Genomic DNA, 72089 nt, shown 5'->3' with positions numbered 1-72089 from the left:
TATTTTGCACATCTAATAATGTGTGGATGAGCATACTGTCTAAAAGTCAAGGAAAATGGCTTGTGGGAAGTTTGGCCCTGTAGAACCAGCTGCTCATGTCCTAAGGAAATGTGTTTTCTGTTTGTGTGTTTAGTTTTCTTGCTGTAGATTATTAGTTTTATTTTATTATGATCTGATAAGATACAAGAAATTATTTCATTTTATTGTTTTGATAAAACTTACATTAAGATCTAAAATGTGATCTATTGTCAAGAATGTTTCTGAGCTGCTGAGAATGTATTGACTATAGTGAAATATTTTTCTAATATTTGTTAAGTTCATTAGATTTATCATATACTTTATCATTGATGTTTCTTTGTTGATTTGGGGGGGGGTAAAAATACCCACAAATATCTGCCCTCTCATGCTATATGTCCAGTAATGCTATTTCATATTGGGTATATCAATATTCAATGCTTATATCTTTACAATCAGGTATCTTCTTGATGGATTTGTCCCTTAATATGTACTGCTCTGCTTTATACCTTTTGGCTAATTTTGGCTTCAATCGAATTTATTAGATGTGAGTATGGTTATTTTTGCTGACGTTTGGATTCCATTTGCTTAGGGTGTCTTTTACCATCCTTTAACTTTCAGTCTTTGTAGGCCTTGACAGTGAGGTCAGTTTCTTTTTGTTTGTCTGTTTTTTGGTTTACGTTTTTTTTTTTTGTTGTTGCTTTTTTTTTGGTCTTTTTGTGATAGGGTCTCCCTGTAGCCCCAGCTGGCATGTAACTCACTATGTGAAGCATGCTGGTTTTGATCTCACAGAGATCTGATTGCTTCTGCTTCCCGAGTGCTAGGACTAAAGGTGTATGCCATCATACCAGGCTATTTGTCATTTCCTCTTTATTATTATTTTATTTTTAATATTTTGTTGTTTTTATTTTATGTGTATGAGTGTTTTGCCTGCATGTACGCACCTGTGTCAGACAAAGGAGGTCAGAAGAGGGTGTCAGATCTCCAGAACTGGAGTTACAGATGGCTGTTAGTTGCCATGTGGGTGCTGGGTACTGAACCTGGGTCCTCTGCCAAAAGAGCCAATGCTCTTAACTGTTGAACCATCTCTCCAACCCCTGTTTATCTGTTTTCAAATAAACTAAGCTTATTAATATTTATGAAAACTGTAGTGCCCAGAAATAGTAAAACAATGATAAACATAATTTAAAATTCTGATTTCCCTGTAAAGTAACAGCCCTTATGGAATCACATGTGGATACTGCCCATTCAGAGTAACAGCCCTTATGGAATCACATGTGGATACTGCCCATTCAGGAACTTATTATGCATTGAAAATTGTCTTATATCTTGAGAAAGCATTCAAAGAACTCACATGAAGTATACTATATATATGAACTCATTTTTTAAAAATTACCCTTTCTCATTCTTTCTGAAGTTTACAGTATACCCACATATGTGTGTGTGTGTGTGTGTGTGTGTGTGTGTGTGTGTGTGTGTGTGTAATTTTTAAGCTAGGATCTGCATATGATGCAGAATATGCAGGAGTTGTTTTCTTTCTGAGGTTGGCTTATCTCAATATTAAACATTCTAAATAGCAAGGAGATAAAACTACCCATCAACAAATGGGCTAAGGAATTTAATAGACAGATTTCAAAAACAGAAGCACAATGGTAAATAACTATTTTAAAAACTGTTCAACATCCCCAGTCATAAGGAAATGCAAATTAAAACTACTTTGAGATACCATCTCACCCCAGTCAAACTATTATTATGAAATCTGACAACAGAGATTAAAGAGGATGTGGAGAAAGAGGAGCCCTTATTCACAGCTGATGGGAGGTCAGTTTCTTGCAGGCTGCAAAGAGTTGAGTTTTGTTTTTACTTCAGGTAGTCTGAATCTTCTCTTTTGAGGAGTTAAGTTATTTTTGAAAAATGTAAACTAAGTCCTGCTGGTTTGATTCCCCCCATCCCCGGTTGTTTTGAATGCTTATGTTCTCTTCTTTCTCCCTTATTCACTTTAGGAATTTGCTGTTTTGCTGAAATAATATTATTTGATTGTTTTCTGTAATTCTCATTTCTCTATTTTTGTCTTTGACTTTTGTTACTATATATTTATATATAATAATGGTTTCATTGTAACACCTTCATACATGTGTGTATATAATGTATTTTGATAGTACTCACCCACCCCCCATTACCCTCTCTTGTCCCCTTCTCACTCCTGCTGATTCTCCTTCCTCTTTCCAATAGGGAAGCTAATGCTTTCATGTTGTTTAATTGTCTCAGTGAGTTACATTAAGAGTTCCCGCTGCTTACCTGTGATTGCACCACTGAAGGAAATGAATCTCACTCCTCCAGCAACCACTGAAGGTATAGAAACCTTCAAGAAGGGATGGGACCTGGTGAATTCCTCCCTTTTCTATTACAAAGTGTTGAGGGGCCCAATCTTGTGCAAATCTTGTGCAAGATAACCTCAGTTGCCATGAGTTCAAGGGTGCAATGGCCAAGTTGTGCTGTATGACATTCCATACCACTCCCCACTTTTCTTCATCTCTTTTTCTTGTTTTTACACTGTTTCTCTCAATGTTTCAGTGTTCCCTGATCCTTGGGGGCAGGGAGGGATGCTGATACAGATTGCTCATTTATCGCCAAAAATTTGACTAATACTTATTCTTATCACTTTAACCACTTCTGAGCCTCTGCAGTTATTACTGAGATTTAGTTTTTCCTGAACTCTTGATTTTCTACGACTATCTTTTTTCATCTTCTCTGTGTAGAATTCCTTTAAGTATATTCTGAAATGCTGACTTTGTGGTCACTAATTGTTTTGGTTGATGCTTATCTGGGAATGCATTTCTTTTTTTAATATTTTATTTATTATTTTTATTTTATGTGTATGAGTGTATTGCCTGCATGTAGGTAAGTGCTCCCCTGTCCTGAAATGCCTGCGGAGGACAAAAGAGGACATTGGATCCCCTAAAACTGGAGTTATGGACAGTTGTTAGCTGCCATGTGGGTGCTGGGATTCGAACTGGGGTCTTCTGCAAGAAAAGTCAGTGTTCTTAACTGCTGAGCCCTCTCTCCAGCCCTTGCATTTTTTTTTAATTCTGAAAAGCAACTGTGTCATATGTAATGATCTTGGTTGACAGCTATTTCCTTCCATGTTCCCCTGTATTTAGCATTTATGCCAAGAGTTCTAGTGTAAAACTGATGAGTTTTCCTTTATAAGTGTCTTGTAACTGGTGATGGTTGATTTCATTTTTCAGTTGATCGGATTAAGAAACACCTAGGGCATTAATGAGACACATCTTTGAGTATGTCAGTCAGGGATCTTCCAGAGATGGTTAACTGAGGTATGAGAACCCACCCTGAATGTGGGCATCATCATATCACATGGGTTGTGGTCCTAGACCAACTGAGAAAAAGAAACAAGCACTCTACCATGAAGCCACTCCTCCACCACAAAACTGTAGCTCAGATTGGCCTTGAACTCATAATCTTCTTGCCCCACAAGTTTTAGCTCATTGATTAGTGGTGTGTGCCACAACAGCTGGTTGTCTAGCTGATTTAAAGATTTTTTTGGGGGTGGTCTTTTTGAGACAGGTTCTCCACGTAGTCCCAGCTGTCCTGGAACTTGCTATGTAGACCAGGATGGCCTTGAACTCACAGAGATCTGCCTGCCTCTACCTCCCAAGTGCTGGGATTAAAGGCATGTGCCACCACGCCCCGCCTAGATTTTGTCTTTTTTTGTAGCTGGAAATTTGACTGTTTTGCATCTTGGCATAGATCTAGTTTTATCCCATTTGATATTGCTCAGCTTCTTAAATGTTCAAGTTTCTTTTTAACCAAATATAGTCAGTTTGAAGTCATTATTTCCGAATGCTTTTCCAGTCTTAATCTATCTTTCCTTCAGTGTCTCACATGGTTTGCATGTTAGCCCCTTTAAGATCTTGAGTCTCTGTTCATTTTTTTTAAATCCTATTTCCTTGTGTTGTTCCTGGTGAGTGAGATCTGTTGATATGTTCTTAAGTTTACTGACTTTTTTGTCGTCCCCTTTCTACTCCTGAATCTACCCAGTAGGGTTATTTTTTATTTCCATTACCTTCTATTTCTGTCTTATATATTTTATTTTTAGTAATTTATCTATCTTTGCTGAGTTTTTATTTTTGTTTGTTTCAGGATAATTTGTAAATGATTCTGATTCTTCTTTCATTGTCTTTTATTTTAGATAGCCTTGATATGGAGCACTGGCTGGCCCAGAACTCCCTATGTAAACCAGCCTAGGAATCATTCTGCTTCTGTCTTCCACTTCCAGGGACTGCAGGTATGTGCCACCATTCCTTACCCAGGATCCGGATCACTGTCACTCTTTTTTTTTGTACATAGCTCCCTTCTTTAGATGTGTAATGTGTGTGTTTACCTGTTCTTTAGGTGTCACAGATTCCACCATAGCAAATGTGAGGAGAAAGTGGAGTGCTACCTTCTGCCACCAATTTTATGAAGTTTTCACCCTTTAGATTCCAAGTATAAGTAGTGTCTTAGCTTCTAACATAGTTTTGTGACACCCAAGTAAGGAAGAAATGAAGTATTTTCTTTTTTTCTTTCAATGAAACCTATATGTGATAGTTAATTTTTAAATTTTATTTATTATTTTTATTTTTTTATGTATATGTGTGTATTGCCTGCATGTAGGTAAATGCATCATGTCGTGCAATGCCCGAGGAGGTCAGAAGAGGCTGTCGGATCCCCTGGGACTGGAGTTACAGACAGTTGTCAGTTGCCATGTGGGTGCTGGAATTTGAACCCAGGTCTTTTGCAAGAACAGCTAGTGTTCTTAACTGCTGAGCCATCTCTCCAGCCCAGAAGTGAAGTATTTTCTAATCTCATATCACATCCCCTCCATTGATGCCACATGGGAGTGAAACCTGAGCTTTCTATCCAATTTCTCTAAGTAGTGTAAAAAATTTGTCAGGCCAAATGATGATTAGCCCCTAAACCACCTACTTCAGTTTTGTTCTGCTGATCTTTTTTTTTCTTTTTGAGTTGGGGTATCCCTGTATCCCTGTATCCCTAGCTGGCCTGGAATTTGCTATGTAGAGCAGGCTGGCCTTGAACTAACAGAGATCCGTCTGCCTCTGCCTCCCAAGTGCCGGGATTAAACATGTGCGACACCATGCCCAGCTTTGTTGGTCTTTTTGAGATGGGGACTCCCTACATGGAGCCTCAGCTGGCGTGGAATTTGCTATGTAGACCAGGCTGGCCTTGATCTCACAGAGATCTATCTCTGCCTCTGCCTCCTGAGTGCTGGGATTAAAGGTGTGTGCCCCCTGACTCTACTTCAGTTTTGTAGCTGCTGGTTGTCTATGGATGTTCCCTCCTCATTGGAATCCCCTACACAAGGGGTAGGGAGAAGTTGAACAGAAAGCACGCTAGGATAGAGAGGTTTGTTTTTGTTTCTGTTTTTTAGCCTTCTGGTTATACTTTAATGAACCTTAAATGGAAGCAAGATGAAAATGCCATTTTAGCAAAAATCCAGCGTCTTTAGTTGAAGAAACCACTACAGATACAGTGTCATTAGGATGTTTAGCAAATTCAACACCACCTACATAGTAGGCCAGAGAGGTTTAACTGAGAAAAGAAGACCCACCCAGAATGTGAGTGACACCATTCCATAGGTTGGTGTCCTGGCCTGAACAAAGGGGGAAAAGAGCAAGAGAGCTGCCTACTAGCATTCATCTTGTTCTGCTTTTTGACTACAGGCATAATGTAACCAGGAGCCTCATACTCTCACTGTCATGCCTTCTGTCATGATGGACTACTTTCTCAAGCTGTGAACCAAAATAAACCTTTTCATTCTTAAGTTGCTTTTGCCAGGTATTTTGTCATAGCAATGAGAAAAGGTATCTAATACAATCCTTTTTTTTAAACTACCCTACTCTGATAACTACACTGCTCTGTCCTGACTAGGGAATTTGTACCACTTGCTTTTACAGGCAAAGGATCCTTGTTCATATCCACTAACCCTGCTCTTAATTCTACCACCCTCTGCTTTTTCTAGACTAGTGGGATAGAGATAAACTTCATTCTTAGTCCCAAGATGGCCCCTGGAGAGGGAATCAGGATCATGACACCTCTTTCTTTGGTGAAAAGAAGGGAATCAAGCTCCCTTCTGTTAGGAAGCTTCCCCATTGGAAAGAGATGATCCACTGGTGTTTGTGTGGAGAAGAGTGTGTGTTGTCAAAAAGGATTTTCTCTTCTGTCAGATGACCCTTTTCTCAGAACTTTGCCTAAGGGGGAAACAGGATATTCTTGGAATTGTTTATCTGTTGTGTGTGTGTGTGTGTGTGTGTGTGTGTGTGTGTGTGTCTGTGTCTGTGTCTGTGTCTGTGTACGTATCTGTATTATTGGAGACTTCAGAATCTTGTCTGGAAAGAAACTTACCTTAATGATATTGACTACAAGCCCTTAGACAGTATAAATTTTTCTTTCCTCTTTTCAGAGAATTTTAATTTCTGTTAGTTGTGCTATTTCTGTTTTTTTCTCTTTCAAACCATGAGATACAAATTATAAAAGGGAGGCCATGTGAGAGATATGGTTAGAATGAAGATAGATATAGAAGAGTGCAAATCTGTTCAGTAAACAGGAAATTCTGAAGCATAATAAAGTTTGAAAAGCACTTGAATCACTAGAAAATGGTGTTTCTAGAGAAAGGAAACATCTGAGCAGTGGTTACAGCCTAATCTATATTTCATATACCAAGGGGAACCAATTCAACCATAGTGAAGGATTCAGAGTGGAGTATAAAAGAAAATATCTCTTACTTAGAAAGATTTTGAAAACAGAATGTAAGAGTAGATTTTATGACAAAGACAAGGCTCATGTGAAGCATTTTGTGCAGAGCCTGGCAAATTAACTGAGAATTGTTGGAATTAAGCTTGGACTCTAGTACAAAAGTTATGTTCAAATTCCAACTTCCCCAAATTCTAGCTTTTAACCAAGATTTCAGCCTTTGTTTCTCTAACTGTTAAATGGGAACAATGAAAGGTACCTATTTCAAAGGGTTGTTAATGTTACATGTCAGTACATATAAAATATTTAGTCAATGGTTTTTCACATATCATGTACTCAATATGTGGTTGAATGCATATTCTTTTAAGAATTATTTCTGTGCCTATTCCAGAGGCTGTAAAAGTTGTGAAAGAGCGATGATATTTGTTAAGATGACCTTTGTATGTTTACCCAGCAAGCAGTGCGTTCTTTTGAGGGAAGATCTTTCTCAATCCTTTCTAGGCCAGACAGTCCAGTATAGTTTTCATTTGCTTTTGGTTAGTTTTGATAAGAATTGAGGTGTATAGGGGGAAGTACTGGGGAATTTTTTTTCCACAGAAAGCAAGGAAAACAAGACAGACATTAAGGGAAATAATTAGTGTAGCTATCAGATTGTCATTTAATTCTTTCAACAGCTCTGTCTATGAAGGAAGCACCAATTTATAGGTGAAGTTCAGAGGATTTAAGGAACTTGCTCAGTCACAATACTACTGAACTATCTAAGTCAGGACTTGAATTCAGAACTCTAAAATCTGTTCTTGCTGTATACTCTATGGCTTTTTCAGAAAGAACTGCATTTTATTTACCAGCATTCCTTTCTACAACTTTCCTGTATTACAACTTCTTTCATTCTTCCTTGAAATTTTCTGTGATAAGAGAGAGAACATAACAAATTTAAGATTTAGGAAGACATGAAAATTAGTAAAGTCTTCTTGAATGCCTGAATGCATCCAATGTGCTAGGCTTTCTCTTCAAAACTTGTCATCTAGTGGAGTACACAACAGGGACCATGCACAAGTGAAAAACTACACCATTGCATATATTGTTTAACTTATTACAAAAACATGAGGCATATAAGGAGAAAATGATGGGCTATGGAGGGCAGAGGAAACTATTCTGACGCATAAAATATAAGAAGAAATTGTATCTTGGCAAGCAAGGCCACTATTCTTTCATCACTGGTGGATATCTGGAGATTTCTCAGGGAAAGCTTAAGTTCATTCACGGTGTCTAGTCAAGGCATGAAAACTAAGGATGGGTGTGAGGAGAGTGGTTGGAATTAGGCAAAGGAGTCATTGCAAATATGTCTGGAAATAGGCTCTCACCCTACCCCACTAATAAAGGATCAGAAATCCAAAAGGAATTTCAGAAATGAGTGCTGCTTTTTTCTTCAAGAAGGATCCAAACCTGTGCATGATGGCACAGTCTTTAACGTCAGCATTCAGGAGGCTAATGCAGATTCTGAGCTCAAGTTAACAGTGGAGGGGGGCATATATATATATATATATATATATATGTATGTATATATATATATATGAAAAAATACGTTGCATGACTTTAAAATATAGATCATAATAGAGATACAAATTGTTCTAGCATTTCATCCAGATAAGTTAAAGGCAAACAGGGTCAAATCTAGTTAAGTACTGTGACAAATAGGGCAGGAGAAAACAAAATGTTCTTTCCTAGATGTAAGTGCCTTAGAGAATAACAGAAAAACTTCTCTCATTGACCAGGTACAAATTTTACTACACTTGAAAGCATTGTTTCAGGTGAAGGGTGTTGCCATTGGTAATGGTTCTGAAATCCTCAGAACTGTGGCATTAGGAAAAAATGTGATATTCTTTACTTATGTGCTCATTTTTACAGAAACTATAATGCTTTGTTAGCCTTTCCAGCAGTTTTAAGAATTTCTAACAGGTGGCCTTATCAGTAAAACACAAATGAGTGATGATTAAGGCCATTTGAAATGCTCTAAAGTTTTAAAGTGCTATTGAGATAACCAGACCCGGATAAATAGAGAATTATATAGAAACTAGCTATCTGAGCCCTGCAAGAACACTAGTTTGTATTCCAGAAAAATAAGGAATCATTGGGGTATGTAAGGAAGAGGAGGCATGGACAAATTAAAAAGCTGGATAGACAATCTTTAAAAGATTATTTAAGGGGTGTAGAGAAATGGCTTAGTGGTTTAGAGCACTGGCTACACTTGCAGAAGACCCAGGTTCAAACCCCAGCAACCCACATGACTGCTCACAACTGTCTCTAACTCCAATTCCAGGGGATATGATGCTTTCTTCTGTTCTCCTTGGGCATTACATGACATAGGTGAACTTACATGCAAGCATAACACTCATACACACAAAATAAAAATAAATAAATTTTAAAGATTATTTTAAAAATTTGTGTGTCTGTATGTGAGTCTGTGCACTTGTGAGTGCAGGCACCCATGGAGGCCAGAATAAGGTGTTGGACCCTCTGGAGCTAGAATTAGAGATGGTGTGGGTGCTGGGAACCTAACTTGGATCCCTCTAAAAGAACAGCACTTGAGTTGTGGCCTCTCTTGAGTGTAAAACGCAAACATGTCTTAAAGATTCTCTTGTGACAGGAAATGACCTTTTAAGATGCTTAGTGTCTGTCAATTTGTCATATCTCCCAAGATACTGCCACTAAGTGGGATATACAGAGGCTCATGCAGAGTGTAAATGTCCTTGGCCCTCGAATGTTCTTATGATTTCCCGAAAGCCCATTGTGTCAATGTAAGAAAAAAAAATCCTTCCATTTCATTTCCAGCTTCCTGCTGCTACTGTAATTAAGAATTAATCATTCTCTTTTTTTTCTTAGATCTAGGATGTTACCCTGTTTCCCCCTGATTGTATAAGTACATATGTGCACACAGTTTTAATAAACAAGCTAAAGTAATTTCCTAGGACAGTCAATCTTTCTATTTAATAAATATGAGGTCTGTCTCGTATTTCAAATTTGTTGTCTATAATGTGGCATAGGTACTTGGGTTGCATATATATATATATTAAATTAAAGAAAATGATGAAAAGATATGATCCAAGGTCCTGGTGGAATGGTTTTACAAAAAGCCTACATGAGTTTTTTCACTAATTAAACTTGAATAATCTGACCCTACTTTAAGTCAACAAATGTCTTAAAGTGACAGTTCATCTTTTATTGGACTTCTTGGGCTCTTTTGCAGGTTTTCACTTTCAAGCTTAAAGATAGAATTGCTAAAATAATCATACCACCTCTTACAATGTTACCTGGACTTAATAACTACTTATCTCTGACTTTTCTGACCACTCACAATGACAATTGTTATTACTCTATATCTGGTATTTAAAATATAATTTAGGAGCTCCAGTTACATAATCTGTTAACATGCAGTACTTATAAAATGTAATTTAAAGGACGAAATAGTCACATGGAAAAATAGTCACAAACTGATTTGGTAACGTATGCCTATATTTCCACTCAGGAAACAGAAGTAGGAGGATCTGGAGTTTAAAGACATCTTCTGCTGCATAGTGAATTCAAGGCTGGTCTGGTTATATTAGGCCATATCTGACAACAAATAACCAAATAGTCACACCACAGAGACAGCAAATGTTATCTGCATGACTTTTAGCAAGTCTTATAACTTTGCTAGGTACACCAGGACAATACATACTCATTAGACCTAAACAGCAAGGATACATAGAGATGTCAGAGTCTGAATTTATGGGAATAATTGGCTGGTTCATTTAGCTACTCCACAGATGCTCATAGACCACCTGGATTCCTTTCTGGGTTTAGGAAATAAAAGGATAAACTAAATAATACTAGGCTTCAAGAAATCTACACTCTGGGAAAGGCAGGTTAAGTCAGCAAAGAGAATAAATAAAGATTTACAGGGAGAGAACCAAAGTGGCCAATTAGAAGCCATCAGTACCTTCCAACTTTGCTGGAGTTCAGGATCAACACAGCTAGATATTAGGCACCTAAGGTGCTGTATGACAGACAGAATGCAGTAAAATTCAGTTTGGGATACATGGAGAGATTCTGGTTATCAGAAAGTAGAATGAGAAAAAGTACTTCAACATGGAGGCCAAGGTGGCAGTAGGATGGCAAAAGGGAGAAGAACAAAAAGTAAAAGCGAGAGAAGGAGAGAGAGATGTAGAGGGGTAAAATTGGCATGGAAACAGAAGCAGAATAGAAAAATCAGTGTAATCTTAGTCTGGGAGCTACATAACAGGCCAGCTCTTCCAAATACATTTCTCAACACATAAGCATGATGCTGTAATGGGAAGCCATCTTGAAAGGTGCTTTTAGAACACAGCTGAAGATAGGGAAGAGTAAAGGTTTGTTTCCCTTTAGGACTGGCAGCTAAAGAGGGTCAGAGACCAAGCAGGGAGGGATATGTGATTGCACTCAGGGGCTGAGTTGCAAAACGTCATACATACACACATAGAAACTGCCAGCCCTCTCCAGCTAATACAATTTGTTGACCAACCCTCTGTGGGTTTCATGGGTAGAGGGTACAAACTCATGGTAGAGCTCAGCTTCATTTGGGCCTTGGGAGTACATTGATCTAATTGACCAAGAGTGAACTCTTTGTATTATCAACTAGCTCTAGTCCTAAACTACTCTAGCTGACCAACTGGTAGCAACAGAAAAAGAACAAGAGATTAATAACCCTCATCCTTCATCTCTCCAAAGGATGAATAGCTCAAGAAAACCCAGAAGGAAATGCAGATTGGCATAAAAAGACTGTACCTGCCATTCCTGATGCTGTTATTCTTAGATTGTGGGTGCCATAGTACTTGGTTTTTTATTTTAATTTATTTCTATATCCTTTTATTGTTATTTGTTGTTGTTACTGTTATTTATTTTCCTGTTTCGACATGATACTGGAGACTGAGGACAACATCTCAAGTATGTTACATGGGCAGTCTGCCACTGAACTACACTATCAGTTCAGCTAAAAAGCAGTTCACCTTGTTGCACACACAGCCCCACTCCTGCTCAAACGTCAGTGAATTCTTTAACGCAAAGAATTGGGAGATTAAAAACCCTCAGCTGATAAACAACCCCCAAATAGGCATGGTTTGTTAGAGCCAAATACCTATTCCTATACATCCACCCCATAGCAACAGCAAGAAGAAAGAAGGAAAGCACTGTGAATACAGCACCTACCATGGGCCTCAGCATATGTCACTCCCATGCCTTTTATACCACATACTGTTAACAAACATACTGTGCATATATTCTGACCTAATTATTGCACTATACCCCCAAATTTTGTATAATCAAAATATTAATGAAAAGAATGTAAGCTCTGAGCCAGAGTCACTGAATTTGTGTAGCTCTCCCATTTACTAGCTGTTTGACCTAAAATCAGACACTTGGCCTCTGTGTCTTAGTTTCCCCAGTTTCAAAATTATAATGCTGTCTTTCATATAGAGGCCATATAAATTTTAAGTGAAGTTGGTATTCCTTCCAAATTAACTACATGGTTAATATGAATTTATACCTTCTTTAGGCCAGTGCTCTTATTCCTGGGCTACTGTATATAGTGACTCATAATCAATTGCCAATCAATTGCCACAATTGCTCTGCTGCTTACTGTATGTGTTCCCTTGGGCAAGTAATATAACACCTCTGTACCTGATTTTTCTCATTTATCAAAAGAGAATAATGAGTAAATGCTAGTATATACTTGTGAGAATGTAATATTTTTTTTTTGTCTTTTAGAGACAGGGTCTCCCTGTAGCCCCAGCTGGCCTGGAACTCACTATATAGACCAGGATGGCCTTGAACTCACACAGATCGGCCTACCTCTGCCTCCCGAGTGAAGGGATTAAAAGCGTGTACCACCATACCTGGCTAAGAATGTAATAAATTAATTCTTGCCCCTTGCCTAATGATCACCAAGGCATCATAATTATTCCTATAATTATCATAACTCTCCTGTTCCCACTAAACAATTTCCCTCACCAGACTTATTGTCAAGACCCTCTATGTCTTCTAGAAAGCACAGCGACAAAATACCCTGAGGTTTTGAATCTACAAAATGTTGTCTGTACAATTGCTACTTATCTAATTTGTGTATATATATATATGTCATTCTTCTATAATACATACTCATACTAATTTCTGGCTCTAGGCAAAATTTTTATTTACTAAAGCACTCTGCTCTGTTTGACATACTTGCCAACATCACCAAAGACATCCTCTCATTTATTGTCTTCATTCCTTTATTTTGACAAAACTGAAGTTTCCCAAGAATAATTTTATTTTCCTTTTGTTGAGATGTCTAAATTAGCTTTCAGTCTCCCCTCTGCTTCATCATGAGTGCTTCATTTTATGAGATATTGTAGGGCACAGAGGGCTGTAAGACCTGGTTTATGTTTGGACAACATGGTGCTGATATGGATATCTGACATAGGCCAAGATGGATAGCACTGGACATCTCAGGGGCTATGAGTCAACACAAAATGTCTGACACCGGATGTCCGGTAAACCGAAAGAGTAAATAGTGATGTAATCTGTTATATAACTATTCCTGGCAAAATGCCATTCTGTGTGGGGTTTGTATAAATATGACCTTAAGGTCAGAAGCCTTTAGTCTTATCTTTTGTCTTCACCTGCCTGCCTGTGTGTCTGGTTGGAAGCCTGTGTGTCGGTCTGCATCTATGCCTGCTTGTGCATGGCCTTTGTGCTATGGAAAGTGCCTGGGTGCCTACTTAGCAGTCTGTGTGGCAACCCTTACCTGCAGTAGAGTCTGTTGCATCTGCCTGTGGTCTATATATCTTTTTAAATCTTCCCATCCCTTAAGACACTTTATCTCTACTTCAGATATGTCATTCAGAAAAAATATTTTAGCTTACCTTTTACACATCAAAAATTACTCATTTGTTTTTGTGTTCTTTATCTGTTGAGCAGAACAAATAGGAAATATTAAAAAGCCAAAAACCAAAATTTGACTTGTTGGCTTTGCCTACTAACTAGTAAGATGTTTTCCTAAGTAGGAACATAGTACACTTTTGTGACTTATTTGCATTTAGCCTGGTTTCTTATTATCAGAGCAGCAGCCATATCCTCTTCTCTTACTGCTCCAAAGTATCTCTGACTCTAGATTCTATGGATTATGCACATGTTTTGGACTTGGTCTATTCTGAAGAGGGCTTGGATCTCATTTAGAAACTCATAATGGCACTGCTATTAAAATATTCTTTATTACATCTTTCATTTCATGAATTTTAGCATTCACTCCTCACTCTTTGATACCTATGTCATCTTCATCTAATATACTTCATTCCTTGACTAATATTACCTGGCTACATTTCTTCACAAAAGTTTACTTTTTCTTTTTAATTTTTAATTTTTTAAAAAAATTTATTGTTGTTATTTTATGTGTGTGAGTGTATTGCCTGCATGTGTATGTAAGTGCACCTGTGTCATGAAGTTCCTGTGGAGGTCAGACGAGGGCATCAGATCCCCTGGAACTGGAGTTATGGATGGTTGTTAGCCACCAAGTGGGTGCTAAGAATTAAACCTGGGTCCTCTGCAAGAGCAGATAGTGCTCTTAACTGCTGAGCCATCTCCCCAGTTCCAAAGCTTACTTTTTCTATATTTTCTCTTTGATCCTTTGTATTTTCTCCCAATCAGCCAAATTTATCCTCTCTCTTATTCTCTTCCAGATTCCTATGTTATCAAATTTTCTCTCATCACTTACAAATATTTTGGAATATTATACAACACACTAATTTCTTGCCTTCATGCTTTGAGTATATGTATGTGACTATGTATTCCATCAGGCATCACAACCCAATGATCTTCTACCAAAACAATGTGCTATAAATTTATCAATTTCAAGTGGAGAAAACTGTATTTCTTACTTCATTGATGTTACTCTTTCAGAACAGCATTATAAGTAACTAAGAGACTATTATAAGGTTCTTTTCACTGTATCCTCTTCAAAAGCTAGAAAATAAAAAAGTATTTGATTGTCTTTTGAGAATTAGATTGTACGAATCATTAGCCAAAGAAAACAAATGCAAAATCTTTTGAAGAGGCAGAAAGACTCTCAGGCCCCAAAGGCATAAATGTACTGTGTCCTGATTATGTTAACAGCCTATGAAAGAATGAGCCACAAAAACGCATAAGGAAAAATAGGTGCCTGAAGTAAACATTGGCAGTGCCCAGTGAATAATGAATCTTAGCCATTCAACTTCCGTTATTTCTAACTTGTAAGTAAAACCATCTTTGTTGGAAGATCCAACACTAGCATGGATTTATACCGTTAAACCTTTGGTTCGAATCATGCTTTACTTAACGACCATTTGACTAAACCCATCAAATATCCTTCTTATGGTTTTGCACAAGTCTACTCTGATTAATGATGTGCTAGACTTACAATTTAAATTTAACAGATGATTAACTTTCATTTTCTTATTCTAATTTTCATTAGCCTTTCCTTTAGTTTTTAGGGGGGACATTTACTGAATGAATAGAGATGAGGACTTCCAATAGGTGTCACAATGCTTTTTCTCATCAGAAATTAATAAATTAGTATTCTTTCATCTGCATCTTCATTTGTATGAACTATCCTGGATGACGGCATGAGTAAGCATTTGGATCTGTAAACCAGAGTATCATAGCCAGCAAAACAACCCTTGAATCTTAAAATATTTTTATGTGGCCCCTAAACGAATTTTTATGAACTACATGCTTTTTGACACATACTTAAATTGATATTTAAAGTTTGTCATATATTTTTATTTTTTTTTGTATTTCATACAGAACATCTTAGTCATCTTTATACCCCCCAACTGCACCCCCCATAGCCCCCCACCAGATTTCATGCATTCTGTCATTTATCAAAGCCTGTCAAGTCATGTAACTGTCCCCAGATGTCCCTCAGTACAAGTTCATCCACTGGGGTCTAGTCAGCCTATCTAGAGTCACTCCCTTAAAGAAGACCAGCTCTCCCTCATCCAGCAGTAATCAGCTACCAATGGTTCTTTGGCTAAGATTGGGGTCTGCTGCCCATTTCCACAGCTCTATGCTGGGTTTTTTTCTGCTTGATGGATCTTATACATGCTAACACCACTGCTGTAGATACATATAAGCAAGTTTCTAGGACCCTGTAAGACTGTTTCCATATGGTCGTGAACCACCTCCCCTGGTTCTTACAATCTTTCTGCCTCCTCTTCTTCAATGGTCCCTGAACCCTGGGTGGGTGGAATTTAGTATATGAGTCCTGTCCAAGGACCCACACTCTGCAGACTCATTTTCTATGCTTTGGCCATTTGTGGCCTTTGTGTTCGTTGCCCTCTGTTGCATAAGGGGGCTTCATTGATGAGAGCTGCAATTAAAATTTCAAGGTAGTTTATGGAATATTATGAATCTGAATGTTTTGAAATAAAGTATTTTGGCACTCTCATATATATCTAACAGGCTTTAAATACTGTAACAATTTGAGATCCACATCTGTCATCTTTAAAATGAATTACTAGGCTTTTCTTTAAAAGTTGAAAGTTTTACATTGTTCTTTTTTGCCTTTGATGCATATTTCCATTTAGTTTTTTTCTCGCCAGAATTTTTGTCCTAATTTTACTTATTTTTATTTTAAAGTCTTTCATTGGGCACTTTACTTTTACTTTTCTACCATTATGGCAATTAAAACTAATTTTAAGGGGCTGGAGAGATGGCTCAGCGATTAAGAACACTGGCTGTTCTTGCAGAAGACCTGGGTTTGAATCCCAGCAACCACATGGCAGCTAACAACTGTCCTAACTCCAGTCCCAGGGGATCCTACAGCCTCTTCTGACCTCTGTGGGCATTGCACTACCCGGGTGCACTCACCTCCATGCAGGCAATACACACATAACACATAAAATAAAAATAATTTAAAAAATTAATTTTAAGGGTTAAGGTATCCTTATCAGTATTATTATTGAAACTGTGCAAATGATTAAAAGTGTAAGAGTACCATCTTTGAAAAGTATTAAATATTGGGCTGGAGAGATGACTCACTGGTTAAGAACACTGGCTGCTCTTGCAGAAGACCCGGGTTTGATTCCCAGTACCCACACGGCAGCTAACAACCATCCATAACTCCAGTTCCATGGGAATCCAGTACTCTCTCTGACCTTCATGGCCATTGCACAACACGGGTACACTTACAGACATGGAGGCAGTACACTCGTATAAATGAAAATAATAAAAAAGTTTTTTAAAGCAATATTAGAAATTCACTTGGAGATCATTTTCTTAATAGTGTATTCTAAGATGAATTTTACTCACTAATAGCAGTATTTTTATCTCTTAGTTTATGAATATAAGGTATAAAGTCTATTAGTAAGTAGATGGGAGTATAAATACATTTCTATATCTTTTCCCTTTTTTCTTTTTTTTTTTTTTCAGTTTTTGATCTTTTTGAGACAGGGTCCCTCTACAGCCCCAGTTGGCCTGGAATTCACTATGTAGAGCAGGCTGGCCTTGAGCTCATAGAGATCTGCCTGCCTCTTCCTCCTGAGTGCTGGGATTAAAGGCGTGCGCCACCACATCTGGCCTAGTTTCCCCTTTTTCTGTTCCTTCCAAATACGACACAAAACAACATAATGATCTCTCTTTATAAATTATTTAATGACCTTATCAGCTAACAACTCAATTAACTCCTTCAATTTTGTCCAAGGCACAAAACGAAATCATAGACTTGCAAAAGGATTTATTAAGTAGTTATTAAAGGCATTCAGTTTTTAATATGCACACTAATATATATATATTTATATTTCAAATAATCTCATGGTTTGTTTCTCTCACTTTTACACATGGAAGCAATGAGCAATGTACTGTAGCAAAATTGTGTATGTGTGGCAGAAGCATGTTGTTATTTTGTAAAGTGGGTAAAGGTTAATTGCAAAAGAGGATGGCTTGACGTCAGCCACATTTTCTAGCAGCTCAATTTTTGGAAAGAAGATATATGAAAACTGATTATCTAGAAATCAATTGCTTTTAAATTGTCTGTGTCCTCTTACTATTAAAAAACTTTGTGTTGGCAGCTTTGAAGACTATTGCCTTCTATGATACTATTTCCACATGTGCTGTCCCAACTTGCTCTTTTACCATCAGTGTAAGAGTTCGAATTTTCCTAATCCTAATATCTCTGGGGTTTTTTGTACCTTCCTCATCTACAAACAAGATTTTTTCCTAGAACCACTGCATTTTACTTAGATTTGTACCTGGATATTTTCAATATCTGATTAGTCTGGACTGTAGCATCATAATTCAACAATAGGTGCCATATGCAGATACCTTATTTCCACAATTGCCTTGGTAATTCTCAAGTCTTTTCTTCTTTTATGGCTTTCTTTGCTAATACTGTAGGCTGGAGTATCCATAAACAGTGCATACTGAGTGAGCGCCTACTCCTACTGCTACCAGGTGTATTTCTGTTGGTATTTTCTTTGCAGCTTGAAATGAGGCTTCACACACAGTGCTTTCCATAGTGACACATTGCTATTGGACTACAATATAGCAAATGTCAACTCTTAACCATGCTTTAAACTAAATACAATTTATAGGACTGTCCCAGAAACTTGATAACTAGTGCTGTGGTTGGAACAGGGGGCGTTGTGTTTGCCAGACAAAATGTTGCACCAATCGGCTATATCCCCAGCCCCAGAGTATTTTTAATGGCTACAGAATATCTTGTGGGTACCATTCTAGTCTTAAAGATATTATACTTGGATGACCAGTCGAATGGTAGGTTTGCCTTATCTGGCTATTTCTACTTTGTCAATATTTTCTTTCCTATAAATCTGAATTAGGCTGAAAACAGCAATCGTTCTCTTCATTGCAACCTTACCACATACTACTCTGCTTTTCTTTTCTCCACCTAGTCCTCCACACTTCTTAATTTTAATACTTTTAATATGAACAGTTCCCTCTTTTTCTTATTTTCATTTCAACCATCCATTGATTTTTGTAAATCTTGGATGAATTTAATTCTATATTTTTTTGAAAGGCAGCCGGAAATTCTAAATTATGCCATTGTTTGCAATAGAAAACCTTAATTTACCCACGTCAGTAAGGCAGACTTCACTCAAGTTCCAGTTTTCAATAACATGTTCCTCAAAATCATATAATTCTAATGGGAAAAGGCATGACAGTATAAACTGGAGGAAAAATAGTAGCTTTTATCATTATCATCTTTAATCATTAGCCAACAGTATTTGCTCCTTACATCTGATATAAATATATTCACCTTAAAGTGAATACTTCACCCTTTTAAGAAAGTGAACCAGGGTAAGGGAGTCTAAATATGATTAAGATTTATTGTATGAAATGCACAAAAACTCAATAAAAGATACTCATTTTTTTATAAAAAAGAAAATGAACCAGTTGTGTTCTTGACCTTATCCAATTTTCCCCAGTACCTTAGGGTTTTGGGGTTTTAGGAGATACCATTAAAGAAGGGAAAACTCAAGCCCTTCCTAAAAGCACCCAAAATTCTAAAGCTTAGGGGCCCAACTAGATAAGAAAATATGGATGTGGACAGGGTAGACATTAGGAAATCAGAATGCATACCTTATCTAAAGAATGCGGTCACTATTCACCTCCAGGCACATTATGGCCTTTCAAGGTTATGAATCCAATGTAACCAGATCATCTAGTTTTGAAACAAAAGTCATAATCTCCATTTTTTTAGGAAAAATGCCAAGTTTTAGGTGTTGGCAGGCCAAAACCAGCCCCTAAGTTGTCACTTAATAACATAGCTCCTAGGAGTTAAAGTGGATATGCAGCATTAAAATTTCTGGGCATTCAAGAAAATGCAAAAGAAAAATTATTAAGCAATTACTGGGGCATGGAGTTAGAAAATCCAACCCCAGAACACAAACATACGTGTGAAATAGAATATACGTTTGCTCTTATCTTTTATTGTTCTTTTTGTCTTGTTGGTATTTCATTTCATAATTTAATTTATCAAGAGTAAATTTATTTTATTTGCCTTGTTTTCACAGAGGGATGTGAATCAGAATAATTATTGTCTTTCTCATGCACTTACTGCCTATAACTAGCACAGCTTTTATGGTCATGCTTCTTAGTCTCATTTTAGTTGATAAATTGAGCTTCAGAGAAATGAACAAATGAACAGATTGCTGTAAGTTCACAAAGCCTTAAATGACTGAACTGGGGTTTTAATCTCGGTCTCTTTGGCTCAAATCCATGTTCTTGCCATTGTTACGTAACTCTTTCTGTACTTCTGACTGAATTATTTCCATGTGCACCCACAGAAATGAGGAGTGATCAGAATTTCCTTTAGATTCATTCTGTGGCTATGCTCCAAGAAGACAGCTCTTTTTATTAGTACAATCACCTGAAGACTCAATAGCACGAATTACTTCTTTAGGATAGGTTTATAAAAGTAGAATTGCTCAGTTAAAATCACCTGAATGCTTTAGTAAGCTTTCAATGTTAAGAAATTGACATTGAGCTAACTTAGGCCTGCAGAGTAACTTCCCAGAGGAATATGAAGTTCCTGTTTCCTACAATACTACTACTAAGAGTAATACTCATATAGTGCTTATGATGAGCAGCCTTAGGCATTCTGTATCAGCTATATCAAGACTGGATTCTACACTGGTTTTAAAATTTTATTTATTGATTTTTGTGGTGCTGGGGATAGATATGTATATGTTAGATAGATATGTATATGTTAGTTAAATTCTAACACTGCGCTACATCTCAGGACCTTTACATATTTATATTAAAGAAATTCAACTATTTTTATAAAATAAAATAAAATATTTTCTCTCCCTCCTTCCCTTCCTCTTCTCTTTCTGACATCTTTTCCCTTTTGTAAGAAGCTAGTTAATAATATTTGCCTTTCCCTAGGAATTTTCATTTTCCTATATTGATGTATATGTTATGCATAGACCCTATCCAAAAGACTTTTTAGAATTCCTATAACTTTTTAATTGTCTTCTTTACATATGACATCTAAAGCTCTTATTTAAAAATCTGCCAATCTAGTTATAGGCTTTAAAAAATTATTTTAGAAAGACTTTTACCATTGTGAGGTTATGTAAATACTTCCTCTAATATTTTTTGGAAATTTCATTGTTTTATTTTTCATTTAGAATTTATTTTGGTATCTGGCAAGAAAACTTATTGTTTTTTTTTTACCTTTCCAAAACTATTGTGAGTTTGTTCTTTTCCTCATGTCATTTCTGTCCCTTCAATGGAACATGGTAGAGAGCACGTAAAAACAAGCTTAACCTTGAACATTAAAGGTGATTTTTTTTCTTTTTTCGTATCTTCTTCCCCTTCACCCTGCCCCACTTCACCCCCACCCCCAGCCCCCACCAGGATGAGGTCTTGTGTTGCCCAGGCTGGCTTTGAACTCCAGGACTCAAGAGATTTTTTGTTTCCTTTTGAGACAGGTTTTGCTGTGTATTCACCCAGGCTAGCCTTAACCGTGCAACAATCCTCCTGCTTCAGTCTTCTGAGTGCTGGGGATGGCAGGCATGCACCTCTACACCTGGCTTAGTGTTTATTTAATTCTTTGTTAAGTGTCTTACATAGTTGGTTAAGGTTTTCTATTTTTGAATACATTTTGGCTGTGTATATCTTCCAAGCAAAGTAATAGACTCACCAGTTTTTCTTTGCAGTTAGCCAAGATAGGTTCAAAGTATCTCCTTGTAATGTTCAAAAAGCTTCCCTTTTTGTTTTAATATTTTTATTTTATGTGTATGGGTGTATTGCCTGCATGTATGTAAGTGCACCTTAGAGGAGGGTACCAGATCCCCTTGTAGTGGAGTTAGGGATGGTTGTCAGCCTAGTGGCCATGTGGATGCTGGAAATAGAACCAGGGACCTCTGCAAGAGCAGCCAATGCTCTTAACTGCTGAACCATCTCTCCTTCCCCCTTTTTGTTTTTGTTTTTTTATTTTTGTTTTTCGAGACAGGCTCTTCCTGTAGCCTCAGCTGATCTGAAACTCACTTGTAACTCAGGCTGGCCTCCATCTCACAGAGATCTTCCTACCTCTGGAGTGCTGGGATTAAAGGTGAGTGCCACCATGCCCAGCTTCCCTTCATATTTGATTAAATGTTCTTATACAATATTTGTTTTTAAAAAATTTATCTTGATGCTTTTTCCTTGTTTTGGTCAATTAATGGTGTGCTTCTCACTAATGAGGTATCTACAGCCAATCATGTGGATGCTAATTTTATTTCATTATGATGAATTTAAAATATTTAAATTTAAAATTATAATGTCTTGGAAGAAAATTTTTTAAAAAAAAGGTAAGCCAAAAAATTTGCTGGCAGAAAGGGAGAGTGAGTGTGTTCTGTCTATCATGTACTTTTGTGAAGGAGCTGTAAGAGTAACTTTGAACTAGTAATCTTATCTGTTTGGCTTTTTTCTTAAAAAACAGGTTCAATAAAATTTTGGTTTTCTTGATTGTTTATGAATGTTTGCTTTTATCATTATGCAGTTGGCATTCCATCCCCCTTGTTTTATTTCTGTTGTCTTCTTTATCTGAATGTCTAATACACCTTTTCACTGTTATTTGGTATTTAAAATATTTTGTGTGGGGCTGGAGAGATGGCTCAGTGGTTAAGAGTACTGGCTGCTCTTGTAGAGGACTGGAGCTCCAATCCCAGCACCCACAAGGTGGTCAACAACCATTCTTAACTCCAGTTCCAGAGGAATTTGAGAACACAGATGCACTTACACACATGCAGGCAATACACGCATATACATAAAAAAAATAATAAAAATTAAAAAAAATTATTTTTATTTTATGTGTATGCGTGTATTGCCTGCATGTAGGTAAGTGCACCCGTGTCATGCAAGGTCAGAAGAGGCTGTCTGATCCCCTGGGACTGGAGTTACTGACAGTTGTTAGCTGCCATGTGGGTGGTGGGATTCGAGCCCGGGTCTTGTGCAAGAACAACCAGTGTTCTTAACTGTTGAGCCATCTCTCCAGCCCTAAAAAATAAAAAAAATAAAAAAAATGTTTGTACGAATTTGACTCTGAGTTCATCCACATAATAGAAATATAATTAAATTCAGACTTGATAAGGTGCATTCTCTGTCCCCTTTTTCAAGCTTTTTTTTTGGTGTTTTTTGAGACAGGGTCTCCCCGTAGTCCCAGCTGGCCTGGAACTCAATATGTAGACCAGGCTGGCCTTGAACTCACAGAGATCTGCCTGCCTCTGTCTCCCAAGTGCTGAGATTAAAGATTTGTGTGACTATGCCTGGCTAAGGAGACTTTAAAAAAAAAGAAAAAAGAAGACGATTCCTGTGTGCCACTTACTTCAGTTGGTTTAGAGTGGAGCCTAGAAATTTCTATTAATCATGAGTCCCTTTTACCATACATAAGGATATCTTATAGTAATTATTGAGGTATATAGTAAAAATTAAAGTGATCAATAATTTTTGTTTAATTTTTATTTTTGTCACATTTTTGTTGATAATACCTACCTTTAGTATGCTGAAATTAAAGACAACTTGTGATGTATCCATAAATTTCTCTTTATTTGGGGAAAAATAAAGAGAACATATGAATTCTTGCTATCTAAAATTAACTATTGTTGACATTTTGTTGTATTTGCTTCCATTTGAAAGACAAAACACATTTTTACAAATTTAACTCATTCCCTTTAGTCACTATCTTAAATCGTGTGACATTTGGGATAACTGCTTCTAGTATATTTCTTTTCTGTTTCAGGGGGGCAGTACTAGGAATTGAACCCAGGGTTGCCTCATATATGATACACAAATGCTCCATCAGTGAGTTACAGCCCAGTCTCTCTGGCATATTTCTAAAAGAACATCTCATATACATATGAATGTATGTCTAATCACCATAAAATAATATTTGTGCCAATTATGTTTATGAGATCTATATATTAATATATAAAGCAAGTTCACTTTACATTGTATTGTGTATTATATTAATATTAATCCTGCTACATATAATCATATATTATTATACCAATTCATGAATATAATATGCCTGTTTTTTTTTCTTATATTAAGATTTATTGAGATGCCTGTAATGACTTAATGACTTGGAAATGCTGTTACATTATTCCTATGTATTTGTAGAGCACATGATTTTTCTATACGGTGGAAATAAGAGACTGAATTTGAAATTATTTCTTCTATTCAAATTTTCTTTATCAGTACTGCTACATTTTTTATTTCACTTAATTAGTAATGAAATAGATAAATATGTTAATGTCTGCCACTACTACTGTGTGCCTGTCAATTACTACATATGCTTTCCTCCCAAAATGAATTTCTAGTTTTTAAAGATAATAAATGCAATGCATACTTATCCACTAAGTTCAAAATCTTATAAAAATAGGAAATAAAAATTAATCACAATTTCAGGACTTACCATCATTATCATACTGTTGTATAATCTTTCAGATTTATTTTCTTCACATACAGTCTACACACTCTTTGATATTGACATCTGCGTGCCTGTATTGTTTCTACTTGTGCGGAAACATATAAAGCCAAATTAAACATAATCCCTGATTTCCTCATAACTGCAATGCATTTAACGTCTACTTTTAAGACACTTTATTCATATAAATTAATCACCATCTTTTAAGCACAAGGAATTATTTTATTGTATGGCAATGTCATAGGATGTTTGACTAATCCCATGTTATACACATATTTAAAATATCTAAGCACTGTTTTTAAATGCTACTGTTTTTAAAAGCACTGTTTTTAAATCCTTATCCGATTGTTTTCTTAGGGAAAGACTCTAGGGCATTTCTAAAGGAAAGTGGAAATATTTAAAATGTTCCTTTGTATTTGTATTACAATTCACACTACAACGAGCATGAGAGTGCATTTTCTCGGGCCCCTGTCAAAATGATTTAACATTGTCTTTCATCTTTGCCAACATGATAAACCAAAAGTAAAATCTCATTGTTTTCATTTGAATTCGTTTGATTGCTAGTGAATTTAATCGTGTTTTTATAAGCCTATTGTCCGTTTTTTCGCTTCTTTTGTAAAATGCTCGCTCCTGCCATGCCTTCCCTTCCCCCATCGGGGGTGTTCCTTTTTGCTTTGTCAGAGTTCTTTACAATTCATTTTTCGTCCTTTGCATGGGATGTGGTTCGATTCAGGCTTTCATCCTTTCACTGCCTCCCAGATTGTGAACGCACATTCTCCATTGGTCTTTCAACGCCCTTTAAAGAAGCTGCCTCCCCTCCCCCCCCGCCCCCTCGCCGCGCCTCTTTCTCCTCGCCTTCTCTCCTAGCCTCGGTCCTGCAATCTTCCTCCGCTTCCCCCTCTCTTTGTTTATTTCTCTCTCTCCCTCTTTTTCCCCTTTGCAGGCAGAGCTTTGCGCTGGGCCCAGCGACTGTCGCCGGGCCTGGCGCCGCGTCAGCAGGGGGCGGGGTGCGGTTGGGGGCGGGGCGGGGCGGCGGGAGCGCGGGCGCCGAGGCTGCGGGAGTTGCTGGGAGTGCGCGCGGGCAGATCACAAGGCAGCGGTGGAGAAGGCCGGGAGACCTGCTCGCGAGACCTCGGCCGTGGCCTACGCCGAAGCCTGTGCGGATCTGAGGACCGGGAGCCTTCGTCTGAGAGGTACCGTGCTCCGTGCTGCTTGCCCCGGCCGCCCTGTCTGCTGCCGCGGCGCCTCCTTCCTTCCTCCTTCCCTCGCGTCCTCTCGCTCGCCAGCGCCTTCCTGCCAGCCTGCGTCACCGCGGCCGCCATGGCTGAGAACGGCGAGAGCAGCGGCCCCCCGCGCCCCTCCCGCGGCCCTGCTGCGGCCCCAGGCTCAGCCGCCGCGCCGGCGGAGCCCAAAATCATCAAAGTCACTGTGAAGACCCCTAAAGAGAAGGAGGAGTTCGCCGTGCCCGAGAATAGCACGGTCCAGCAGTTTAAGGAAGCGATTTCGAAACGCTTCAAATCCCAAACCGATCAGCTAGTCCTGATTTTTGCCGGAAAAATCTTGAAAGATCAAGATACCTTGATCCAGCATGGCATCCATGATGGACTGACTGTTCACCTTGTCATCAAAAGCCAGAACCGACCTCAGGGCCAGTCCACCACGCAGCCTAGCAGTGCCGCGGCAACTAATACGACCACCACGGCATCGACTCCCAGGAGTAACTCCACACCTAGCACCACAAATAGCAACCCGTTTGGGCTGGGCAGCCTGGGAGGACTTGCAGGCCTTAGCAGCCTGGGTTTGAGCTCGACCAACTTCTCAGAGCTTCAGAACCAGATGCAGCAGCAGCTCATGGCCAGCCCTGAGATGATGATCCAAATCATGGAAAATCCCTTTGTTCAGAGCATGCTTTCGAATCCCGATCTGATGAGGCAGCTCATTATGGCCAATCCACAGATGCAACAATTGATTCAGAGAAACCCAGAAATCAGTCACCTACTCAATAATCCAGATATAATGAGGCAGACTCTCGAAATCGCCAGGAATCCTGCCATGATGCAAGAGATGATGAGAAATCAAGACCTGGCTCTCAGTAATCTCGAAAGCATCCCAGGTGGCTACAATGCTCTGCGACGCATGTACACTGACATTCAAGAACCCATGCTGAATGCCGCACAAGAGCAGTTTGGGGGTAATCCGTTTGCCACGGTCGGGAGCAGTTCCTCTTCAGGGGAGGGCACCCAGCCTTCTCGCACAGAAAACCGGGATCCACTGCCCAATCCATGGGCACCGCCGCCAGCTACCCAGAGTTCTGCGTCCACCAGCACGACCACAAGCAGTGGCAGTGGGTCTGGCAGTAGCTCCAGTAATACTAGTGGGAACACTGTAGCTGCAGCTAATTATGTTGCTAGCATCTTCAGTACCCCAGGAATGCAGAGCCTGCTGCAACAGATAACTGAAAATCCTCAGCTGATTCAGAATATGCTGTCTGCACCGTATATGAGAAGCATGATGCAGTCACTGAGCCAGAATCCAGATTTGGCTGCCCAGATGATGCTGAGTAGCCCACTGTTTACTGCAAATCCTCAGCTGCAGGAGCAGATGCGTCCACAGCTCCCAGCTTTCCTGCAGCAGATGCAGAATCCGGACACACTCGCAGCCATGTCAAACCCAAGAGCAATGCAAGCTTTGATGCAGATCCAGCAGGGGCTACAGACACTAGCCACGGAAGCACCTGGCCTGATTCCAAGCTTCACTCCAGGTGTGGGGGTGGGGGTGCTGGGGACGGCCATAGGGCCGGTAGGCCCGGTCACTCCCATAGGCCCCATCGGTCCGATAGTTCCTTTCACCCCCATAGGCCCCATTGGGCCTATTGGACCCACTGGCCCCGCAAGCTCCCCTGGCTCCGCAGGCTCTAGTGGGCCCACCGCATCCACTGTATCCAGCTCTGCACCTACTGAGACCACAAGCCCGACATCAGAATCTGGACCCAGTCAGCAATTCATTCAGCAAATGGTGCAGGCGCTGGCTGGAGCAAATCCTCCGCAGCTGCCGAATCCAGAAGTCAGATTTCAGCAGCAACTGGAACAGCTCAACGCCATGGGGTTCTTAAACCGTGAAGCAAACTTGCAGGCCCTAATAGCAACAGGAGGCGACATCAATGCAGCCATTGAGAGGCTTCTGGGCTCTCAGCCATCGTAATTACATTTCTGTACCTTGAAAAAAAATGTATCTTATTTTTGATAATGGCTCTTAAATCTTTAAACACACACACAAAATCGTGCTTTACTTTTATTTTGATTCTTTTAAATCTGTCTAGTTATAAATCTAATACGATGCATTTTAAGGTGGAATCCCTGCCTTCTATCCTCCCTGTTCTTCCTCCTCCCTCCACCCTCCTGCCCACCCTTTCCCTTCCCTTCCCTTCCCTTCTTGCCTGCCCTCTCCCCTCCCTCTTTGTTTCTTCCACTCCTTCTTTTCTTCCTTTTCTTCTTTTGATTTCCTTCCTTCTCTGTTTTGAATGATGGGAATCAATGCTGTTTCACTCAAAGGTGTTGCATGCAAACACTTCTCTTTATTCTGCATTTATTGTGATTTTTGGAAACAGGTATCAGCCTTCACAGTTGGGTGAACAAGTTTTGTCTTACAGATGTCCAGTTTATTTGCATTTTAAACATTAGCCTATGATAGTAATTTAATGTAGAATGAAGATATTAAAAACAGAAGCAAATTATTTGAAGCTCTCTAATTTGTGGTACAATATTGCTTATTGTGACTTTGGCATGTATTTTTGCTAGCAAATGCTGTAAGATTTATATCATTCACTGATTGTTTTTGCTATTATTTGTACACAGTACAGTAAGCACAATTGGAATTGTACATCTAGACGTATTACTGTAGAATCTCTGAGCAGAATATGTGTAAGTAACCAAAATAAGAAAGAATATAAGAAATATTCCTGAAGCTAGATATGTCTCACAATTTTGTAGAATCTTACAGCATATTTGATAAATTCTCAGTGAAAATGTTGGCTAGGCAAGTTCAGTTAAAATATAGTAGAAATGTTTATCCTGGTTTCTCTAAGTATACGTTAATTGTACAGAAAGCTTACAGTGTAACATTGTGTCAACTTTGCAGATTGACTGTATATGACCTTAATCTTTGTGCAGCCTGAAGGGTCAGTGTAGTAATGCCAGGAAAGTGCTTTTTACCTAAGACTTCCTTCTCAGCTTCTCCCATGAAGAGACCCTAATAAGCATTTGATTTGTAATTGGAAATGTAACTTTTACTGGAAGTGTCATGTGATGTTTGCATTACTTTTAACTGCTATGTATAAATGAAAGTGTATCTTTTGACTTTATCAGTTATTTCTCTTGTGCACAGGCAAAAATGCATTAAAATGACTAAAAAAATAAAAAAATTAAAAATGAATAAATCTTTTCCTTTTTGCCTTCTGGCCCCAGGGTCATGTGTAGAAGGGTTATCTCGCCCCACAATTATATAAATATTCCCTTTAGTTCACTTTTATGTTTTTAACAATGTTGCTCTATAGGGAATTATTATGATGTGCGGATTTAGATATTCTAATTATTGCTCCCCAATTATTAGTATTTTTTCTCACACAAATTTAAAATATACATGTTCATACTTTGTTCTGTGTTTGATTTCTCTTTGGTTCCACTGAATAATGTAGCCCTAGTATCTCACTCTGTAGTTCTTAAGGTGGAACTATGACTTCATATCCATTGATCTTTTTTTATATTTATTTTTTACAATTTGCTGATGGTTCTCACATGCTTTTTTTTTTAATATTTGTTATTTTTATTTTATGTGTATGCGTGTATTGCCTGCATGTAGGTAAGTGCACCTGTGTCGTGCAATGCCCATGGAGGACAGAAGTGGCCGTTGGATCCCCTGGAACTGGAGTTACGGACAGTTGTTAGAGCTGCCATGTGGGTGCTGGGATTCGAACCTGGGTCTTCTGCAAGAACAGCCAGTGTTCTTAACCACTGAGCCATCTCTCCGGCCCCCTCACATGCTTATTTTTTACCAGATGAACATTCAGTTAACAGACTTCCCTGTAAATACTATTTTGGGAATTCAGCTAGGATATTTTTAAATTGATATGATGCTGAAAACTATAGAATTATATCATTTTCAGGAAACTTATGTTGCTTTATTTGGTTTATTTTACTGAGGTTTGGGGGTGGAGGAGTGTTTTGGTATTTGGGAGCCAGGTCTCACTATAGGCTAGGGAAGCATAGGACTTAACCATATAGCCATGTATCCTAGGCTAGTCTTGAACTTAAATCTTCTTCAGGCTCTCAAATGCTAGGATTAGTACACCTAGCAAGGCTTTATTTTTTAAATTTGGTTAAAGCATTTTACATCCTTCAAGAGAGTATTTAAGTATTTATTTAAGTCCTGTGTAGTTCATAAATATATTCCTAGTTAATATAGCAGGAAACCAGTTGTACTACCACTAGTGGGAGTTTCTAGCATGTTACTCAGTGTAGTCACTTTTGTTGTACAGAATTTGTTTTCACATATTATTTTAAATTAGTATTTTATCAAAATCAATTTAATAGAAATTTGGTTGATCTTTTTGAGTTTTTCAGTGATAAATTGTGTGTCCTCTTTTTCACATCTATAGCATAAGCTGCTAACCACATGGACTACACGTTTGCTAGAAGTACTAAGTAATATGGAATTATTTTGTTCTTGCTTTTTTCATTTTAACCATAATGTGTTTGATGCAGCAGTTCTGTTTCTTAAAGAAACATTTTTCTGAGACATGGAGAATAAGTTTGCAAAATTAGTTCCTGTTAGACTCATTGTACACTAAACATTGGCCATTATCCTTTTTAAATAACTAGTTTCTTTTAAATATATGTAATGATATTTGGTCTTTCTAAGAACAACAGCTTAGGAGATAAAGGCATTATTTCACTGCCATGTAGTATGGATGTTTGAGAGCATGACAAAGATAGTCTACCATAATAAATTTAAGAATCTTAATGATGTGAATGATTTTAGAAGTAAATACTAAAACTGAGGGGTGTAGAAAATAAATCAGTAGCCACATGAGAAGCTAGATATCATCTGAGGCCTTAGCTTAGACATTTAAGCAGGTAAATTTCTGCGAAATATTCAAGGAACAGGATTCCTGAGCTTTGCCAAATTGTATTTTTAAAAATATGTTTTCTTACAGAAAAGATCTGTGTCTTTATTAGGTCCATTATTTTTCTGATTTCTAATTTATTAATTAAAAAAAACTACTTGAACCTCATTTTAAATTAAATTCTAATTTGTTTTTAATTTAATTAAAAAACTGTTTCGGCCTCATTTTAACTTTAGCTCTTATCTCTTAAGGAATATTTCCTCTTACTGCTGGTTTTTGTGTACATTCTGTTTTTATTTTGGGTTCTCTTCATCTATTGAACAATTTATTTATTTATCATTGACTCAAGAAGGTATAGCCAGAATTGCTGTCCTTCCACTTCCAAAAACAGTGATTCTTCTATCTTTTCACTGTACACGTGCTATCCTCTCAAATTGTTTGAGTTGCAGAAGTTTTTATTATGGACTCTGTAATTCAGCAGGATGCAGGAGTTGGGAAGAAGCTTAGGCCAGCAAGATTGCACCAGAAGAACTTCACAATCAAGAGACACCTTTGATCATTTGCCCCTTTGACCTCTACTTCAGGTATGTACAGGTAGCATATATACTTTTTCTGTTTATGATGAGTGGGGAGAGGTAGTTGGGATAGATACACAACACTGAAACAAATCTTGTTAATTTATCAATAAGAACTCAGGTGCAGATCATGTAGATGCTGGGAAACCATGATCAGGAGATACCTGTTATTTGGGAATGGTTGATCTTTCCCTCTCTGAGAGGGTAGTCTGCTTTAAATTGTGTTGGTTTGTAGGGTCAAAATAAGAGCAAATGAAATAATTGCCGTCAGGGCTTAATGTAGAGATTAGAGTTGTGGCAGGAAAGGCCTGTGACCCATTTCTCACATTCATGAAGTGACTCAAATCTAGAATTGACATTATTTGCAAATAATTGGTAACTTCATCGAAATGACTGAACTTACCTGATGAAAAATGTCCATCATAAATCTTAATTTAGTAAATGTAAAAAGTTGGTTTTTGGTGGGGAAGGGGGTCGTTTTGAGACTGGGTCTCCCTGTAGCCCCAGCTGACCTGGCACTTACTATGTATGAACTCACAGAGATTGCCGGCCTCTGCCTCTGCCTCCTGAGTGCTGGGACTAAAGGCGTGCTCCACCATGCCCAGCTAAATGTAAAAAGTTTAAATGATGGTAAGTTTGCCATTTCTAATTTGGTATTTTGTTTTTAAAACATTATGAAGATTAATTAAATGTAAATTATACAGTTTTCCTTCAACTTCTAATTTTCTCCTCTCACTCTTAACTATTTTATACCTCCATCCCCGGCCCTTGTTCTTTAAAGCTAGACGGGATTAGTGGGTTTGTGCCATGAGTTTTTAATTTGTCAGGCTGTCACAGAACTTCCTCATATTTCTCATATCCTTTAACATGGCCCCATCAGCATTATATCTCAGAAATTCCTTGAGAATTCTGTTGCCCTTTTTTTTTTTTTACAGGTTTTGCTCAATTTTTATTTTTGTCACTTCTGATGATTTGTTAGAAGAACAAGAGTTAAGATCCTGTTCTTTTGCTACCAACTTCCCAGAAATCTGTAGGGAGATGAGGGAAAAGCCATTTATGAAAACAGAAGAGAAACATGATTTGGCAGACAGACCACACACAGCAAAGAGCAAATTTTATTAAGTGATGTACATGTTTGCCTAGGCTTTAGACTTCGATGCAGGGTTTTTATCCAGCTTTGGTAAAAGCACCTTTAAACCAACAAACTCAAAGGTTTAAGAAATCCAATTTCTGAAGAAAGTGGGCTTTTATGTTCCAACAGCAATATTCAACAAATAGGAAGGAACTGAAGCATAAAGCTCCAGCTGTATCGAGGTATCTAAGCACAGACCAGGGCTCCCTAAGATAGCACTTTCAAAGTCCAACTTCAGAACTTCTTGGACTAGAAGCTGGGGAGATGGCTCATGGGGTAAGAGCACTTGCTCTTAAGCATGAAGACCTGAGTTTGAATCTCTAGCAGCCACGTAAAAAAAAAAAAATGGGGCATTGTGCATGCCTGTAACTCCAGCAGTCTGAGGGGTAGAGATGCAGGTCCTGAAATCTTGCTGGCCAGCCAGCCATTCTAGCTGTTTCCTTGAGACCCTATCTCAAGGAAACAAGGTGGAGAGCAATAGAGTAAAACACCTAGTAACCTGCTCTGGCCACCACAGGCTTGTGCACACCCACATACATAGGTCCATGACCCCCCCTTCCCATATACAGGAACTTGGGCTAATGTGAGCATTAGCAAAGATGCTAATTGCAGGAAAATATTTTATAGTTGACTATTGAAAGAATTATTGATGAACATAATAAACAAAAATTGATCGTTCTGCCTTAACAGGGATTTTACGATACCATCTTGTCACACCAAGTTAATTTTTTTGTTAGATTATGATAACAGTAATCCCTAGAAAATTCATGGTAATATTCATTTGTCATAACAACTTTATAAGATAGCACTATTTTTATGTTCCCAGTTTACAGAGAAGGAAAGCAAAATAAGGCTGGATAACATTGGAAGGTCACACTGCTATCAAGTGGCAGACTCAAGATTTGAACTGATTCAGTGTACTGCATCCCACCAGTTCCATTAAGTTATACTGGTTTGTATTAATCTCTCATAGACATCGTATAATTATATACTAACTAGCTGGCCTGGGTGTTGCTCAGATTGCATATCCCTTGTTAAATAAATGCATCTCTGCTGCTATTCAGCCTGAAACAGATTACATAAAAAGGCACATATGAGAATCAGCTTTGCCATAAATAAAAAGTAATTGAAATATTGCATATTTGAAACTTCTCTTTAAGAACATCTGTTTGCAGTGGTCTAATACATATAGTATGTCTGCAAATTGGCAATCACTTTTGCCATTGTGCTTTAGCTGCTCTGAAAGATGTCTGCTTTGTGTTGAGCTGCCTCCAGGGATCTCAGAAAACAACCATTGCCTCACTGAGGCATTTGACAGTTCCTCAGAATGCCCTTGGGAATAAAGTGTAATAACATGAGCTAGATGATCATGGTTTGACAGTAGATGGGTTAGTACTTTGGACTGATAGTGTTCAAAAGTGTGCCAGTCAGTGTGGACAGAAATTTCTACCTTTAGCTTTATCGCACAAAAGTAATTTTCAATTACTAGCATAAAAACATAAAATAGCATGCTTGGCCCATTGCAAACATAGATGTAGAATGCAGAATAAATACCACTGAGTTTTATTAGCAAGATCCAAACAGGCTGGGGAAAAACTTGAATCTACGAGGATTAAATTGAACAGGCTCAAGCATAAATTATTTGTTTCAGAATTCAGTTACTACAAGTAAGTAGTTTTGTGGCTTAAGAAAGACATATACACATACACATAAAATAATAAGCAAAAAATTTGGGGGTCTCTTTTTGAGACAGGGTCTCCCTGTAGCCTCAGCTGGCCTGGAACTATGTAGACCAGGGTGGCCTTGAACTCACAGAGATCCTCATGCCTCTGCCTCCCGAGTGCTAGGATTAAAGGCCCATGCCACCATGCCCAACATAAATAAAATTTTAATAAATGGCTTATGTGGGCAGGAGAGATGGCTCAGCGATTAAGACCACTGACTGCTCTTGCAGAGGACCCAGGATCGATTCCCAGCACCTACATGGTGGCTAACAACCATTTGTAACTCCAGTTCCAGGAGATCCAATGCCTTCTGACCTCCTTGGGCATTGATGACACAGGCACACTTACACCCATGCAGGTAATACACTCATACACATAAAAATAATAAATATTTTTTAAAAGAATGGCGTGCGTGAAGAAGACTCTGGTTTTCATTTACTGTAAATTCAACATGAGCTAGCTGTGTGCGATTACAATGCTTACATATGTAATGAAATTTTAGGCTTCATTAGTAGAGGCATGGTGCCCAGAACAAAGAATGTTTTGTTCTGTTCTTGATAGTTTATGTGGGAGACAGGGTCATATCATAGTGCTACAATTAAGATGTATATAGATAATATAAAAAGTGACCAAGATGGTGAGTAGGTTATAAACAGACACAGAACATGTATTGAAAAGGTCAGGAATGCTTTCATCTAAAGAGATTGTGGATAGTTTCAAGTAATTGAAGCCCTTTCATGCAGAAGAGTGATAACATTTACTTGGAATACATCCAGAGGGCATATTAATTCAGATAATACAAATCAGAACTTTGGCATACTGTTAGGAACTTTATAGCAAGTAATCAAAGATACCTTCTAACCTAGGTCTGTTTAAGCAGAAGCCCACTTTGCAGAAATGTTCAAAAATGACTTTGTGGGGCTGTAGGGTTGGCTCAATGGTTAAGAGCACTGGCTCCTCTTGCAAAGGACCCAGATTTGATTCCCAGCACCCACAGGACAGCTAACAATCATCTGTAACTCCAGTTTCAGAGGAATCTGATGCCCTCTTCTGACCTCCACAGGCATTGTTCAACACAGGTGGACTTACATACATTCAGGCAACACACTCATACACATAAAATAAAAAAAAAAAGATATTTAAAAAAACAAAAATGGTCTTGTATATCAGGTAAAATTTTGGAATAGAAATCTCCAAGATTCCTGCAAAGCTTATGCTCTTCTAGTGGACTTTTGGGCTTCTCAGTGAAATTTCAAGGCCTGAAATGAAATTTGTTTTTCAGTTGGGTCATGATACCGACTTCTGCATTTCATGGGTTAATAAACAGCAACTTAAAAGTGAGCTGTATACTTTTGTTGATACATAATCTAGGTAAATTCATTAACCACTTTATCTTTAAATTCTGTACATGGGAAAAGGACCTAAACTATAAAATTGTAACCTGAATGTCACAAACTGCCAAGGATTTAGGAGGAAAAAATAGGAGGGGATACTTAGATTGAAAGACTTTGGTTGAAAGAGATATGTGGTGGGAAGATCTGACCTATTTCTCTAGATAGTATTCCCATATCCTCTCTCATTTGCAGTAGTGCTTAAGATGGTGGGAGGAAGTTGGCACCGAGAATGGAATGTAAGATATAATTGCAGACAACATTTTAAAAATTCCATGTATAATACCTTAGTTACAGTTATCTGTTTGGAGAATAAAAAGAAATGTTTGTAGACAAGTCCTGAACTGGGATTAGAGAAGCTTTCAGACCTCATCAGACAAGTTTCATTGTGTAGTGATTACACAGAAACTCACAACTGGTCAAAGTTCAGAAAATAAATGACTATGCTGTGTTCAGCCACAGATGGAACATCTATACCACACCCCTCCCCTAGGCTCGGGGACCATTCTGGAAGAGGAGATGGAAAGATTGTAAGAGTCAGAGGTCAGGGAAGACCAGAGCAAAACAGTGTTCTGGACATGACAGGACCATTGCACTCGTGAACTCACAGCAGCAGTTTGCCTGTGTTTGCTTGTATAAGATCAAGCCATTCAACATTCTAGCATGGAATGGGAAGAGGTTCATGAGCCCCCAGCCCTAACTGAGGAACTATCGACACTTGATGACTTCTGGGGAAGGGTCAGTTTTCTTTAAAGATGTGGCTCCTGGTAGGTCAACCACCTTCTAGTGGTTGGCCCCACACCCATGAGTATATGGACAACACTAATTGGACTTGGTGGGTTACGAAAAAAAGAGGAATAGAAGTTGAGGGGGGAGTAAGAAAGTAGCGGTGGATATGGGATGAGTTAAGAGGAGGAGTTGGAAGTGAATATTATCAAAATACATTATGTGAAATTCTCAAAGAACTAAAATATTTATAAAAATTTTTCACTTTTTAAAAATATTTCATTTATTATTTTTATTTTATGTGTATGAGTGTAATACCTGCATGTATGTAACTATACCAGTGTTGTGCAGTATCCTTGGAGTTTAGAAGAGGGTGTCGGATCCCCTTGGAACTGGAGTTACAGACAGTTGTTAGCTGCCATGTAGGTGCTGGGAACTGAATACTGGTCCTCTGCAAGAGCTGCCAGTGCCCTTCACTGCTGAGTCATCGCTCCAGCCCCTTCACTTTTCTTTACATGACACCAAAATCATTACGTGAAATTACCTTAAGATTTTAAGTCACTATGCTTTGCTCCTAGGGTTCTGAAGCGTCTGCAAAAGAGTATCCTAGAACCAGTTACAGGCTGAAATACATATCACATTGAGGACTGTGAATTGAATCTGGAATATATGTATAAATATATGTGGCTGTGTGTATGTGAAACTTTGGTTTTTACAGCTCAATTAGAGTTTTTACTGTACATACTTGTACTGATGAATTGCCCTGGTATACTTCCCCCTTAGGTTTGGACTTCTGTATGGGCCTTGACCCAGGTAAACCAAACATCATGTTATTTAGAGGCCATAGGTCTTGCCTTCTTCACTCTATACCATACCTGTGTTTCTGGATATATTCCTATGTGTAAAGGACTTCAGTTCTTTTAGTTTTCTTTTACATAAACTTTTTTTACTTTAAAATGATTTTAAATCCAGAAAAAGTGTTAGAACAGTATAGAGTTCTGATATACTTTATATCAAATTTCTCCCTCTTCGTGTCATCTCGCAGTATAGTGTATATGTTACAACTAATGAAGCAATATTGGTACATTATTATCAAGTCCATTCAAATTTCCTTAGATTTTACCTGATGTCTTTTTTTCTGTTCAAGCAATCCATCCAGGATACCACATTATATTGATTCATCGCATCTCCTGACTCCAACAGCATCTGACTTTCCTTGTTTCTAAAGACCTTGATAGACTTGAAGAGTACTGGTCAGTTATTTTGTCTAATGTCCCTCAATTAGAATTTGTCTGGTATTTTTCTTCTGATTATTGATGTTTTTGAAGAATGTCACAGAGATGAAGTACCATTTTTACCATGTCATATCAAGAATGTACTATCAACATGACTTCTTCCCATTCATATTGACCTTGATCACTTAGCTGGAGGACACTAGTGTGTCAGTCTTACCCATTGTGAACTTATCCCTTGTCCCTCCTTTTGATACTGTACTCTTGGAAGAAATTTCTATGTGCAGCCCATCCTTACGTGGAGAGTTGTGCTTTGCTTACTTGAGGGTGAAGTATCTAAAGAATTTATTTAAAGCTCTTCTTAAAGGGAGGTTTGTCTCCTTGCCACCATTTATTTATATTTATATATTGGGTTAAGCAATTCGTTGCTTAAATCCTTCAACTTTGGTCATTGATTGCTTTTTGAAGCCAACTCCTAAGGCTTGTGATACATCTCATTTTTTTTTGAGCATTTCATACTTTCTGACACTATAAGATTCCCCAAGATCAACTTGTATATTTCTTGACTGACTTCTAAGAGCCCTAGCTCCATTTTTTATTGATTTGCGCTAAAAGTCAAGATCTGGATTTCAGATGTTCTTGTTGCTACTGGTGTATAATAAATTTTAGGCCCTTCTGGCTGACAGAATAAGGAAATATGTATATCCTTATAGACACATTCTAAAAATTTTTTATACAAAATCATCTACATTAAGGTAAACATGAGATTTTACTAATGTTTCAAGTCTAATCTTTTGCTCAAAGGATCTTTAATAATCCATATTCTTCATTCAAGTTTTATAATTCAAGTTTTGTAATTCTTGCTGCAACAGGGAGAAACCTATGTTCTAATATTTGCCACCTACTTACTTAATTGTTTAACTCTGGTATTATATGTATAGCAGTATCAAAATTGCTAACCTATAATTTCATGGGAAACAACTTTATCAAATAAAGTTGAGTCCTTAGGTACAATTTGATTTACCTTTAGCCTTACAGATTCCATTTATCTCCTGTTAGGTAAGTCAGCACCTTTCATCCTACACTTTTCATTGAAATCATTTCATACATTGTGCATATGCATGTGGTGTATGTGTATAGTGTATGTACAAATGAGTGTGCAGGTGTACATGCTCGTATGCACCTGCAGTGGCCAGAGTAAGATGTTGGGTATTCTGCTTTATCACTCTTTACCTTATTCCCTTGAGACAGGGTCTCTCCCTGTACTTGGAAAGCTGGTTGGCAGCAAGCCCCAATCACACTCCTGTCTTTGTCCCTTGCAACATCAGGGTTACAGGCACTTATATGACCATGGCTGGATTTTTATGTGGGTTCTAGGGATTTAAACTGAGATCTTTGTGTTTACGCAGTAAGCACTCTTAGCGATGGAGTCATCTCCTCAGTCTGTTTTATACATTTTTTTTGGTCTTTTTGAGATAGGGTCTCTCTGTAGCCCCAGCTAGCCTGGAACTCACTATGTAGAACAGTCTGGCATTGAACTCACAGAGATCTGCCTGCCTTTGCCTCCGGAGTGCTGGGCTTAGAGGCATGTGCCACAACTCCTGGTTGTTTCATACATGTAAATATAATTATATTGTTTTGAAATGTAATATAAAGCAACATAAACAAACAAACATAAACAACATAAACAAAAACAAAAAACATTAACAACATAAACATAAAACAAAAAAATGAACAAAACTTAAACATCACATAGATGCCCTAAATATTTCTCTGTGCTCCATCTGTTTAATACTCTGAACCTCTGGAAACTATTTAACTTTCTATTACCACTGTGGTTTTGACTTTTTCAGAAAGTCATGTATTTATAATCATATAATATATAAACTGTCTGGGATGGCTTGTTTGATGTAGCAGTTTGCATTTTAGAATTAGTCATGGCTTTTTACTCAGGAGAAAAGGGAAACATTTTACTTCACTGATAAATCCCAATTTGTTTATCCTATCTAAGAAAGGACACCTAGTTTCCATGATTATAAGTAAAACTACTATAAAATTCACATTTTGATTTAATCTGCCATTTTCCAAATTCATGCTTCCCTCTAACCTTTGAAAAACTAAATTAATTCAGTCTGTGAATAGACCTCTGACAATGAAACTTCTTTGTCCAATTAATACATGTCAGTAAAATAATGATGATAGCTTTATAATATGTATTCATAAAACAAATTTAAAATGTAAAATATAATGAAGAACAAAAGCACATGACCAAGGGTGAACACTATTATGGATTTGGTGTTCTCTCAACAGTTTACGTACTTTAATACGCACATTTAAAGACACAATCATAACCACAAATGGTGGTGTACCCCTTAATTACAATACTTGAGAGGCAGAGGTAGGTGGATCTCTGTGAGTTCAAGGTTAGCCTAGTCTACATAGCGAATTCCAGACCAGCTAGGACTACATTGTGAGACCCTGTCTAAAACAAATGATCCACAATCATGCTATAAAGTAAAGCATTTTATCTTTTCTCTTAAATTTAGCATTGTATTATAAACATATTTTGTTTATTCTCAAAGTTTTACTTTTATGAAAAATGGATAGTTAAAAGTGGTACATGTTTCTTCTAAAAAGGAAACCAGAAATATACAAAGATAAAAGCTCTTTTCCCATCCTCAACCCAGAATAAAGGAATAATTGGGAGATATATTAACAGTTTAGTCAGCAAATAGGTATTTGGTGCAAACATTTTAATATCTGAATATACTATATTTATTAATCTTGATTAATGAACCTCTAGATGTTCACAAATTTTCCTTGCACACATTGCTTTGGTTACCATACTTATAAATTTCATTGTTCAATTCCTTTTAAAATTATATTCATTGACATAGAATTGCTTCACCACTTCAAAAACATTCATACATTTTAAATATAAATAGATAATACCAATTTTCACTGCAGAAAGACTACAGCAATTGAGATCTCTCCCCCCAAAGTAAATTTTCCTGTTTCTTTCTCAGCGTTGTCTCAACTTCCATCTCTAACAATTTTCACATATGTCTGATATGTGAAAAGTGCATTTTGTTGTTTCACTCTGCATGCTTGGATGATGCATGAGGGGAACATTTTCCTGTATGCTTAATGACCATTTATGTTTCTTCTTATATGAATAATCTGCTTGTAATCCATTCATATGCCCATTAGGGGTTTAGGAATTTTTCACATTAATAAAAAGAACAGAGCTAATGGAAACCTTTATTATTCCACCAAATTTGACCCCATGTTGGCAAATCTTTTGGTCTTTGATTTCTTGTTCCTATTTTCCCCCCTTAAACTTCATTGCATGTATGCTTTTATGAAACATGCTTCAAGTTGTTTCTGGAAAAATTTGATAAATGTTGCCTGTCAAAAAATAAAAATTTTCTGGATTTTGCTTCTTTGTATGGTTAGGGATCTAAATGGATAATTTTCCTAACACCATGTATTGGCTAGCCTAAACTTCTCCCTGTTAATTTCAAATCATAGTCTTTCAGACTAAATCCTTGCATATATGTTTATCTGTTTCTGGTCTCTGTTCTACTCCACTGAAATATTTGTCTACTTTTCTACAAGTTACAGGTTGTTTTAGCTACTGCAGGGGAAAGTCTCCTCTTTATGGTAGTTCTTTTATTACGTCTTGGTTTTAGTTTGGTTTGTGGTGCAAACAAAGACTATGCAGTTTATAAAGAGTAGATACTCATGGTCTAAACACCTCTTAAAAGTGCCGCATCTCAACACTTTTACATTGGGAATTAATTTCCAATGCATTAACTTTTGGGGACACAGTCAAACCATAGCATCTTTTTGGTCATCCTCTTGTATGTTTTCTTTTGGAAAAATATGGAACAAATGTATATTCTTCAAAATCCTACAGGACTTTGAGAGGAATTACATTAGTGTATGCAGTATTGAAATTTTTGTGGAATGGAGTTTCCTCATCAAAGGATTTGACATTTTTTCATTTGTCTTCTTTTATGTCATTCAGTTAAATTTTATAATGCTTTTGTATATGTATTATACCTTTTTTATGGTGTAGAGACTTGAACCAGGACCTCGTTTTGGCATCTCTCAGTGTTCATACTTCTTTCTTTTTATCATAACACTTTGAATTACATTATTACTTTGTTGACTCATCCTGTGCTCTTGACCTAAACATAATTACTCTGTGTTTTCCTTGTACGCTTGTCCTATACTTGATTTGCTAATAGTTTATTTAGAAAAAAATTTTCATACTTTTCCTCAAATGTCTCACCCACTTATATATGTCACTCTGGTTGATCATCATATACCTGGTATGAGGAACTCAGAAATCACAAGGGCAGTATTAATATCCCTCTCCCTTATTACCCTGAAATACATACAGTTGTTCTAGGCAAGCATCTCATATGCACCAAATGGTTTTCTCTATACGATGTTTAAGTTTTGTTCATTTTTTGTTTGTTTTATGTTGTTTTGTTACAGGTAGAGAGCTCAGGCTAGCCTGGAAGTCATGATTCTCCTGGCTCAGCCTCCCAAAGTAGTAAGATTATAGGCGTGTACTACCATGCTCGGGTTATTTTGTTCTTTTTGAAGCAATGTCTCCCTATATTACTCAGTCTGGTTTCAAATTCCTGGCCTCAGGTGAGCCTCCCACTTTGCCTCCCTAGCACCTGAGAATAGAGGTATACACCTGTATGCTCTGGTTTATGTGTAATATCTTCATGTTGTTCTTTGAGTCTAGATTTTTTTTCCTAGGCTAGTTCCAAGAAGGAAAAATGTGTTCCAGCTTATTAAAGTGTTTTCTCTTATTGAGCTTCTACCCTGATTTTTCTTGGAGAGTATTATTTGGACTTAGGGACTACCATAATACCATTGTTATTCATGGACTACTGTATTGTTTGTTGTTCTGGGATTTATTCATGTTTCAGGACAATAAATAAAATATTTTAAAGTTATCTTCTTTATTACTTTCTACAGTCAAGTAGATGTAATTTTCCTTGATATTTTGAGTTCTTTTTTCTGTAGGAATTTTGAAACAAAATATATGCCCTCCTGTGAACTATACTTTATACAGTAAATTTTTTTCATTTGCTGTTTTATTAAACTTTTGGAATACTTTGCCAAATCATGAATCACTATTAAACCTGTGTTATTTAGCAGCACTTTAGTGTTAAAAATTAATTTACATTTTTTTTGTTATTTTCTCTTAGAAGATGAAGTCTGTTGTTTTCCAAGATGTGGGTCTGTTGCTCAAGCTGGTCTCAAACTTGTGACTCAAGTGACCCTCTCACCTCAGTATTCCAAGTAGCTGTTACTACAGGATGTACCATTGTGTCTAACTGTGCTACATCTTTCTTAACTTGCTTGTTGCATACTAGAGTTTTCTTTCTTCAAAAGGAAGATGTTTGGGTCATGACAAATGCTTTAGTGAACTCTTCCTTTGTGGGTGGCACTCAGCATGTGAGTGCCTTTGTAGAGGCGTCATCACCCAGGTAGTCATATTCATCATCCTCTTCATACAGTTCAAGAGCTGCACTAGCATATTGTACTGAACTGCTCCATCAAATTTGGGCTGCAAGCCCTTTTTCAGAGCAGGTTACTTCTGGATCCCTCCACTGGTAGTTTCTGATTCCTCCGTTCCCTTCACTTTGAAAGCCACAGGGGTGCTCCCATGTCTGACAGTGTGTTGGGGAGACTTGCAGCTCATCACCTTGCCAACCTCTTGGTAAAGCCTACCCTTGTGAAGAATCAGACAGCCCTGCTCACTGATTTCATGAAAACAGCCTATCTCATTTACATCATCATCTTTAGCATCCTTTCCACTTTACCATCTTCTAAGTCCTCCAACCTAGCATTTCTCTTCAACATATAGATCACTTTTTCTTTCGGAGAGATGGCAAAGCCTTCAGGTTCCCTGTCTACTTTTGGCTCCAAATCAGACCTAGAAAGTACGCGTCCTGTGGGTGTTGCTTCTCATTCATCTTGGAATCAAACTGGAGTGCTTTATCAATTTTACTGCCCTGGGCCAGCTGGGTGGGCAAGAAGCAGTGACTCCCTGGGAGGCCTGTGCACTGAGGTTCTTCAGAACTGGGAACAGCAGCCCCATGCTACATGACAGCTGCCTCAATGGCAGCAACTGGTTCACATTTGTAGACTTGCACACTTCTGGCCTCACATTATTCTGGCTTTTAATCAACTGAATCTCAGGTGTCACTTTCCTGGATGTGGTAGGAAATAGGGAACAGCCCATTCCTTTCTTTACACAAATTGATCTCCATACCAGCACTTGACTTCATGGTATCTTTGGCTCCTAGGACATCATTATACTGCTCCCTCAGAAGCCTCGCTCTAGACTCATCGATGTCATGGCCACCCTTTAAAGGGTTATACAGTGCACCTCTACCTTTATATTCTAAGGCAAGGAATGCACTGCCCCTATCCTCTCTCACTTCCCCTCTCTCTGAGGCACCAAAGCTGACAGGTGTGTCATTACACAGACTGTGATTAGGAAGTCTCATTCCTTGGATCTGGATCACCTGAGCCAAAGATGAAGCCCCCCCCCCATTGGCTCTCCTGGGAATGTTTTGAAGTTTAATAGCAGGAGCAAGGACTACCATATGAGGTTCAGCCAGCAGCTTGTGAGGGGAAGTCTTGCTCTGTGCATTTGTTTTCAGCATGCTCAAGACCTTGACTTGATTTCATTTCCTTTCTATTTATAAAACCATCACTAGGATGGAATTGTGCAGGTGGATATTGGAAATGCAGGCCAGTGGCTAGGTGTGACAGGCAAGGGAGATTGCCACACTACACATGAGGGGTTTGTGCCTGAGAACGTGGAAAAGATAGACTTCCATTGCTAAAAACCACTTCCAGAAAGCCAGGATTGTAGACTCTATTCTGGCACTGGCGGCTTGGTGGTGCTGTCCCAGTGTAGGTCGGTCTGACACTACTGGGGAAATATCCATTCATCTCTGATAATGAATTTATTTTCCAGTCAATCTGGGAACTCAGGAATGAGGAGACATGGAGTGTCTCTTCTTACAGTAAATTTTAAAATAGAGACACTGGTTTAGATAAATCATGCCTTTCTAAGCTCTATTACCTTGATTTGATTTCAAGTACCATGAGAATCAAATATCTAAACCTACAGTGTGAAGAGAAGGCCATTAAACATGGTGAGGTCATATAAAACCTGAAACTCAGAAACTGCTAGAAGAAAACATAGGCAGCACCCTCCAAGATATAGGTGTAGGAAAGAACTTTCTAAATCAGACACCAGCTGCCCAGGCAATAAGGTCAACAATCAGTATGTGGGACCTCATTAAATTACAAAGTTTCTGTACATCAAAAGAAACAATCAAGGAAGGGAAGAGGAAATGCACTGAGTGGGAGAAAATCTTCCCCAACTATACATCCGACAGAGGATTAATATCCAGAATATACAGAGATCTCAAAAAAGAAAGAAATAAGAAAATAAACGACCCAATAAAAAGATGGGTAATAGACCTAAACAGAGAGTTCTCAAGCGAAGAGATGAAAATGGTTAAGAAGTACCTTAAAAAGTGCTCAGCATCCTTAGTAATTAGAGAAATGCAAATAAAAACCACTTTAAGATTCCATCTTACCCCAGTCAGATTGGCAAAGATCAAGAAAACGAAAGACTCCAAATGCTGGAAAGGATGTGGAGCAAGAGGAACACTCATTCACCGCTGGTGGGAATGCAACCTCATGCAAGTACTAGGGAAAGCAGTGTGGAGAACCCTCTAAAAACTAAAAATGAATCTGCCATATGATCCAGTGATACCACTCCTTGACATATAACCAAAGGACTTATCATACTGTAGAGATACCTGTACATCATGTTTGTTGCTGGTCTCTTCACAAAAGCTAAGAAATGGAACAACCTAAATGTCCCTCAACTGACGAATGGTTAATGAAAATGTAGTACAGCTACTCAGTGGAGTTCTCAGCAGTAAGAAAAGATAAAATTTGCAGGTAAGTGAATGGAGCTAGAGAGTGTTATATTACGTGAAGTAACATAAATACAGAGAAGCAAGCGATGTATGTTCTTCATTTGTGGATTGCAGCACCAATCCCTTATATGTGAGTATATAAATTCTGATGTAACACCAGGAACCAGGTAAAGGGAAAGGATGCATGGAGGAAAAGGAAAAGAAACAGATTGAAAGGGGGATAGTAAGGAACAGATGTTACCTGAAGGAGGTGGAAAAAATGGGAATAATCAGCAGGGAAGATAGGAGGGAGGGACATGCATGGGACTGTGGTGTGGGGGAGGGAGGGAAGTCAGGAGAGGAAAAATGGTAGGAGTCAGAAGGTATTGGGGGGAGTGTGGGGATAATGGGGGCACTGTGACTATGGAGGGAAGCTGAATGGGAGAAAAAAAAAGTGGAGATGAGTGAATCTCAGGGGACTAGGAAACCTAGAGGGAAAAGTGATGCCCTAGAAACCCTCTGAGAAATGCACACAGAGTGTCTGAACATTAATGCATATGTATACCTGGGAGCTGCTTGGCAGGGAACGCAGAGCCAGACAGAAGAGACCTACCTCCCCTAGAGTGATAAACATGCTGTACAGTACTGATCAAAGAAGCTTCTTTATGCAACAGATGGAGGCTACTGCAGACTTGCACATCTGGTCAGGCACAGAGAACATATGCCTGGGAGATGCCCAGTACTAGGTGACACATCTGCAGTTGAATCTCTAAAACTAAGGTTCATGAAACATAGCAGAATAAGGGGTAGAGAGAGGGCTAATGCACCCCTCAACTCTCACCACTGAGGCTTCCTTGTACATCACAGTGTGATGCACAGAGAAGGCCACAGCTGGCCAAATTTTGGAAAATAAGAGACTGTAGAGTATAGGATGGGATTCCTATATGGAACCTCACCCACTCATGGCTCAGGAACCATTTCGGAAGAGGAGGTGGAAAGATTGTAAGAGCCAGGGTTGGTTCATAAAAAGAGAGAGGGAGGCTTCCAGGCCACAGGAGGCTTGCCCATGTGAGCCTGCGGCAGCAGTGGTATCCAGTGCGGGACCCATGTCAGCTCAACAAAACAAGGACTCAAAAGGGAGATGAGAAATAGGTGGTGGGTCAGCACTAGATTGAGAACTATTTGAGACTGATTACTGCTGGGTAAGGGAGAGCTATATTCTTCATTCGCAAGCATCCTCATTGTCTCCTTTTATGTGTTCTAATCACTTCTCAGGATATCAGTCAGATTGGATTTAGACTCACTCCAAGCATATTGAAAGAGTAGGGGCGGGGAGGCAAAGAACACCCTTCAAACAGGTATGTCTCCAATCACTTCCTCCAATTAGGTCCTAGCTTCTAATAACTCATTCAGCTATGAATTCATCAATGGAGCTATTGGTGGAAGTTAGCTGTCTTAGGATGCAAATGCCTCTCAACAGCTCCACCAGGTGGCAAACAAACTTTGTGTTTGTTTTTGTTGAATTTTTGTGTATTTCATACAGAACATTTCAATCAATCTTAAATCATCTTTATACCCCCATACCCACCAGCACCCTCCCATAGCCGCCCACTGGAGCCCATATAGCCTGTCATCCTTGTTAAGGCCCACTGTGTCAATTCAGTATTCAGTGTCTCCAGATGTTCCTCAGTGCAAGTCTGTCCACTGAGATCTAGTCAGCCTATCTAGAGTCTCTTGTTTTAGGAAGATCAGCTCTTCTTCACCTAGCAGCACTTTAAACACATGAGCCTTTCAAATCAACAAAAACAAAGAACCTGTTTAAAATTAGAAAAAGGACCTGAATTGACATTTTTTTCTAAAGAAGACATGCAAGTGGCCAATGGGTATATGAATAAAATTGTCAACATCGCTCATCACCATAAAAATACAAATTGAAATAAAAATTAAATACCATTTCATACCTGTAGCAACATAACTTAGAGGCAAGTATCACAAGGATGAATTGTAACATATTGGTGAGGGCCTAGAGAAAAATGGGAATCTTGAACACTGTTGGTATGAATGTAAATTATGGAACACATGTTTCTCCAAAATTTAAAAATAAAGCCATCATATGATTGAATAATTATACTACTAAGGAATCTGTTCAAAGAAAATAAAAAAGTGTGTCAAAGAAATTTCTATATTTCCATGTTCATTGCATTACTATTCATGGTAACCATGGTTTGTGATCAAAGTGTCCATCACCAATCTAAGTATGATGGTTAGTGCTAACTGTTAGCGCTAGCTAGGAGAAGGGCTTTTGGGCATGTCTGTGGAATATTTTCTTGATTATTTTAATTGAGTTGGGAAACCTCCCACTATGGGTGGCACCATTCTCTAGGTAAAGGATCCTGGACTGTATGAGTAGAATGGAGTGTATGTGTTCAAGCTGAGCATTAGCATACAATGGTTCATTGCTCTCTTGTTTTGACTGTGGATGTAATATGGCTAGCTGGTTCAAGTTCTTGTTGTTTTGACTTTTTCACAATGATGGACTGCAACCTGGAATTGTGAACCAAATAAATACTTTCTCCCTTAAGTTGTTTTTGAAATTATATATTATCACAACAACAGGAAAAGACTGAGTGGATGAAGGAAATGTGATCTCTCTACACAGTGGAATACTATTCATCCCTAAAAATAAATTATTTTATTACAGCAATATAGGATATTATGCCAGACACAGGAAGATAAATACTATATGAGTTTACTTACATATGTCATCTAAAATAGCTGAATTCACAGAAATGGAGAGGAGAATGGCAGTTACCAAGGGCTTGGTCATGAACAGGGTTAGAGAAATGTTGGTCAAATGACACAAAATCTGAGTTAGATAGGTGCAATAAGTTGATAAGATCTATTGCATAACAGGGTGACTATAGTTAATAGTGTATTCGTAAATATCGCTAAGAGACTAGGTTTTAAGTGTTCTCACAATAAAAATAGAAAGGATGCAAGGTAACATGTTAATTAGCTGATTATTGAAGTATATGCTTTATATTTTACAACTTGGCTTAAATAATTCATTGATATTAATAATCTTGTAACTTCTTTAGGATTTTCTCTTTAAGGCCATCTCTTTAGTGACTTCTTGTCACTTCCTTTTACATTTATATTTATGTATTTGCCCTGGTGGAAAACTTTCTATTCCTAGAGAGCTGCATGATATGGTACTGAATTGTGTCAAATTGTTTTTCCATACCGTTCATTTTATACTCTAGTCATTCTATTATCATGGTGTGTTGAGATTTGTATTTGAACAATCATTAATTCCATGAACAAATCTCATTATTCTTCATGTGTAATATTTTTAATGCTGCTGGGAATTTGCTTTTCTGGGAATTTTTTTATTAATGATTGAACCTGTTATAGATCTGTTCACATTTTCTGTTTTGTTGTTATTTTTTGTTTGTTTGTTTGTTTTGTTTTTTCTCTTAGTGTCCTCATTTGCTTGGGGAGAAGAGGGTTCATTTCACCTTACACATCGAGGTAACACTCTATTGCTGTCCCTCAGTGCAAGATCATATATTGGGGTCTAGTCAGCCTATCTAGAGTCACTCCCTTAGAATAGATCAGCTCTTTCTCATCCAGCAGTAATCATCTGCCTAATAGTTTTTCGGCTATGATTGAGGCCTGCTGCCCATTTCTACAGTTCTGTGCTGGGTTTTTGTTGGCTAAGTTTGCATGGGTCCTTAATATGCTGTCACCATTGCTGTAAATTCATATGCGCAAGGTATTTACATATGATCATGCACCTCCTCCCCTGACTCTTAAAATCTTTCTGCCCCCTCTTCTACAATGGTCCCCGAGTCCTGGGTGGGTGAAGTTTAATATAGGAGTCCTGTCTGATGACCCACACTCTACAAACTCTTATTCTCTCACCATGGAACTGGAGCTGACCTGAAAGACACCTTCCTGAAGGCTAGTTCTCAGAGTTTGGGAGAACACTATGCAACCTGCTAAGGGACATCAACTGATGTCTAACCACAGTTTTAAAGGTGTAATAACCACAACAATGACCAGCACAGCAAAGTGGTTGGGGAAGTAGAGGCACTTTTACCTTGGGGGTAATGAGCAGCTACCTAATTGAACTTGAAGTCCACTCAATGGGAGGGAACTCATGTTTGGTATTGTAAACATTGCCAAATACACATGACTGGAGAGGTCACAGATCTTAGTGAAAACCCCAAGACTGCCACATCGCTAGACAAATGTAATTTCTTACTATGTGCTAGTCAGGGTAGTTCAAGAGATTCCCAGCATAGCACAAGCTATTGCCACAGCTCTTGATTACCTCCCAGAACTTGAAGTTAAGACCCTATTGCAGAAGACAGGATATGCTTCAGACATAGATCTTGGAACGATGGAACTGGAACTGACCTGGAAGCCTCATCCCTGAAGATTAACTCTCATAGTTCTAAAGGGTGTTATGAAAGCTGCTAAGGGAGAAAATCAATCAATGGTCCAATGGCAGCTTTAAAGCCTAATAACCATAACAATGACCAGCATAACAAACTATAGAAGTACATTAGTGGTACTTTTATCTTGGAAGTGATCAACAGCTATTTAATTGAACTTTAAGCCCTCTCAGTAGGAAGTCATGTGTGGCACTTTAGACATAGCTGAAAAGCTCACTGATCCTAAAGAAAAACCTACCTCTGTCATATCCCTAGACAATTGTTATTTCTTGCTCTATGCTGAATGTGGAACCTTGCATTTACAGACAAGAATACCAGTCACCATTCATCAAAGAAGTTTCTTTTGCAACAGATGGAGACTATTACAGAGTTCTGTAACAAAGAATAGGTGTCTGAGAGATGCCCAGCCCTAACATCTACAACAGAACCTCTACACTTAAGGCTCATTGAACACAGTGGAACAGGGGTAGAGAGAATATTAATGCATAGCTCAACTCTCACTAGTGAAGCTTTTTCATGCAGTAGAGTATGATATGCACAGAAGGCCACAACTGGCCAAAGTGTAGAGAATAAGGGACCGCAGAGTGTGGGCCCTTGAATAAGACTCCTTTTTTAAACCTTATCCACCCATTGCTCAGGGACAATTGCAGAAAGATTGTAAGAGGCAAGACTGGTGCGTGCTCATAAGGAAACAGAGTCTTCCAGTTCCCTGAGAACTTCCTCATATGAACTTACAGCAATGCTGTCAACATGCACAAGACCTATGCAAACTCAATCAGAAAAAAACACAGCATAGAACTGGAGAAATGGGCAGCAGACCCCATCCCTAGCTGAAGAACTATTAGCAGCTGATTACTCCTGGGTGAGGGAGAGTTGATATTCTTTAAGGGAGAAACTCTAGTTAGGCTGACCAGACTCCAGTGAGGGACATCTGGGGACACTGACTTGACTCAATAGGCCTTAACATACACAACATAATGAATGAAATTGGTGGGAGGAGTTATGGGGAGGGTTCATATAGTGAGAGGGTATAAAGGTAATTAAGGTGTTTTGTATGGAGGCTGGAGAGATGGCTCAGTGGTTAAGAACACACTGCTCTTGCAGAAGACCCAGGTTCGAATCCCAGCACCCACATGGTAGTCAATAATCATCTGTAACTCCAGGTCCAGGGGATCACACCCTCTCTTCTGTCCTCTGCAGACACTGCACAACACAGGTGTACTTATGCACATGCAGGCATAACACTCGTGCATAAAATAAAAATGCATTTTTCCCCATTGAGTGAACTGAAGACTTTTATTTGTCACCAAAGTAGCATGTGGTGTCCATAATCCACTGCACAGATGACTAGTACTTCTGAAAAACAGTTATGACTATATTTCAACCATATACAGACTCGTGCTCAAGGTCTGGGATTGATCACACACTATTTGCCCTAGTTCCCTACAGGGATTTAGGATGGAGACAGGGCCTGACTCTGTGTCAATTTTTTTTTTTGATCTTTTTGGGTCAGGGTCTCCCTGTAGCCCCAGCTGTCCTGGAACTCACTATGCAGGCCAGGCTGGCTTTGAACTCACAGAGATCCGCCTGCCTCTGCCTCCTGAGTGCTGGGATTAAAGGTGTGCACCACCATGCCTGGCCTCTGTGTCAATTTTAAACGGGACAAGGTGTTCAACCAATAAAGTCTGGCTTGTCTTCCAATTAGGTGTCCTGGTGTAGAGACCACACTGGTGCATGAAAAATAAAATCAAACTTTTGACTTCCATGAGGCAGTTCCATCTCCCAAACTCTCAGCACTGTGGCATGCACCCAAATGGATCTCCTTAGCGCTCTATTCACATCACTGGAGCCCCACATAGAAAAGCTTTTCCAAAACAACATCTCACTCATGTACATAAACCACCTATATTTTTTTGTATCGAAAAGAGAAACAAAAACTAGAGCCAGGTCCAGTGGTGCATATCCAGGGTCCCAGCTATGCAGGAGGCCAAGACAGAAGGAGCACTTGAACCTAGAATTCCAGGCCATCCAGGGAAACAAAGCCAGACCGTATCTCAAAAATTAAAATAAAGCAAAATAGTAGCACATTGGCAAATGGAAAAATGATGGATGTGCTGTGATTACAAACATGGTTCTAGAAGATTCTCCCTGCAAGTAATGTTCACCAGTGTTTAAGACCAAAAGGAATAAAAACAGAAAATAAATAATAAAAAAATAAATAGATTTGCAGGTGCAAAGTCACCTAGATTCTTTCCTATGATTCCTAAGTCTAGAAAATTTTTAATTTTACATTTAAATATATTTTTATCTTCGATTTATTTTAATAAAACATGTTAGTTCTAAAAGAAAAAAAAAAGGAGCTCACAGAAACTGAAGTAATTACCAAATGGAGAAAATAATCCCTCCAGGGTTGTGCTGAGACACATGGGAGGGCAGGACTGGGCATGATTAAACCCAGTCCTGTTTTTCTGTCCTTTTTTACTTCTTTCAACATAGATGTGTCTAGTGGGTGTTAGCATCCCTTCTGCCCATTTAAAGAGCTTGAAGAAATTAACATGAGTCTGAGTGCTAAAGAGGCCTGCAATTACAGAATCACAAAATCTTTAAGGTGAGATCTCTGTCCGTCAGGGGTAGGGACAGATGGAAAAGATCACAGATGCTTAAAGGCTGGTTCGGACATGTTCAGGCAGAACAGTCTGAAAAATAAGGCAAATTGTGGCTTCTCATTTTGAAACTACCACCAGAAAGGCCTATTGAGGAAGAGGAGCCAGCCAGTGGCAAATCACTGGAGGATACACAAATAGGACAACAATCACAGTTACTTGGGATGACTTAGATAGGCAGGAAATCCTTGAACCAGAACTCAAGGTCCCTGTGTGTATGTGCAGAGCACCACTCCAAGCAGCAAGTTCTGGGATTTGGAGGTTTGTTACTTTTGGGATGTTTCACCCCTTCCAAGAAGACATTAAGATGGAGCCCATAGAGAGATGAGATCAAGAAAGGAGCCTCTTGCAGGCGGGCTGGGCATCTCCTGGATGGAGATGGACTCCCATCTCCTCCACAGCTGGCCAAGTCCTACAAGTGCTTGTAGGTACCCAGGGGGGCTTTGCAGTCGGGGCAGTAGCGGTCCACGTCTTGCAAGGCATCCACACAGAAAGGGATGAAGCAGCAGCCCGCAATGCACCCCAGCAAGCTTAGGTTCCCACAGAACAGCCAAGAGAGGGTGTTGGCATTTTGTAGGACAGCTGGTCACGATCACCTTGCTGCAGGAAGCACAGCACATCTGGACCGGGCGGTCGTAAAAGGTGACGGGTAGCTGCACACAAACGGTCTGCACAGCATTTGTGTTGGCGTTGGGGACAGGCACAGGCTAGGTGTGCTAGGAAGGCAGATTCATGCCTTTCCCATCTGGGCGGGTGATAAGCCCTGTGGCTAGGCCTCATTGGGTAGTAGTTGTTGACATCCACTATCTCTTCATAAGTAGGGGGTGCAGTGGGCATTGCAGAAGGTCTTGCGGCCATCTGGTAAGGTCCTGGAACTATTTTTCCACCGCCACTCGAGCCAGGAGGTCTCATAAAAATGAATTTTTAAACAAAGATGTTTTGTATGAAATTCACAAAAATTCAGTTAAAAATATACGTTGAAAAAAGTAAAAATGCAGTGAGTTTCTTGTACAGAGCATATAATTGAATCTAGTTTCTTATCCACTGCTAATTTATGCCTTTAATTTTTAAATTTATTTTTATTTTATGTGTATGAGTGTTTTGCCTGTATGTATGTAAGTGCACCATGACCCTGCAATGCCTGCAGAGACCAGTTCCCTGGAACTGGAGTTATAGATGCTTGTTAGCCAGTTATGTGAGTGCTGGGAACTGAACCTGGGTCCTTTGCAAGAGCAGCCAGTGCTCTGCACTGCTGAACCATCTCTCCAGATCCTAATTTATGCCTTTTGATGAAAGAGTATAAACTATTTATATTTAAAGTAATTACTGATAAAAGTGTGATTCTACCATTTACTCTTAGTTTTCTTTATGCTTTATAGCTTAAAATCTGCCATTACTATCTTCATTTGTGTTTAGTTGAATTACTTTGCAATTTGTAAACTTTGAATCTTGTACTCCCACATTTAATTTTATTTCATGTATATATATACATATACTGTAAATATTTTTGTGATTATCTTAAGAATTTGATATAACATCCTAAAGTTGTACCCATTTAGTTTGAGTTCATAGCAAGGTAATTTCTCTTACGTGCAGAATTGCTACTGCTTTGAAATCTCTATTTCCCTCAAAAATTAAATTTCTTACATCATATATGCAATAACATAGCCTCATGCTTCATTTTTGTCTTTTAATGTCCATAGTAACTAAAGAAGAATTGCATATCGTTTATAATAGTTTATGATGATGGTTTGTCTTAAAAAGAAATTTTTTCTGAAAGTCAAAAATCTAAGGTCAATGATTAAGTACAGTTATCGCCTTCTGAGAACTGGGAAGACCAGATAATCTATCTGTTCCATGCCTCCATTCTAGCTCCTTCTGGCTTGCTGGCAGTCTTTCACTTTTCTTGCCTTATACAAATATCACTTCCATTAATGACTTGTGTTTACGTGGTATTCTCCTGTTTGCATCTGTGTCTAAATTTCCCTTTTGCTGTTGTTATTTTGTGGTACTGGGAATTGAATCCAGGCCTTTGTGCATCTAGGCAATCACTCTGTTGCTGAGCCACATTCCCAAGTTCTCCTTTTACTTTTATTAGTTTGAGAAATGGTCTCACTATGTTGCTCAGGCCAGACTTGAACTCAATCTAGCCTAATCAGGCCTTGAACTTCTGATCCTCCAATCTCAGCCCCCTAAATAGCTGGAATTACAGACATGCACCATCAGGCCCAGCAAATTTCCCTTTTTAGAAAGGCATTGCCATATTTGATTAGGGCTCACCCTTCAGCTATTTCTTCTTCTTGGTTATCACACCTACAGTGATCCTATAGCCACAAAATATAAAATTCTCTCAGGAGTTACAACATCAGCATCTGAGTTTGAAAGCTGTAATTTAACCCGTAGCACCCATAGGATAGATTCTGAAGCACTTTCATTTCTGTGACATTTCGCTTGCATCTGTTCTACTGACTGGCTCACTCTACTCTAGCCACATTGGCCTCCTTGTTTCCTAAGTGAATGACAAGATGTTCCACTTTTGCATTTGCCCGTCATTTACCTTTGCCAGATACAGCTTTGAGGTATGGTCTAGTATTCTTTCAATTTAATCTGAAGTATTTCTTACAAGGCAGGTCTTGTGGTTTAACTTTCACAGCTTGCATTTATCTGAGATTGTCTTAATTTTACTCTTTTTTTTTTTTGAGCTGAGAACTGAACCCAGGGCCTTGCACTTGCTGGGCAAGCTCTACCACTGAGCTAAATCCCCATCCCCAATTTCACTCTTATTTTTGAATAGCAGATTTTTTAGATATAGAATTCTCAGTTTTCTTTAATTTTTCAATAATTTAAATATATCATTTGGGCACCAGTATTGCTGATGAAAAATTAATTAATAATCTTATTAAGGATTCTTTGTATATGGAAATTTGAGTCTTCTTGTTTTCAAGATTCTTTGCTTTTCAACATTTTATGACAATATGTTTCCTGTGTGTCTCTTTGGGTTTTTTTCTTGGTGTTCATTGAGCATATTGGATTTGAATATTCATGACATCTAATTTGAGATTGTCTTGGCCAATTTCTAAATATAAATTTAGTTTAAAAAGGGGTCCAAATTCATCTTTGATGTAAAATTCTCAGATTTTTATTTTTCTTTGTAATTGACATAATTGTACATGTTTATGGGTTATAGTTTGATAATTCAGTACACTATACAATGTGTAATTAACAAGCCTTGGAAATTAGTATTTCTATCTTTTTATACATTTGCTCTTTCATTGTGCTTAGAACATTCAAACTCTTACAGTTCATTAAACATAATAGGTTGTGGTAAACTGTGCTATATCTATCCTGTGCTATAACTATCGTACTGTTCTATAGAACAGTAGAACTTACTCCTCTTCTGTAACTATATTTTGGTACTTTATCCAATCTCTCTGTATTCCCCCGCCCAACATGTCTTCCTTTCCTAGCTTCTAGGAATTTCTCTTTATTGAGATCAACTTTTAAGCCTCTATATATGAAAAAAGAACATGATGGCTCTTATTTCTTGGCATAAAAACAAAAAATTAAATTTGTCTCTTAAAAACGACCCAAAACTTCTCAAATTTGATGTCATGAATATCTTGAAATGATGTCTTTTTTTGTTTTTATTCTTCAAGAATCTTATAATTAATATAATAATCTGCTTGATTGTATCCTATAAGTCCCTTAGGCATTGTTTTTAATTTTTATCTTTGTTTTTTAAACTTGAAAATTTCCTTTTCAATGTTTAATTACTTGAAAGTCTCATACAGTTTGGTTTAATCGTAGTCCCTGCCACCTCCCATTTCCCAGCTACTCACAGATCTATCTCAACCTCCAACCTACCAACCTTTATGTTCATTTTTTCCTCATTGAGTTGAGTCCAATTTGTGTTGCCCAAATACTCTTGAGAGTGGTACCAGCCCAGGAGCATGGTCAACCTAACATAGGTCATACCCTTAAAGAAAACTGACTCCTCTCCCAGCAGCTATCATATGCCAGTATTTCCTTGCTTGGGGTTGATATTTCATGCCCACCTTCCCCTCTAGGCTGGTACTTTGTCTCATCTGAGCTTGAGCAAGTCTTATTTATGCTGCCACAAGCACTGTATTTTCATGTATTCAACTGTCTTCTTGTGTCTGGAAAACACAGTTTTGTTATATTCATCCACGACATCTGACTCTTACAATCTTTCCACCTCCTCTTCTACAAAGATCACTGGGCCTTCGGGGAAGGAGTGTGATACAGATGTCCCATTTAGGGCTGAACACTCCACAGTCTGTTATTCTCTGCATCTTGACCAGTCTCTGTGAAAACTGATCTTTACTGCAAGAAACTTCTCTGATGAGGATTGAGAGATGCACTAACCTATAGGTATAGCGATAAATCATTAGAATTCATTTTAATACTATGTGCATTTGGTAGTAGGTTCTCACTTAGGGTTCATGATCTATTGAGCTGCAGGTTATTGAACCTTCTAACAGTGCCAGGTATTGCTTCCATCTTGTAGGATCTTAAATCCAGCCAGAGGGTAGTTGATTACTCCAGTAACATTTGTGTCACTATTGCACTAGTAGAGAAATATTGCCAGATTTGTTGTTTTTGTTGCTTCACAAGGTTCATAGGTGGGTAAGATTAATGATTACTTTTCTCCTCTGGCAACATGCATAACATCTTCTAGCACTATGAAAAGTAACCAATAGAGATGAAGCTTCCAGGTCAGCACCCACTTGATTTTTCCATGTTTTATTGCTCAAGTATGTGTTCTCTTCAACAATAGGGTCTTACTGTCAAGTTCTGGAGGATAACCAAGAGCAATGACAATAACCTGTAATATTTGGAGGCCAATGGGATCCCACTGGCTAATAACTCGAAGAAAGGTAATCCATTCCTGGTACTGGGGTTTTTATTTGCTAAGATGAGGTGTCTAGCTGCGGTATTGTCCTTCTGTTGTAGAGTAACTACATTTGACCTCATTTTATATATGCACATGTATATATTTTAGAGAACTTCTATGATAATAAGTTTCCATGTTTTTTTCAAAGGGCCTTTGCTGTTAGTTATCCTAGGCTGTATGGTTGTATTCCCTCCTTTACTTTACCCACCCATTCTCCACCCCATTTAATCCTTAATGGACCATTTTCTCCATTTTCCCTTTATATCACTGTATTCTATTTCCCTTCTCTTGAAATTTTCAATTGATTCTTTTCTTCTGAGTGCTCACTCTACTGAATTTTTAATTTCAGTTATTGTAATTTTCAGTTGTACAACTTGGTTTATTTTCATCTTTTTGTTGATATTTCCCTTTGTTTATATACCACCTTCTTGATTTGTAGTTTGTTTTCTGTGTTTTCCCCTAAACAGCTGTTTTAATGTGTTCACCTAATAAATGCAGTATATGTGAGATAATTTCTGTTGATTTATACTGTTCTTTCGAATGAGCCATGGCTTTTTTATTTTGTATTTCTTATGATACTTGGTGAAAATTAATCATTTATATGTCAGCTCATTATAATCCCATAGTTCTGGAAATCATATTGTCTCCTTTCCACATTAGAAACGAGGAGAAACTGCCTCATATAAACAAGATGAAAGGGAGGACCAATTCTTGAAAGTTGTCTTCTGACCACAAACAGAGACACATGTGCAAAAGAGGAAGAGATTAGGGGAAAACAGGAAGAGAAAGAAAGGGAAGAGGAAGGGAGCAACCACTTTCCCCTGCTGCTTGAAAACTGACTGTCCAGAGTGCTCAGTCCTTCACGAACTTTGTTTTCTATGTGCTTACAGATGAGCACAAATTGAAAACTTAACACAATATCAACACTTTCTCAGTATGCATCCTGATAGACCGTATGTGAGGTTTTCCACATTCTCCCATAAAATTTGTGTTTCTCTGTGATGTGTGACCACTGAAACTGTCTTTGATAGGGTTAATTCTTAGTACTTCAATGAGGTTTCATTAAAAGTTTGGTATAGCTGGGTGTGGTGATGCACGCTTTTAGTTCCAGCACTTGAGAGGTAGAGGCAAGCGGAATTCTGTAAGTTTGAGGCCAGCCTGGTCTACATAGTGAGTTCCAGGCCAGCTGGGCTATAGGGAGACCCTGTTGCAAAAAGAGCAAAAAGAAAAAGGTTGGCATAATGGGGCTGGACAGATGGCTCAGCAGTTAAGAGCACTGGCTGCTCTTGTGGAAGACCTGGGTTCAAATCCCAGCACCCACATGGCAAATAATAACTCCAGTTCCAGGGGATTTGATGCCCTGTTCTGGCCTCCATGAGCATTTTACAACACAGGTAGGTGTACTTACAAATGCACACTTTATATAAATTAAAAAGGTTTTAAATTTTTTTTTAAGTTTGGCATAAAAGTTAAATCTATGGGAAAAAGAAAAGAAATAAAAATATTCTTCTAGTCTTTGCTTATTAGCCCTATTCTACTCTGGACATGTCTCTAACCTTGACGATTTTTCAACATATACAAACACCTTAAAAAGCCTTATTCCAGCACATATGCTTTTTCCCAATCTAATCTTTCTCAGAATCTTTTATCCTATCTATTATTTCTTTTGAATGTTATCACTAGTCCTGTTCTTCTAGGACCTTTAAAAGGTTTCTGGAATGTGACTCAGCCTTTCGAACACTCAAAGTCAGGAAACAACCATAAAATCTTTATTCTGGTTTTACAGGTTTCCACCAACAGACTAAAAGAGTTACTCTCAATTCATTAAGATTCAGATCTATGTTGCTTACTTTGATGCTGGTAATTTACACAAGTATATAGACTGCTGACTTCTTAGCACCAACCTGAGGTTAGAGAACAGCAGGCAAACTATGTAAAAATCCATAATGCAGTCATTTTTTTCCTTCATTCAGCTTTCTCCTGGCTATTACAAATTTTTTCTAGAATAATTATTAATCATTGCTGTGAAAGAACAGAGCCTTGTAATTTCCTATACTGCTTTGTTTAAAGACATTATGTCCCTGAAATTCACTGTCTTTTAAAACAGCTTTCATTGTTAGGATGTTCTTCCTTAGGTTAAGCTTAGGTAGGTTTTGTAGTTTTGCATTGTATAATCCATTTATCCTTATAAATGTATTATATAAAACAAAATAGATCTGATTTCATTTCCTTTGGCTGGTAGTTCTTATATGTGAAGTCTATGATTATACGTATGCCAAAATTTCTATTTCCCAGGCTCAGTAACTCCCTTCTAATTCTGTGGATTCTCATATACATCTACCTCATTTCCTCTCTCCTGTTTCTTCTTAAGTTTGCTTTCTGAGAAAACAGACTACAATGTTGCAGGTGCAGATGAGAAGAACAAAGGACCTTCCACATGCAGTACACAATTTCTACTGAAATAATTGAGATCATATTTTATTTACATTAAACTAGTACATAAGCCCTAGTACAAATGTTGGCTGTCAAATTTGACCCCTAACTTCACCATCACCCTGAATATTTCCTTTTTGTCTTTGTCCTCAAAAGTCACTTAAGTGGTTTCTCTCCGAATTTCATTATATAGACAATGGAATAATAATAGTCAGGGTTTTGTTATTTGCAATGAGAATATACTTTCATTTATATGCCATGTGTTATTATTACCTTTTCTTTCTTTCCTTCACTCTTCCCTAACTGCTTACTGCTTAAAAAAATTAGATCCAGCTGACAAGACAGCCCAGCCAGTGAAAGTGCCTGCCACCAAGGCCAACAACCTGAGTTCAATCCCAGGGACCCACAGGGTGGAAAGAGAGACTTGACTCCTGCATGTTGTCCTGTAACCCACACACACAAGTTGTGGTATGTACATACCGGAACACACACAAAAATACACATATACAATACACAAATTAATTAATTAATTAATTAATTTTATAAATACCAGGACTGGAAAGATGGCTCAGAGGTTAAGAGCACTGGTTGCTCTTGGAGATGACCCAGGTTTGGTTCCCAGCAGCTACGATTGTCTAACAATGGTCCAATTCCACAGGAATTCAACACCCTCTTTTAAGACTCCTGTGGGCACTGCAAGACACAGGTGTACTTACATACATACTCATACACATAAAATAAAAAAATATATAAGTAAAATATTCTTTTTTTGTTGTTCTTTTTGAGACAGGGTCTCCCTGTAGCTCCAGCTAGCTTGTAGACCAAGCTGACCTCAAACTCACAGAGATCTGCCTGTCTCTGCTTCCCGAATGTTGGGATTAAAGGCATGTGCCACCCCGTCCAGCAATAAAATATTCTTTTAAATGCAAAACATCAACTAGGTCCCCAGAACATGTGATTAAATTGGTCAGGGGTGATAGTTATGATTTTTTAGCTGACATTCATGAACAGAGTAAATACTTAGAACTGCTCCAATAATGAAAGTAAATCTTATCTGAGAGTGAGTTTCTTGACAGAGCTGTGTCGTACCATCCTTTGGGCCCTCTGTTAGAAAAGTAGAATCAAGTCTCAAATAATGCTTTTTAAATTGTATCTTCTAGTATACAGTACTGTATCATACCCCTGGGAATGTAAATTACCTTATATCTGCATTGAGATGCATAGTAGTGACCATGATAAAAAGAGCTGTTTATAATGATGTTACTCAGGATGTTTTATTTCCAAATAATGATTGCGAAGCTAATTAAAAAAAAATGGTGCCAGGTACCACAACAATAACAGAACTGTGCTGATTCCTGAGATTTTGTGTTTGTTTTTTTTAATGCTGTGCACTGGAGATCTCTACAATTTTGTTTAAATGACTGTAGAATCTGGAAAAGTGTTTGCTACTAGTGATGCAAAACATACTGCTATTATTGGTCTTTTTATGTAAATATAAATATACTTACATACATAATTTGAATTTTTGGAAACTTTAGTTTTGTTGCCAACTTTGGTAAAAAGTATTTGAGTTTATTGTGTTGAGTTGGCATTGCACAGAAATTAACAGTCATATTGGTCTAGAAACGTTAAACTTAATTTTTTTTCTATTTGTACAAGGGTAATGCACTATATTAAATATATATAGTATTAACAGGGCGTGGTGGCACACACCTTTAATCACAGCACTTGGGAGGCAAACGCAGGCAGATCTCTGAGTTTGAGGTCAGCCTGGTCTACGTAGTGAATTCCAGGCTTGCTGGGGGCTACAGGGAAGCCCTGTCTTAAAAAGACAAAAAATAAAATAAAATAAATATGTAAGCTCTTATCTAGGTGAGTTTAATTACAGAACTAATATTCTCTAAATAATGAAAATAACATAGATTTAAAATTATTTTTATTTTATGTGTGTTTTGCCTACATGTACATAAATGCATCATGATTGTGCAATGCCCATGGAGGACAGAAGAGGCTTCAGATACTGTGAACTGGGGTTACAGATGATTGCTAGCCACCATGTGGGTACTGAGACCTGAACCTCAGTCTTCTGCAAGGGTAATCAGTGGTCCTAAAACTGAGCCCAAACTGTGCAGCCCTGGTTATGATTTTTAAAAGTGCTTCAGTTGATTCCAGTGTGACACCAAGGATGAGACTCACTGAACATGTGGAAAAGAAAACTAGAAACAGTAGACACAGCTAATATTTACCTTTACATCCCAATGTGTTAACCATCCCAACATCCTGCAGAGCAGCAGGCTAAGAAATTTGCCTATGTAAGTCACAGAGCAAGTAAGTATCCCACAGAAGTTTCAAACTCAAAAAGTCTGACTCAGGATCTCAAGTGCTCAAGCATTCCATTAAGGCTTTTCCTCCTAGGCTCCAATTGCCATTTTGTTGCTGAGGTTCTAGTTTATCTGTGTTCTAGTCATCATTTGAATATTGGATATCTGTCTACTGAAGCTTGATACATTTCAAAAATAAATAATTATAATACATGAAACTCAGAGTGAGAGGGGCTGTGGGGTCCAAGTGGTAGTTGGAGGGGATAGTGAGGGGTGGATGATCAAGATGAACTGCATATATGTATCAAATTTTCAAAAAAATTTAAAATAAAAAAATTTTGCCTGTGGTCAGTTGGCAAACAGCCAACCAGATGATCAGGGGCATAATCTCAAGAGGCAGAAAGAAAGAATTCCCCCAAAGATGCTTCATCTTAGGACAAGTCAATGTCAGTTACATATCTTATCACCAATTAGAGGGTCCATATGTTTGTTCATGTGTGTGCTTCAGTTGTGTTGCATAACTGATCCTGGGAGGATGTGAAAAAACAGCTATTTAACCCAGATAAATGCTGGAGAGGCTGTGGAGAAAGAAGAACATTCATTCACTGCTGGTGGGAATGCAGACTCGTGCAACTAATAGGGAAAGCAGTGTGGAGAACCCTCCCAAAACTAAAAATGAACCTACTATATGATCCAGTGATAGCACTCCTTGGCATATACCCAAAGGATTCTTCGTACTGTAGAGATACCTGTGATACCTGTACATCCATGTTTGTTGCTGCTCTCTTCACAATAGCTAAGAAATGGAAACAACCTAAATGTCTCTCAACCGACAAATGGTTACTGAAAATGTAGTACATCTGCAGTGGAGTTCTATTCAGCAGTAAAGAAAGATGAATTTTGCAGGTAAATGGATGGAACTAGAGAGTGTTATACTAAGTGAAGTAACACAAATACAGAAAAGCAAGTGATGTATGTTCTCCCTCATTTGCAGATTGTGGCACCAATCCCTTATACGTGAGTGCATAAATTCTGATTTAACAACAGGAGCCAAGAAAATGGAAAGGATACATGGAGGTAAAGGAAAAGAAAGAACCTGAAAGGAAGACAGTAGGGAACAGATGTTATGGGGGGGAGGTGTGGAAAGTAAGAGTGTTTGGCAGGGAGCAGAGGAGGGAGGGATATGCAAGGGGCCATGGGTAGGTGGAGCACTCAGGAGAGGTAGGATGACGATAGGTGGGTGTTACTGGGGGGAGGGTGGGGATAATGGGGGCGCTGGGACTAGTGAGGGAGGAGGGATGTGGGATGGGAGAAAAAAGTGTACAGATGAATGAATCTTGGAGGTCTAGGAAACCTAGAGAGAAATGTGATGCCCTCAAAACCCCATGAGAAATGCACACAGAGTGTCTGAACATTAGTGCATATGTATACCTGGGAGCTGCTTGGCAAGGAACACAGTGCTAGACAAAAGAGACCTCCCTTTGAGTGGCTGGTGAAGGTGGTTCAGGAGGCTCCCAAAATAACACAGGCAATTACCAAACCTCTTGGTTATCTCTAAGGGGTTATTTCTTAACTAGTAGATAAGACCCTACTGCTGAAGACAGGACATACTTAAGATACAGTGCTTGAAGCAATGGAGCAGAAACCGACCTGGAAGCCTTCATAGAATAGATCTTAATCAAATTTAAAGCCCCTTCCTAACTCAGCCCCTCCCCCATTTTACCTGCATTCTACAGACATGCCTGTCTTTTGGAGTGCATCAACAAACAGAGGTCAAAAGTTCCGGGAATTTCTGACTTGGTTTACTTATTCAGGTCTTCCCAGAGGCACCTCTAATAATGGTTGAAACATTTTAAATGAGACATGTTGTAACTCTAGCCTACAGCTGTGCCTACATTACACATCTCTTGGGGTGCAGCAAGGAAAGCACAGCTACAATTAATGGAAGGTTTTTCTGAGTCACATTGTAAGTTCTCAGATAACATCAGTCTTCCCTGAACACTGAAATGGAAATTCCTAAGGGTATGCCAGATTTATTTTGTCTATGAAGCTATAAACTTAGGACAGTACTTCACAACCTATGGAAGATGACATCCTAGCTTTTCCTCAAAAAGAACTCATTCTATCCAACACTGCTGTACTGTAGAAATGAAAGGGAGTAAGGCCACATCACTTCTCTCTGAGAAAGTAGAAGCAGCTACGTTCTGAGAGATCATACCCTAGTAGTTTACCTTACTTTGAAGGAGTTCACATTTTCAGAGTTAAGAAATTGGTTCTTTGCTACATGCCAGTAAATGTGTCTCCTCTTGCAAGAAAAGTAGATCAATAAGTACCACCTCATATACTAAAACAGTAGCTAAATTGCATGTGCTTTTCAGTGCATCCCAGCAAATAGGGCTCCATTTGCTACACACAGTGGACCAAATGCTTATGTCACAGGGCACTTGACTGGGAAGTTACAGAATTTGAGCGAGCACTTTTCTCACGGTGTTGCTAAAGATGTCCAATTAGCTCAGTTTCTAAGTGCTTGGGAATTATCTACAAACACTGGGTTTTCTTCCATTTGGCAATAAACTCCTTCACATATTGCATCGAATTGGAAGCTTAGCCTTCAGATCCTGTTTCACCTGCATCCCAAAGACATGTCTGTCTTCAGAGTGCATCAATGAAGAGAGGTCTAAGTTGCTGCAGGTCCCCTTTTGAATTATTCTCTTAGGATGTGCTAAGGAAGGCCTTCAATCAGCATCCGCAGGGTAGAAGAGCCTAGGTATGTCACTGTGTCTTATTCCCTGTGAAGTGGACTTGTTCACGACATTAATGAAGATGACTTTTTTTGAAAATTCTGTGTTTCCATGTAGAGATTATACACGGTAGACCAAAGCCTTATATGTATGTCACATGCCGTTTTACTGGGAAGTTACAAGTTCAGCAGAGCACGTACCTCACAGAGTTGATGAAGATGCATACCAGGTGAATCTATACATCAACACGGTTCTATTCTGTTTGGCAATAAGCTCATTCGCATATTGCATGGAATTACAGGCCTGTCCCTCTAATCTTGTTTCACCTGTGTTCTACAGACATGCCTGTCTTTTGGGGTGCATCAACAAACAGAAGTCAAAAGTTCCTGAAAGTTCTGCCTAGGTTCACTTATTCAGATCTTCCCAGAGGCACTTCTAATACTGGTTTAAATAATTTTTTTTGAGACAGGGTCTTCCTGTAGCCCCAGCTGGCCTGGACTTGCTATGGAGACCAGGCTGGTCTTGAACTCACAGAGATCCGCCTGCCTCTGCCTCCCAGTCCTGGGATTAAAGGTGTGTGCCACCACGCCCGGCATGGAAGTTTTCTTTTTAGTGATATCATAAGTTCTCCGATAACATCGTTTTTCCATGAAATGGAGGACATGCCTAAGGGTGTCTCAGATTTCTTTTGTGTATGAAGTCAGAAACTTAGGAAAACTACTTTTGAAACCTACAGAAGATAACATCAAAGCTTTCGGTAGATAAACTGCTGTACTGTGAAACTAAGTGGGAATAAGGCCTCATCACTAACTCCTGAGAAATAAGAAACATATAGAAAGTAGATCTAGCAAGGTCTAAGAGATCATGCCCTCAGTGTTTACCTGACTTGAAGCAGTTTGCTTTTTCTGCATCAAGAAAGTGGTTCTTTTCTGCTTAGTGGTAACCATGTCAGAAACTTTGGAAAACCTACACCTCTTCCTAGATAAAGTGACTTGTTTGCTACATGCATTGGAACAAACACTTCTGTGTATGTCACTTGGCGTTGACTGGGAAGTTACAAATTTTGTTACTGCCTCTCTCTCTGGGTGTTGATGAAGATGTCCAATCTGTTGAGTTTGTAAGTTCTCACAGAAAGAACACTGTTCTTTCCTCTTTGGCAATAAACTTGTTTTCAATATTGCATGGAATTTAAGCTTGGCCCTCAGATCCTTTTTACCTGCATCCTCAAGTCATGTCTGTCTTTTGGAGTGCATCATTGAAGAGAGGTCCAAGTTTCTGCAGGTCATCTTTTGAGTAATTCTCTTAGGATAGTCTAACGATAGCCTTCAATTCACATCAATAGGGTAGAAAACTCTAGGTATTCCCTGCGGAAAGTACTTCATCAAGGCATTAATAATGGTGACATAATGCTTTTTAGAATATAAAGGATCTGTTTGATACATAAAATGGACTAAATTTGTATATATGTTGCTTGGTGTTTGACTGAAAAGTTACAAATTTTGGCATAGCACTTCTCTCATGGTGTTGATGAAGATCCTCTATCAGGTGAGGGTGTAACTGCTTGTGGTTCCTCTACAGACTACTTGGTTCTTTTTTTTTGGCAATAAACTCGACCACATATTGCACTTAATTGGAGACTTGGCCTTCTGATCCTGTTTCACCTGCACCCTAAAGACATGCCTGTCTTTTGGAGTGCATCAAGAAACAGATCTTGTCTTTCAAGGAAAGTAGGCTTTACATACAAACTTGTATACCAAAGCAGTAAGTAGACTACATGTGCTTTGCAGTACATGCCTGTAAACAGGTCTATGTTTGCTAAAGGCAAATATATTCACTCATTAAGGTCTAATGGTTGCCTACCATGGAAATTTAAGTGAAAGCAATGCCAGTGTGCTGTACCATAGCATCCTTTTTACTGCTAATCATGTTTATATTACTTACATCAGGGTATTAAAGAAGATGACATGGCACCTGAGCTGAAGTCTGTTTACCTTAGTTTAGTAATGAATATGGTTCTATTGAGTTGCCAACAACCTCGTCTTTTCATTCCATGGAGTTGAGGCTCGAAACTATGTTCGTGTTTAACCTGCATCCTAAAGCTTTGCCTAAGTTACCTGTCTTTTGGAGTGCATTAGTGAAGAGAGGGCTGAGTTTTCCCAGGTTCTCTTTTGAGTCATTTCATGGGGTGTTCTGAGGATGGCCTACAATGGAATCCACAGGGCAGAAAAGCCTAATTATGTCACTGAGTCCTATTCCCTATGGTAACTACTTCTTCAAAGTATTAGTGAAGGTGACATATCAACCGAGATCATAACTGCCTCTTCTTTGAAAACACTGTGGTTCTAAGTAGAAATTATGTACTGTGGACCAATTACTTATAGGTATTTCACATGCCATTTCACTGAGAAATTTCACTGGAAATTTGGCAGAGTACTTCTCTCATGCTGTTGATGAACATGCCCTACCAAGTAAGTGTCTATGTGCTCTCAGTTTCTCTGAAGACAAGACGGTTCTTTTCTGTTTGGCAATGAACTTGTTCAAATACTGCATGGAATGGCTTAGCCCCCTGACCTCATTTTACCTGCATCCTAAAGATGTGCCTGTCTTTTGGAGTCCATCAAGAAACAGAGTTCAAGGTCTTTGAGAAGTTCAGGTCTTTCAGAAGCCCCTTCTAATAACACTGGAAATGTTTCTACTCCAAAAACTCCTAAGGGTGTCTCTGATTTCTTTTCTCTGTGATGAAAGAAATTTATGAAAACTTCTTTCAAAACCTACAGAAGCTAATATAATACTTCTTACTAGAAAATCGAAGGTTTTCTAGTCAGTGCTCCTGGACTGTGGAAATTAAACACAGTGCGGTCTTTTACACGTAACTTTTCTCAGGGAAATAAGATCCATATGTCAACCAGATCTTGCAAGGTTAGTCCTTGTAGCTGTTTTTTTTCTCTCTCTCTTTATGGCAATAAATGTGTTCTTCTCTTTCAAGTAAAGGAAGCCTGTTACTACAAATGTCTTTCTCTTTTATACTAAAGCAGTACCTAAATTACATGTGCTTTGGAGTGCATCAAAGTAAACATGTCTATGCTAAATGTTCTCCTTAACATCTACCAGTTGCACGCAGTAAACATTTACAACAGAGTTCTTTTCACTGCTAAGTATCATATTCACGCTCTTTCCTTTAGTGTATTAAAGAAGATGACATAGCATCTGCATTGGAAATCGTTTGCCTTAGCATAGCAAACAATATGGTTCTATTCCATTGACAACAAACTCTTGTTTTATTCGTTTCATGGGTTGAGGTTGGTGTGAACCTGTTTCACCTGCATCCAAAGTCTTTTCTTAAATTACATGTCTTTTGGATTGCGTCACATATTGTATGCAATTTGAGGCCAGGTATTCTCATCCTGTTTCACCTGCATCCGAAAGCTTTGCCTAGATTACATGTCTTTTGGAGTGCATCAAGAAACACAGGTGTAATTTTACCAGAAGTTCTTTTTCAGCCAACAATTCAGGTCTTTAGAGAGGCCATTCTAATGACTCTGGAAATGCTTCCATTCCGGAAATATTGTAACTGCTTCCTAGAGGTGAGCTTAAATTACACATTGTTTGGAGTGCATCACGGAAAATGTGGCGATGTTTAGTAACAGTTTCCTTTTGTGTCAAATAGTAAGGTCTGTATAAACAACAGTGTTCAATGCACATTGAAATGGAATGAATTCCTACCTGAGTTCCCAAATGTTTGCCTTTTCGTAGTAAACAAACATGATTCTCTCCAACACTGATGTAGAATGTAAATTTAAATGGAATAAAGCCTATGGGTTTCACACATTCTTTTAATTTATGTAAAGTAGATCTTCCAAGGTGTTAAAGAACAACATGATCTATCACCTGACTTTAAAACACTTTCCATTTTCTTAGCCAAGAAATTCTTTTCTGCATGGCAGTATTTTATAATTATTAATTTTCTTATATATGAGCTTGATCATTTTCATTTTATAAAATGGAAAGCTCTGTATTTGAATTGCTAGATTAAAATATGTGTTGCATTAATCTTTGGGTACACGTTGATTCCTTTTTAATGCAATAATGCACATGAAATAAAAGTACCTTTTGATCATGAAAAAATTCAGCCTTCCATATTTCAAAGAAGCATTATGTTGCCCTTACATTTTATTAAATATAATTAACCTAGCTAGATCATTTCTCTCCCTATGGCAACATTCTTTGCTTATGTTGTCCATAGCCTTCAAAATTAAGCATAGCCTGTATCCCACAGTCTAATATCTCTGTTCTCATGTCACCTTTTCTATCAAAGGTGCTCAAAGTTCATATTTTCAGTTGTAGATAGCAACACAATATTTAATATTTTAACAGTTTAAATAGTATTTACTTATTTAATTAAGCTTATACCTGGCACATTTTCTTTATGAAATCATTTATTGAAAGAAGTTTGTATTAACTATTGTGAGTAATGTAGTAATCTACATGGAGTGCAGGTATTTCCTAGAGATCTTATTTTTTTAATTTGGTGGATAAATACCTAGAAATGAGATAGTTGGATCATATGAGGGTATCTTATGCCTTAAAAGCACAAGAAAATGTGCTTTGGAATTTCTACTTCTGTAACCTTCTGGCAAAAAGTAGTAGAAAATGATTTCTTAAAGTAATTTCTTTCACACGTTTTAAAATTATAAGTTAGCCATGTAAAGTATTCATTAAGAACAGCTAAAATAGGATAGACTTGAATATTTAAAAAGTAATGTCCCAACAGATTTTCTCCTTTTAATTTTATTTTTTAAATTATTTTATGTTTAAGAGTGTGTTGCCTGCATGATGACATGCACCCATGTTGTTCAATTCCCACTAAAGTCAGAAGAGGATGTTGGATTCCCTGAAACTGGAGTTACAGACAGTTGTTACCTGCCATGTGGTTGCTGGGAACTCAACCGGGATCCTCTGCTAGAACAGCCAGTGCTCTTAACTGCTAAGACATCTCTACATCCTCCCGACCCCAAGTGGTTCTTTTGCTCATAAAGTGTACACATGTAAATGCATATATACTACCAATTTTCTCCCATGTGGAGATTATATTTTAAAATATGTATTTTATAATTTTTAATTTATGTGTATAAATGTATTGCTTGCATATATTTAAGTGCACCTGTGTCATGCAGTGCCCATAGAGGTCATAAGACGATACTGGATCTCCTGGCATGGAGTTACTGATGGTTGTTAGCCACCATGTAGGTGCTGGGAATCAAATCTAGGTCCTCTACAAGAGCAATCAGTGCTCTTACCCACTTAACTAGCTCTCCAGCCCTGAGGAGATCATAAGTTAACCAAGAAATATACATATGTCACCACTGTCCATTATTCCCTAAAATACTTGAGAACCAAAACCATGCCAGAGTTGCTATGCATGCACATCATATAGAATAGTGCCTTGTACAGAATTCAAAAGTTTAATGTGGATGAATTTGGAATAGATAAAATGCTAAAAATACTTGCTGAATGATCTCTCAGGTAAGCTCCACTTGTTCATTGACACAATCCTCATACGTAAAATAATAACACTCCATCATAAATGTGCTATAATAAAGAAAGCCTTTGGGTAAGCAGTAGCTGTTAAATGTTTAAAGTATAATTAGAGTAAGGAAGCAGGGCTTTTCTAACACCTTCAAGGAAGATTAACACGATTCTTAACCTTAACAGTGTAGTAAAGCCACTTTAGGAATTAAAAATATGACTCAGTATTCTTGTTCAACTTAAAAGTGAATAATAATTTCTTGGCATGGAGCCCAGAAATGGGATTTTTAAAAGCCTGCTGGATGATTCTAATGTGAAGTTGTAGTTGAGTACTATTGGCATGGGCTATAGACAGAATCTAGTGAGAACCAGAGAAACTGTGTGCTTTTGGAACCTGTCTTTAAAAAATGGAGCTGGGAATAGAGATGATTGAGGTTGCTTAAGCCCTAAAGTACCAGAAAAACTTAAAATCCTGAGTTTGCTAAGTTTGCTCCCCAGTACTACAGGGTCAGAGTATGATGCAGCCTGCAGGACTTTAAGTTGTCTCCAGCTGAATGTTGTGGGAAAAGTTGAAGAAAGGAGGGTACTTTCTATGGTAATCAGGACATATATTCCATGTTGGTAATTTTATGTGGCTGTGTCCTTAGTTGGTGGACATGCTAACCAAATAATGAAAAAGAAAAGAAAAGAGACAGATATATGAGAGAAGAGCCATGTCCTGTTGCTTCTGTGCCTCTGGAAAACCCTAACTGATAACATGACTTGATCCCAATTCTGTTGTTAACCAATACTGTATTACTTAGAAAAAGTCATGGCCTCTCTGAGTTTCAAGTTTTCATCTGCAGAGTGGGGATAATACCCCTCTCAGCAACAAGAGAAACAATACAGAATATTGGAATGAAGAAGTGAATCCCTTGCTGTAATAGATCTGACCATGTTGTTTCTATGACTTTAGAACTGGATTTCAAGGGGCATATGTAAGAATTTGAAATTTGGGCTAAAATTCCTAGAATACAGTAAGGGTAGTTTATTATTATGGGGCATTTGTTGAGGAAAATGGACACAAGAGAGAGGCTATGTGTTCAACAGACTGCAGAGCTGAAGATATAGGGGTTCCCAAGCTCTTTGGAGCTAAAATGATTCCATTACAAGTTCTCAAAGCTAAACCTGGAACTTAAAGATTTGATATTTCCTCTACTGTGTTTTGATGTTTCATCAGGTCTTTCCTTGCTTTGCCTCTATTCCTCCCTTTTGGACTGGATATGTTAATTTGTATTATGATCTGATAGAATACATGGAATTAATTCAATTTTTTTTTTGTATTTGTTGAAGCTTGTTTTGTGGCTCAGTATGTGGTCGATTTTTGAGAAAGTTCCATGGGGTGCTGAATAGAAAGTATATACTTTGGTGCATGGGTGTAATATTCAGTAGATGTTTGGTCCATTTAACATATGGTATTGTTTAATTCAGATGTCTCTTTATTCTTTGTCTGGCTGACATGTCTAATGGAGACAGTGAGGTACTGAAGTTCCCTACTGTTAGTGAGTTGGGATTAATCTGTGTCTTAACGTCCTGTCATACTGTTTCAATGAAGTTGGGTGCACCAGAGTTTGGTGCATGTATGTTCATGATTTGTCAATTGTTCCTTTGATTAGAATGAAGTGACCGTGTTTAGCTCTTCTGATTAATTCTAAAGTCTATTTTGTCAGATATTAGAATTGCAACTCCTGCTTGTTTCTTAGTGCCATTTGTTTGGAATATTCTTTTCCATCCTGTTTCACCTTAAGGTAGTGCCTGTCCTTAAAGGTGAGATAGGCTTTTTGGAGACAACAAAAAGATGAATTTTGTTTCTTTTTCTTTTTTTGTTTTTAGTCTTTTTGAGGCAGGGTCTCTCTGTAGCCCCTGCTGG

General features: G+C 38.2%; 1 protein-coding gene, 1 long non-coding RNA gene and 1 pseudogene across 2 annotated transcripts; 2 read left to right on the top strand and 1 right to left on the bottom strand.

Annotated features, from left to right (window-relative positions):
• The first annotated feature begins 25301 nt into the window (after positions 1–25301).
• Positions 25302–28691, top strand: Ubqln2 (ubiquilin 2). The gene has a single exon (XM_008829258.3). The coding sequence runs from the start codon at positions 25565–25567 to the stop codon at positions 27443–27445; it is 1881 nt and encodes a 626-aa protein (XP_008827480.1). The 5' UTR covers positions 25302–25564; the 3' UTR covers positions 27446–28691.
• A 2136-nt stretch (positions 28692–30827) lies between these two features.
• Positions 30828–33211, top strand: LOC115069625. Its single transcript, XR_003848879.1, has 2 exons — positions 30828–30949; positions 32899–33211. It is a non-coding gene; the product is annotated as an uncharacterized LOC115069625 (long non-coding RNA).
• Positions 33212–52656: 19445 nt separating this feature from the next.
• On the bottom strand, positions 52657–53156 carry LOC103730950 (annotated as a pseudogene).
• Positions 53157–72089: the final 18933 nt, after the last annotated feature.

Source organism: Nannospalax galili, unplaced genomic scaffold (assembly GCF_000622305.1).
Source record: "Nannospalax galili isolate Female #2095 unplaced genomic scaffold, S.galili_v1.0 scaffold994, whole genome shotgun sequence".
In the NCBI taxonomy this organism is placed as follows: Eukaryota; Metazoa; Chordata; class Mammalia; order Rodentia; family Spalacidae; genus Nannospalax; species Nannospalax galili.
Note: the sequence above shows the minus strand (reverse complement) of the source record. Positions and strands in the feature narration are given on the sequence as shown.

What these genes read in the sequence shown, in the direction of transcription:
- Ubqln2 (XM_008829258.3), top strand. Translation starts at nt 25,565, where the DNA reads ATGGCTGAGAACGGCGAGAGCAGCGGCCCCCCGCGCCCCTCCCGCGGC.